Source organism: Rhinopithecus bieti, unplaced genomic scaffold (genome assembly GCF_001698545.2).
Source record: "Rhinopithecus bieti isolate Rb0 unplaced genomic scaffold, ASM169854v2 scaffold_62793, whole genome shotgun sequence".
Taxonomy (NCBI): domain Eukaryota; kingdom Metazoa; phylum Chordata; class Mammalia; order Primates; family Cercopithecidae; genus Rhinopithecus; species Rhinopithecus bieti.
Genome location: NW_016824412.1, coordinates 1 through 66,642, shown reverse-complemented (window position 1 = coordinate 66,642; position 66,642 = coordinate 1). Strand labels below are relative to the sequence as shown.

Here is a 66,642-nt window from a genome sequence, read left to right as displayed (position 1 = left end):
AAAAAAGAGGGGATATTTGGTCATTTTTAATGGGTTGGATTGTTCTTGTTTTTTCTGTGTTTGGACACAACTTTAGAGAGACCTTGTTTTTGTCTTGCTACATCATGGTCAGAGTAGCCTAGTCTGCTGCTGGTGTACATGAAATTGTCTGTGTCCAACATGTAATAATTATAAAAGCTGTTGATAAAATATTTCACTTTTTTTTTTTTTAAAGGAACAGGGTCTAACTCTGTTGCTCAGGCTGGAGTATGGTGATGTGATCATAGCTCACTGTAACCTTGAACTCTTGGGCTTAAGTGATCCTTCCACTTCAGCTTCCCAAGAAGCTAGGACTACAGGTGCATGCCACCATGACCAGCTAATTCTTTTTTTTTTTTTGTGTAGAGATGGGGGTCTTGCTATGTTGCTCATGCTGGTCCCAAGCTCCTGGGCTCAAGTTATCCTCCCACTTTGGCCTCCAAAAGTACTGGAATTACAGGCACGAGCCATTGCACCCAGCCCATTTTTTTCTTTGTATTATTATTTAGTGTTCCTGTTTATCTCTACTAACAGTTTTTGCTTAAATATGACATAGTCTGATGTCAATGTTGCTACAATCAGCTTTCTTTTTGTTAATATTTTCTTGGTACACATAGTTTTCCTTTAAAAATACTTTAAACCTTCCTTTGTGGTTTTAGGAGATCTCTCATTAATGACATCCAGCTGGTATTTCTTTAATCTCACAATCTCTATATTTTATAGGTAAATTTAATCCATTTACATTTATTATAGTTTGTATGACTGTCTCAGTACTATCTTTTTTAATTCTGCTTTTAGTCATCTAAAGTTTGTATTAGATATTGAGTTTTTTCATTTCTAGCATTTTAAATTCTTCATAGAAATCCATTCTTGTTTCCTATCTGCCTATTTTTATTTTGTAATTTCTTGCTATGTTGAATAAAATTTACTTTTATTTATCTTCTTGAGCATCTGTTTTAGTTCACTCCTACTGCTATAAAAATATCTAAGACTGGGTAATTTATAAAGAACAGAAATTTATTTTTATTCACAGTTCTGCAGGCTGAACAGTTAAAAATCAAGGTGTTGGCAGATTTGGTATCTGGTGAGGGCTGCTCTCTGCTTCCAAGATATCACTTCTTTCTGTGTCTTCACATGGAAAAATGGGCAACCAGATCCCTGGAACCTCTTTTATAAGGGTGCTGATCTTGTTCATGAGGGCTTGTCCTCATCATTTAATCACTTCCTAAAGGTACCACCTCTTATTATTATCACATCGGCAGTTAAGTTTTAACATATTAATTTTAGGAAGACATATTTAGACCATAGCAGCATCCTAAACATATTAAGATTTTTGTTGAACTCTTGCATACATTAATTTTATATGGAAGACATTTGTTCTGTTGATCATACTGGCTTTTTTTTTTCTTTTTGAGACACAGTCTTGCTCTGTCAGTGCAATGGCACGATCTTGACTCACTGCAACCTCTGCCTCCTGGGTTCAAGTTATTCTCCTGCTTCAACCTCCTGAGTAGCTGAGATTATAGGTGCCCTCCACCATGCCCAGCTAATTTTTGTATTTTTAGTAGAAACAGCGTTTCACCGTTTTGGCCAGGCTGGTCTCGAGCTCCTGACCTCAACTGATCCACCTGCCTTGGCCTCCCAAAGTGCTGGGATTATAGGCATGAGCCACCACTCCTGGCCCATATTGGCTCTTTGCATTGATTTTTTATGTTTTAGAATTTGGATTTTGAATGGGAGAGATTTTATTTCCTCTTAAAAAATGTATTTTCTGGGCTGGGCACGGTGGCTCATGCCTGTAATCCCAGCACTTTGGGAGGCCGAGGCAGGTGGATCACGAGGTCAGGAGATCGAGACCATCCTGGCTAAAATGGTGAAACCCCGTCTCTACTAAAAAAAAACACAAATTAGCCAGGCATGGTGGCATGCGCCTGTAGTCCCAGCTACTCAGGAGGCTGAGGCAGGAGCTTTGCTTGAACCCAGGAGGTGGAGGTTGCAGTGGGCCAAGATCGTGCCACTGTATTCCAGCCTGGGCGATAGAGCGAGATTCCGTCTCAAAAAAAAAAAAAAAGGCAGTATTTTCTATTTGTCTTTATATTTCAATGTTTGTCTGTCCTATTTGATGTTTGCATAGTTGCTTCCATCTAGCTTCTGAGACGCCGCAGTACAAAATGGCTTCAAGGAATCTTGACCTTTGGTAATACTGAAGACTTTGCAATTCCTGTTACTGAGCCAATGAAAACTTAGTTTATCTCTTAGGGGTCATAAAATTTCAAAGGTGATCTCCCACATCCCCAGGCAAGCAAATGCCATAGGCAACAGTACAGTTTTTCCTTTTTGTCTTCATTTGATACAGATATTGGAGCGATTAAATTCCTTCTGAACCTCTGGCTTCATGCAACAAGTTTGGCTTTGGTCTCTCCTCTTGGGTGAAGCATTTTGGTCCCCTTAAATCCCACTGGTACCATTTTTCTTCTTACCTGTGCCCTAAGTGTCTTGTGCTTCAGTTTATTCTCTGCTTTATGTTTTTTTTTTTCCCTTGTATGGTTTATCTTGTTGTGAAACATGGCTATGTCTATTTTTATACTTAATTTATCACTGCTATGTTTTGAAGCAGAGGAGGTGCAAAAAAACATGATCTCATTTCACTTTATTTACCAGAAGTCCCAACTTGCCATTCTTAGTATTATTCTGTTACATAATCCTATGAGTATATAAGCTCCTGGAGGGCAGGGGCTATGAGCTCCACATCACAATCTCCCCAGAGTTATTATAATGTCCAGGACATGGGAGAGGGTCCTCCATAAATGCTGATTTGAGTATGTTGACTTGGTAGGTGCCAGCCTTATCTCGAAGCCTCATGTTTTGAGAATCTATCACTACAGTCCTTTTTAAAAGTCTCTTCTCAGACAGAGATGTTCATTCATTTCTTTATCTTATAGGTGTAATTTTTTAGTTCTATATTCGTGCATTAAAAAGAAGACCAAACTAGTCTCAAACGAAGTCCTCATAAACCTAAAAGCTTACATAAATGGTCAAAGAAGATAAATTTGGAAGAAGTATGCTGTATATTTCCCTTTCCCTCCAACTTCTAAACTTCCTTTCAAATCCTACCTCAAGTCTCCTGGATATCTTTCCTAACCAACTCTTCTGACAATCCTTCTCTGACTTAGAATCCCTTCAGCAATGGTGGGTAAAGGTATGTTATTATTATTCTATTGTGCATGGTTCTATGGTACTTTAAAATAGTAGCTTCATTTATAAAGTTCTGAGGCAAATTTTGAAGTTTTTCTTTGGCACCATTCTATTACTTACTTTGAGCCCATCTGACAGCCCTTCATTGTAACCCTCACTTTCCATTTCCACCCTTCCATACATGACTTGCTCTTAACAGAGAATTAATAAAAAATATTTTAAATTCATTTTGAATTGAGGTATAGCATATATAAGTGCGTAAGTTTTAAGTGAACACAATAAAATTTTACATATAAACATACACACTCATGTAGTCATTACCCAGATAGAGAGATACAGAGCATTTCCAACATCACAGATGGCTCCTGTGAGCTCCTTCCCAGTCAATATCCTCTATTCTGTGGAAGTAACTTGCCAATTTCAATTCTGATCTCTAGTATTACATATTAGTTTTGCCCGTTCTTGAACTTCATATAAAATATTAGTTTTGCCTATTCTTCAACTTCATATAAATGGAACCATAACTGTATGTATTCCTAAACTTTAGAAATAATTTCAAACTTACAAGTTGCAATCATAGTACAGTGCATTCATATGCCCTTTGCCCAGATTTATGTACTGGTAATATTTTGCCTCTATTTGCTTTATTATTTACTTCACTAACTACCTTTATATTTCTATCATCTATCTAAATATTTTTTTTCTGAGCCTCTTCTTGAACATTTGAGAGTAACTAAGTTGTACATCCCATAGCTATTTACCTCTATATACCTTCAGTGTGCATTTTCTAAAAATAAGAGTTTCTCTTATATAACCACAGTCGGGTTATCAAGTAAACATTGATAACATATTTTTATCTAAAGTACATATTCTGGATTTACCAATTGATCCAATACAGGATTCGGTCTAGCATCAGGTATTACATTTAGTTGTCATGGCTCTCTAATCCCTTTTAATCTGGTATATATAGTCTTTTATTTGGTCTTTTATGACATTTAACATTTTTGAAGAAATTCTCTTTTTTTCTTTTGGTGGGATTTGCCTGATACTTCTTAATGATTAGATCTGGGTTATGCATTCCCAGCTGGGATATTACATAAGTGATGTTATGTCTTTGGTGTCTCACATCTGGTAACACATGATGTTCGTATGTCCCTCATTTGACATATTAATTTTGTTCACTTAGTAATCATTGTAATACTTAGAATTTTCATCTTTCAACTAATAAGCAAGCTGTGGGGAGACACTTTAAGACCATACACATATCCTGCTCCCCAACAAAATCTATCCCTCCCTAATCCTAGGTTTAGTATCCATCGATGATTCTTATCTGAACCAATCTTTCTCATGATGGTTGCAAAATAATAAAGTTAATAATAAAGTTGGATTTTCCAACTCTAACACCCCTACTATATTTATTAGTTGGTACTCAACATTCTACTGTAATCGACAGTCCTCCCTTTTCTCTTGTTTATTTATTATTATTTACATGAACTCTGGATTCTGTTTTCCAAGTTTAAAATTAGTAAGCTGACCTTTAAAAGTATTTTTCTGTACTTGTTCTATTTTAAAAATCTACTTATTGTTGTGCCAGTACCACATGCACTTTGTTCATTCTTAAGACAGAGTCTGTGGTTTAGATAAATCTTGCCCCTATTACGTATTATTCTGGGTGAATTTTAGAACCACTTTAACAAAATTATACCCCCCATGCCTTTTCTACTCATGGCTCTCCTCAATGCTGGTGGAAGATGGCAATGTGCTGAACCTACAAATTAACTTAGAAATAACAGGGAATTTTGTGGTATGCAGTCGCTTCATCAGCAACAGGTCTGCTCTCCATTTATTAAAGTTTTAATCTGACCAACATTTCTAATGGGCATATCTTCTGTAATACGTATAGGGTACATGGATGTGCTATTGGCTTGTAAGATTCTAGAATGATCTTAAACTTTTACAAGAATATCACTATGGTGTTGAAGTCAACCAAGAGAAAATCAAACAAAATAATCAAAGAAATAAAAAGATGAAGAGAAAGAAGACTCTATGTTTATTTCATCCATTTACCAAATAAACCTTCTGGAAGTTCTAGATTTCATTTGCCAGGCACTGTACTAGACATGGAGATGTAGAAGGGAAACCAGACCAGAAAAAGCAAATAAAATAATTAGGTGGATTAAATAATAATAGGAAGCCCTGCTTAACACAGCAGGTAGTAAAGTGCTTGTTGGAAAATTATTAATAGTTTGATGAGATTTAATGTTGTATGATTAATTCATAATTTGCTAATTTACAGTCTAGGAAAACTGTACACAAAAAGGAAATGTCAGTATATCATATATTTTAAAAAATTCTCTTGAGAAAATATAATTTAAAATCTGGAGACTTTTCCTCAGAGTTCCACTCTCTATATTCTGCTCCATAAGACAGAACTACCTGGAAAAGGCAGGGACTTCCATGGCATCAATTGAAAGCATGCAGACCTTGGCTTTCTGTGTTCTGCAATAAACAATTAAGATTATCAGACACCAGTGAAAATTACAATGAATGGGTTCAACGTGCATGCTGCTCCTTCTTTAGCCTTTAACAGCTTCTTAACATCTCTTAGGAGTCTGTCATCTCTGTTTAGAAGCATCGGTTTGTGTTACTAGAAGCACTGGCAGAATCAGAGACCCTGGGATGTGGCCTAGATCACTTGTCTATCAGATTAGGTTTGAACCCTCAGATGTAAGCATCATTCATAGCAGGGAGAAATGGAGGGCATAACGGCTCTGCAGTGCTAATTCTAGCTCTAGGCTCTATCTGTAGTTTAAAGAGATGTTCCCAGGCCATAATTTATTTCTCCTTCTTTTCTTCATCCTTCCTTCCCACAAGGAAGTATTGGGAAACATGACCTCAAGTATTTTCCTATCTTCCTGAAGTTAAATCTTTGGTAAACAAGAATTCAATGCACATTTGTCATGTCCAACTCCTTCTGGATAAATGGGAGGGAATAAATTTAAGTACACTAAAGTGGAACCTAAGAATTACAGTTCCAGTTTCAAATCAGCCAGTCGCAAAAGCCTCCAGTTGATCTCCCTTTCTTCCTTCCCGTCTTTTTTTTTTTCTTTGAGAGAGGGTCAAAGGCACGCCCTGATTTGCCATAAAAGACACACATTTGACCTTCTGAGGAATACATCCTCTTCTCTATTGTTTTTGAACTCACAAGGAGGGGTCAAGGTCAGGGGGTGGGTGAACCCTGGGGATGTGTACATGCGAGGCCACCAAGGAGTGTGGAGAAATACATTTTTTTTTCTTTTGTCAGAATTTAATATTTCTCAATGATTAGATCCAGGTTATGCATTCTCAGCTGGGATATTACATAAGTAATGTTATGCTTTAAGGGCAACACGACATTCAGACACTTTCTGCTTAATGGTAAGAGAAAAGGATCACTAGAGGATTTCTTAAAGTTGGTCAGATCAACCTAATCAGGTTGATTATGTCAACCTAATTTATCAAGAGGAGAAATGAGTCACCCATGGATATTCTTCCTAGGTCTGCCTGTCCACGAAGAGACATGCAGAAGTCAAGAGTGCCTCTCTGTCCTGTCCAATGTACCTTACCACTTTGTTAGGTGGAGAGAAAACTGGAACATCATCCTGAAAAAGCTGCAAGAACTCTCTAATTAAATTTTGAATCAATCCTTAGATGACTCAGCAGTTGTGGCTTATATGACTTCTTTGATATTCCAGAAACTAAGAATTTGCCTTCTTAAAGAAAGTTTCGAGAAGGCCATGTGAAAACAGAGGCAGCCACAAGCCAAGGAAAGACTGGAATCCCCACAAAGCTGAAAGAAGCAAAAAGAATCCTCTCCTAGAGCCTTCAGACGTAGCTCAGTAGTACTAATAAGGAAACATTTCTGAGATTAAAAAAACAAAAAAGTTTCATATGTTTTGCTGCTCAGAGCTATTTCCAGGTCTAATCAATAACTGTTAGGCCCAGGACTCTTGCTCAAGTCTAATTTTGGAGTTGGTTGAGAGGGTACATATGACCATCTTGACCAGCAACCTGGAGTGAATGGGCAAATGTTTTCCTTATTTTTAATTTATCCTCAACAGCACTGAACCCCTCCAATACATACTCAACCCTTTTCCCCTTTGAGGATGGTGAAGACGGCCCTGAAAAATACGCAATTTCACTCAAATATAAATAGGAATGGCATCACCAGAGTTCTGCAGTCCAGTAGGTGAACTGGCCCACCCTCATTCAAGCTCTGGTAATCTTCTTTCAACTCTCTTCCTGGCTCAGGTAATGGGAGAAGAGGGAGGTGGAGAACTTAAAGGACACAATGCACACTTTCTTTTCTTTTGGATACATGGGAGAAACTGCCTCCCAGAAAATTTGTCTATGCCATGTCTTCGGGTATGACATGGGGGAGGGGATTCATCTCTACCCAAAGCTTAAGAGAGGGCTTATGCAGCAGCATTCACCAGAATGGCTAGGAAACTTGGGTGACTAGAAGCTGGGGCTCTTCCCAGAACCAATGACTTGAAGTCCAGAGGCAACCTTTAGCTCTTAGTCTTAGTTAGTCACTCACTAGATATTTGATTCAGAAAAGTCACATAATCTCTGAGTCTCAATGTTCTTCATCTATGTAGCAAAGATAACAACTACCTGGCAGGGTGGTTGAGGATTAAATGAGAGACCATGTATAAAACATCTGACAGTGGGTGTTCAATAAATGCCATGTAGTTTTGATTCAAAACTTCAAATATTAAGGGAGAGGGGCCCTGATGAGGCCTGGGAAGAAGGATTCATTGATTACTAAGTCAACCATTAGGAATCTGCTGGTGCAATGTCATCCTATACTCAAGATTATCCATCTCCACACCAGTTTATCTGGAGTTGTACCAAAACATTCAGCCATAAAAAGAAAATAACAATCTGAATCTATCCCAGTTTATAAACACAGAAACTAAGTTAATGGATAAAATTTTCTTCATTCTCAATTTTCCCTCTCAGTACTCTTTCTTAAACCTTTGATACTTGATGCAGATGCAGGACAACCCTAACTTAAAAACTTTAGACAAGATTGACAGCTTGTTTCACTTGTGATCATATTATTGATTTGAGATACCAAAGTAACACATTCCAAAAGCAACCTAAAAGAATTCATTATTTCTGTGTGAGGCCAATCACAGTTCATAACAGACAAAAATACGGTCAACATTTTACAGCATTCTTCAAAGGAAATCATGATTCCCAGGATAGAAGAATATACGAAAGTGTCCAGTGCCCCAATTTTAGGCTCTGCCAGTCACTTCTTTAGTGAGACTCCAAATAAGTCCTACACTTGCACTCAGCTTGTTTTCTCAAATTATAATACTGGGTTGATGATATCTAACATTTGCACAGTTTTACAAGATGCTAAGCATTTTCCTGAGAGCACCCTCACATGAACATAAAAACCTTAAAATATAAAATACTATACACATATAAAACATCACTATTATTACATTTGTACAGAATTTTCTCCAATTTGAATTGTTTTAGGGAGACGGCCAATTAACTGGCCTGAGTTCCACAAATGATTTGCCTGTCTATACATCATGTTGTTTTAGGTCAGTAGTTCTTAATCTCGGCCCATCTGCCCCTCTTCAAACAGGGGAGTTAAATATTTAACTGGGGAGCTTTAAAAACCACTGATGACTGGGTCTCCTACTCTCTCCTGCCCTCCAAATTCCGAGAATATTGGACTGGGAATTTTAAAAGCTCTTCTGTGGGGATCTAACATGCAGCCAGTGTGGAGAACTCCTGTGTTAGGTGAGGGTAAGACTTGCCTTTGTAAGCCACTGTGAAAATTACCTGTGCCTGACATGCCCCCTTCTTGTGTCCCCTTGTGTTTGGGTGGACCTTGTCATAAATACTTATCTCAACGACTCCGGGCCACAGAACCTTTGGGCCTCTCTTTATGGCTAAGTGGTGTCTAAAAATGGGCTTTGGATCATTAAATCACAAAATCACACCTTCTTCCCCATGGCAGGCGTCCTTGTTGGTTACCAGCTAAATAAAATTACCCTGCAAGCAGGGAGATGCTGCCTGTCCCAATATTATAGATCTTTCCTTTATTTGCTTTCTATCAGTACTTTTTTTTTTTTGCCTACTTACTAAGCTTTATGTTTTCCTAAATATCCATTTCTTCTGTTCTGTCATTGATGATATTTTAGCAGTAGGCTGGCTGTTATTAGCAATGTGCCAAACTGTTTGAAGAGGGGGAGATAAGCACACCATTACCCCACAAGGTAGGGCATCAGATTCAGTGCTTTTGCAGTTAACAGAAAAAAAGGGACAGTCGGCCAACAGCTCCGATGCCATCTTTGCTTCATCATTTAAACAAACCACTATTTTAGATAAGGAAATTTATGTTGGATTCTCAGTACAGCCATGTATTATTATTCATTCTGACACAGTCTCGTTAATATAGCCATCCGTGCATCTTTGTCAGGACTTCTGTGATGAAGTGTTTAGTTAGTTCCTTTTGAAATAAAGCAGATTTGGTGCAGTGTCAAATATTGATGTCTTATCCTCATCTGTTCAAACAACAAACTTTCTAAATGACCTAAAATATACTTGGTGCTCATAGAGTCTGCTTTTGGAGAATCAAAAATCACAACTCTCACTCTCCAGTCAAATTCAAAAAGCAACAATCATGCACCTACTGTGCCAAGACTTTGTCCAGTTAAAATCATTTGTTTGCTTTTGTGGTGCTAAGGACCACATTCACTGAGATTAATATGGCCTGTCTAACTTGAACAGGCCACCTCATTAATCTAAAAAGAATAAAACATGTGACATGGACTGCGGTTGTTTGCAAACATTTAAAAGCAGAAAAGCAAATGATGAAATTGAGGCTGGCAACCCTGCACGGTCAGGACTGGCTGTTTTCTGGAGGGGATAATGACACTGAGTCCTCTCATTCCAGGGAATCCTAGGTAATTGCTGGAGGCAAAGTCTGAATGGCAGTCTTCATTTGTCTGGTAGGGCATGCTTTGAGAGACCACTATCATTTATGGGGCCAAGCTGGTGGATGAGGTGTTCTAGCAGAAATAGCAATAAAACTCAAAACTGAAGAAATGTCTGTTGTTACAGTAAAGTCAACTTTAAGGAAAGTTCCTGAAGAGAGAAGCTTTATCTATCACTAGTAAAATAAACTCTCATGTGAAGAACTTCTTCCCATTTAGAAAACAGGTAGCCATGAAGTAACACATGATTATAAAGCTACTGAAGGCCAGGCTTGGTGGCTTAAGCCTTTAATCCCAACACTTTGGGATGCTAAGGTGGGCGGATCACCTGAGGTCAGGAGTTCAAGACCAGCCTGACCAACATGGAGAAACCCCCTCTCTACTAAAAATAGAAAAAATTAGCCGGACGTGGTGGCGCATGCCTGTAATCCCAGCTACTTGGGAGGCTGAGGCAGGAGAATTGCTTGAACCCGGGAGGTGGAGGTTGTGGTGAGCTGAGATGATGCCCTTGCACTCCAGCCTGGGCAACAAGAGCAAAACTCTGCCTCAATAAATAAATAAAAATAAAAATAAAGCTATTGAAGATGTTTGCCCAAGGTGGCCTCATAGCATAGTGACTTGCTTCTGTCTGCCTGTCTTCACTCTCTTGGTTCAGCAGTTCAGTAAAAGTTATCAGCAACATGCCCTACCCCATCACGAAAGGGCTCCACTATAAAACTGTTCATAAAAGCATGATAAGCAGTATCATGGTAAGTACCATAATAGAAACATAACATTCTTTTTGCCATAGTTCCTGCAAAAGTGGGGAAAACTTCCCAAGTGGTGACCTTCAGGCAAAACCGGCAGTAAAAGGCATTTTTAGAATCACACACATACTACCAAGGGAAAAGAATCAGCCATAGAAAAATAATGTAGCTAGGAGAAGCACATCCCCCTCCAGGCTAGAAAACAATTTTGCAAGACTCAATGCCACAGGAAGCCCACACTGTGTTTCTATTCTGACAAAAATGAGGAATAACACAAACATTTGAAGGTATTCATCCCAGAGGTCCAAATAACAGGTTCAGAGTCAGCAATCTGAATGCTGCTCTTTTCCCATGATGGGTTTTCACTGTGACACAGCCAACAGTCTCTCTCTTTCTCTCTGGGCAATGATTTAGGGCGTAGGTTCAATCTTGCTGGAATCAGGAGAGACTTCACTCTGACACATTCTTTCTCAAAGAGGGTTTGTTTATTATTATTAGTAGTAGTAGTAGTAAAATAAAATAAGTGACTGGATGTAAGGCAAGTAAGCCTACAGACTAACAGAATTCATTCTGCATATGAGGAACCCTAAGTACGAATTCAACTTCCGTGTGTGTGACTGTGTTCTAATACTCTTTACACTAGAAAAACACGCCATAGTTCTATACACATTTCTCCATATGTGCTGAAACATGGTCAGGTCCCATCTGCAAATTTACCTTTGTAAATCAGCTGTAAAAGCCATCCTTATATTCCACCCCTTGAGGAAAGTTGAAAAGCAGATTTGTACCTCACCATTAAAGATTGCGAAAGCACTACTGACTCTGAAATGCTCTTGTAAAGTATATCCTTATACTTGCTGTAAGAAATACTTTCATTTATAGCTTAATGTTTGTGACAGCTGGCATCATCCAATTACCCATGCCAGGGGCCACTGTGGAAACAGGACTAATTAACATTTGCATTTCAGCTTCGGCTACCCTAGCAGGTAGGATAAAGGTCTTGGAGAGGAAGGATGACCAGTAGTGTACTCTTAAAGTATCCCTTAATCTGTAGGCCTAAGGCTTACAGAATTATACAAAGTTCAGTATTTCCATATTTTATTCCAAATAGCTAGTACCAAGGATGCTGGAACAAATGTCTAATTTGAATGAAGTTTAATTACAAAAAGGTTCTCCATTTCAAGACAAAATCTAAAACAGTAAATCAAACTCGAGCTCAGCTCAGGCCCAGGATGGCTCCACTGCTGAGAACTGAATTGCCATCGTATCTGTCCAGTGGTCAGCACTGCTCAAGAGCAGGCTTCTAGTACTGCCTGGGATGCACAGAGTTGAGCAGGAGAGTACTGGGACCGTGTACTCCCTATCTACAGTAGGCAGATTTCCATTTCTGAGCTGAACATTTGAGGACAGCTGCTGAGGCAAAATGCCTGTGCTGTAGCCAGAAATGGTAACCCTAAAATTCTTGGGAAATCACATTTAGTAGTGTTGGACTAGGCAGACTGGTTTAGGTATTCCACAACTGGAGAGAAGAATCCAGTTCATCTGGGCCACTCAGTTTGTCAGAATGGAGTCCAGATCCTCTTCAAAGGATATGCATCTGTAGAAGCTGCTGGCAGTGGGGACTGGTTGGGGTTGGCGGGTGAGACTGAAAGTTTTGTTCCCTTATTCTAGAAGACATGGATCATATCTGTAATCCCAGAAGGTGATCAAAAATGTTACTTTAAAACTCAAAAACAGATCTACAGACCACCAACTATAGTGAAAGAAGGTGGTAAGTTTGGGGCAGGCTCTTTAAGTGCAGAAGGTTCCCTGCCTTCGTCGAAACATCTTATGTCTGGGCAACTGGCTACTTTCATATACTGATTCATTTCTCACAAATAATGCAGGAAAAAGATTTTATGTTCTCCCAGAAATAATTGTCCATTTGTCTCACAAGATAACAGCTCACTGACAATGCACCTAAGTTAGTCAAGATGAAGATTTACAAGAATAATGTTTCCATGCCTAACACATCTATTCTGTAGTCCATGCATAAACGTGTAATTGTGACTTTCAAACTCTAATCATTTAAGAAACATGTTTTGTAAGGTTACAGTAGACATAGTCCTTAATATATAAAGTTGCTATAATCCATCAGGACAGGATTTGCCATTTTAGATGCCATTAAGAACATTCACGATTCATGGGAGAAAGTAAAAATATCAACATTAACAGGTGTTTGGAAGTTGAATCCAACTCTCAAGAGTGGCTCTCAGGGGTTCAAGGCTCCAGTGGAGGAATGAACTGCAGAAGTGGAGCCTGAAGATGTGACTGAATTGCTGTAATCTCATGCTAAAACTTGAACAGATAAGGAGGTGCTTTTTATGGATGAGTAAAGAAAGTGGTTTCTTCTAATGCATGACTAAAGAAAGTGGCTTCCTGAGATGGGATCTACTTACGGTGAAGATGCTGTGAATGCTGTTGAAATGACAACAAAGGATTTAGAAGATTCCATAAATTTAGTTGTGAAGCAGCAGCAGGGTATGAGGATTTACTCAAACTTTGAACAAAGTTCTACTGCGGGCAAAATGCTACCAAGCAGCACTCCATGCTACAGGGAAATCTTTTGTGAAAGGAAGAGTCAATCAAGTGGCAAAGTCCATTGCCTTATGCTAAGAAACTGCCACAGTCACCCAACCTTCCAGAAACTACCACCCTGATCAGTCAGCATCAACTTTGAGGCAAGACCCTCTACCACTAAAAAGATTACAACTTGCTCAGGGCTCAGAAGATCTTTGACATTTTCTGACATTTTAAAATTAAGGTATGTATATTTTTAAAGATACAATGCTATTGAAACACATTATAGACTTCGGTATAACTTATATATGCATCAGGAAACTAAAAATTTTGTTACTTGCTTTATTGTGGTATTTGCTTTATTGCTGTGGTCTGAAACCAAACCCACAATATCTCTAAGGTATGTCTGTATAAGTTCCTAAGCATAGTATGGGGGCATATCTAACTAATGTGTAACATTTTAAGTAGTGGCTATTCTTGAATTTACACTTTCACGTGAATTTTAGAATCAGTTTGACTAGCTCTAAGTCCTGTTGAGAGTTTTAAAACAGGATTGAAATGAATTATTTACAATATAACCTTCCCATTCATGGCCATGATATTCTTCTCCATTACTGAAGTTTTCTTATCTTTCAAAAAAGGACGTAAGACCCTAGCATATTTCTTGTTAGGCTTTTCCTAGGTGATTTTTTAATTGCTATTATAAATAATATCCATTTTCCCATAAAATATTGCTATATGTTTGTATATTAATCTTGTACTGTTACCTTTTTCAACTCTATTGGTTCTGATAGCTTGTCAGTTGTCTACCTTTCATCTTCTAGGTAAATATTTCTTACAAATAATGAGATTTGCTCCTACTTTCCAATTTATCTCATTAGCTTTACTTGTCTTACTGCACTGGCTAGGGCACCCAAGAATACTATGGAATAGAAGTTGTAGAGGGTATCCTTGTTTGATCCCTGAAAAGAATTCTTCTAGCATTTTACCCTTGTATATGATGATTACTAGAGATAACTTTTAACAAGTCAACAAGTTTCTAGTTTGATATATTTTTTTAACCAAATATGGTGTGGTGGTTTTAAATGTAATCTACTCCAGTTAAAGACTATGACAGTCTATTATCACTATTCAAACTCATGAATAATGAACAGTATGTAACAAATAATGTTTTACTTTAGCACCCAGGAAGCTCAAAACCAAACGATCTGAATATAACAACTCTGCACAGCATAGCCTGCTCATCTATATGACATTGACACTATTCCTTCCCTAAAATACCGCCTATTCTAACTTACATTATCTTAAATATTTTCTCTTATTTTCTATTTTATTGAGTGGATTTCATATCAATTGCCATATGTTTTAATGAAATAAGATAAAGTATAAATAAAAACTTTTAAAAAATGTGGCTATCTTTGGATTTAAAGTGAAAAATGTGATACAACCAGGATAGTGTATCACATGGAGATCTAACACTATGACTAACAAACCTATGGGGTGATGTCAATTAAGAATTTGGTTCAGAGGAAATCAAGTATTTAAGCTGAGGTCTGCTTATACACATGGTTAAGCTTATTTGTCATGAGTAGCCATTAGTAAATACATGTTAATTTCATACAATTAAAAAGAAACCCACAAACCATGAGCATTTTGATTAATACATGATTAATAAAAGTCTGAACATACAATCTTAGATCACTATAAATTCTTTTTGAAACGTAGGCTGGGTGCAGTGGCTCATACCTGTAATCCTAACAAATTGGGAGGCCATGGAAGGTAAAAAGCTTGAACTCAGAAGTTCAAGACCACCCTAGGCAACATAGTGGGACCCCATCTTTACAAAAAATTACAAATATTAGCCAGGCATGGTGGTGGGCACCTATAGTCCCAGCTACTTGGGAGGCTGGGGTGGAAGGATTACTTGAGATCACAAAGTCGTGGCTGCAGTAAGCCAAGATCCCTCCAGCCTGGGCAACACAGCAAAATCCTTTCTAAAAAACAAACAAACAAAACAACAACAACAACACTGATCTTATAATTGAGTGATAAAACTACAAAGTAATCACCTCTCCTAACAAAAATGTAAACAGGACCCATAATTTATGATTTTACTGTCTTTCCTTTGACCGGGCTTTAACATATATGTTTCTGTAATTTAAATAAAAATCTATTTACTTTCTCCATTTTAGCAAATGGTTTCTTTACCCAAATATGTTGCACCATAGTCCCCATATGGTTTTCTACTGTTCCACAACCACTATTTCACAAAGATTGACAAAACTTTAATAAAAGTTAAATTTATAGACATCTTAACTTGGGAAATATGCAGTAAAAAAGAATCGAGTTGACAAATTACGAATATTTTACCAATATGCCAAACACCAATTTCAGCAAATCCAGCAAATCCCATCTACTTAACTGATATGTTTAATGTGGCAAATTTTCTGTTTTTTTTTTTTTTTTGAGATGGAGTCTTGCTCTGTTGCCCAGGGCGGAGTGCAGGGGGGGGATCCCGGCTCACTGAAAGCTCCGTCTCCCGGGTTCACACCATTCTCCTGCCTCAGCCTCCCGAGTAGCTGGGACTACAGGCGCCCGCCACCACGCCCAGCTAATTTTTTTTGTATTTTGGTAGAGATGGGGTTTCACCGTGTTAGCCAGGATGGTCTCGATCTCCTGACCTCGTGATCCATCCGTCTCGGCCTCCCAAAGTGCTGGGATTACAGGCGTGAGCCACCGTGCCTGGCCTCAATGTGGCAAATTTTCTAACAAAATTTAATGGGCGTACGAATGATATATTTATGCCCCTGACAAAGATGACATGTTTTTGTTCTGACTAAGAAAGGAGAATATGATTTCTGGTGGTGATTATATCACTCTGGCTCATCGAAGCTCACAGAATATGTAAGGTTCTGCCATATCCAAAGATGTTAGGCAAATGTAATAGAAGGTGCACCAGGCTGACACACGTTTTCATCATACAAATCTTCTGGCAGTTCCTCTTCATCTCCATCAGGAAAATATGTAGGGAATGGTAGATTTTTACCGAGATCCTTATATGCAGGCAGTTTAGAATCTCTGACCTGAGAGAAGGCAAAAATCTTAGTAAGTGATACCAATTAAGTTCTTTAAAGGTAGCCTTTTCAGCGATTATTCATAATCAAAGAAATACCCGCTACTACATTTTCTAATGTGAGTAACACTACTGTTACGTATATAGAGCAAAAAGAACTCAGTCAATGCTTTCCTTTAATTCTAAAAAATCTGACTAACCCAGTAACAGAAACTCAAGCTATAAGGATAAAATCACCCATTATTACTTTATATCTTAACTTATAAGAATCTCTAGGACTGTCCCACAGGATAAAATCACACTCTAAAATTACTACTTGAATTTCATTTATATGGATTCATTTTCAAATATAATGACCTGACAAACTAGCATTTTGTTAGTCTTAACTCTAAGAGCACATAATTAAAATATCACCTCTTATTAAGGAAATTAGCTTACATTTTCTTCCCCTACCAAAAGAGTCATTTCTCCAGCAAATAAAACAAATAAACAAGATTGTATTTCTGTGTCACATGGTCAAAAAAAAAAAAAAGTCCTGTATTGATGGAAGATTTAAAGATAATTCTTCAGCATTTTCAAATTTGGGTGAGGGCCTTTAAGTTAAGATTATTTTATATATCAAGTTGAAACTATTTTATATCATCCTTGATTTAGTACTGAATATTCCCAAGGCCTTACTGCATTTTCTACTTATAGGTGTGAGCAACAAGAACCAATCCTATCTTCATATACAATACATGCGGCATGATGTATGTCAGAGCATACATTCTTATTGAGAAGTTAAAGACAGAATAATATTTAACAAAAACAATAACAGACCTATGAATCTCTATAAGAGTTCTGTTAACTCTATATATTCTCAAAAATTCTAATTATATCTATGAATTCATAGACTGAACAATTTTAATATAGGTACTGATGTGATCTAAAACGTTGAGCTTTATTTTTGGAAAATATTGGATTATTCAGAACTTCTGACTCATTCTACAGCCTTCATTCATAAGTAAATTTTAAAAAATTTATATGTAATTGTATACACAGAGTAAAATGAGGCATAATTACTTTAGCAATAAGAAATGAATAATTTGGTTGAAATAAGGTACACAGCTGCTAGGAACAGCTTGGTACAGAAAAACAGATCTACTTTAATCCCTCTTATTAAAATTGTTTCAAGAAATTATGAGTAAATTACCCAGAAGAAAGTAAACTTGCTTAGTTTTGTCCCTCAATCCATTAATCTTGGGTTGAACTTTAAGAACGGAAAAAAGTCATATTCTTACCAATTTAAATTTGCTCAGTATTTAGGATTGAAAATAAATCCCAAGCAAAAAATCCAATAAAACCAATTACAACAAAACCTTCTGTGCTAATTTGAGAAATAAAAATTGTCATCAATGACCCAAAGAGATAACTCTCAGTTGCTTTCACACTTTTATAGAACTATTACACCTGATAAATATTTTAGATAATAGAAGCACTGTTTATAAAATCTAAGTATTATAATTCATGGATCTGAAATGTAAATGACATCTCATCTCAACCATTTTTGTCTCGGTGGTGCAAAAGTTGAGGGCCAAAGGTCTGCAGTCCATATGTATTTTTGTGTATTTGATCTTACCCCAGGTTTACTATTTCCCTGCCTGCACCAGGACTCCCTCAATTATCTACCTCATTCTTTTTATGTCTATCAGCAAACCAGTCTAAATCTTCTAAGAAAATATGGGGAAGGACAGACAAAACCAGGCAAATCTGAAAATAAATTATATATAGGACATAGGAATGAACACGAATGAACAGTATTTTATAACATACATTTATACTTACTATGCTGTAAACAATAGTTCTCTAGCCTTCATTAATACATTTAGTGAATCCGAACAGCAAAACAAAAAGCTCAAGACAATTAAACAGGTTGGTCATCTCTAAGACTATCTTTACTAACTTTAGAATCTTAAAAAAAAAAGTTATTGGTAACCCTGTACTCTGAGGAAACAAAAGCTCCCAAGAGGTGAGTGGATGTTAATGAAGTTGGCTGCCCACTAGGAAATGGCTCAAAACCCATGGGCAAGGAAGGACCAATTTACCTGCTATGGAGTCATTGGAAGAAGGGAAATAATGGAGTGAAAGGACATAGCAAGTTTTACCACTTAAAACACAAACCTACAACATGTTCCCCAAATTCATACTTTAATTAATGCCTGGGCAGATACTTTAAGGTTACAAAAGAAAGTTATTTATGCACCATATTTCAAAGATTTTTTTAAAGAATGAGTTCTTTTATTATACAAATATACTTGCTGAAAATATATTCACTAGTGTGTTAATAGTTCAAAGGGGACTGGACATTGTTCTGATGCCACAGTTTCTCAGAATGTATTTAGACTCCTCTTTCAGAACTCTTTGGTGTATATTCTGAGTATCTTCAGTGATGGCAAACTATTATCAATTATGAGAGTGAATGGAGTTTTTGGAAGCAACCTTTTATCGAAGTAGGCGACAAATCTGAGTAATAAATGTTACTGGTTATCAACTATTTATTTATACAACTACATCAGAATTTCATTGTATGTACTATAGTTTTTCAAGATAATTGACCATTCATCTCTGCTGGTGGCAGGGATATTGCAGAAGTACTTGAGAAGATGTTGTGGTAGTACTTGAGAAGTCACAGCAATCAATGGTAAGGTTCGGCTAGAAAACCCGGCTAGAATCATGTATGTAGAAAAATGGGCAGAAAAGGAGGATTTGACATTTAAAAATTAATCTGATGTCCAGTATACTTTTATTACAAAAAATAATCCTTCTCCTTTATTAGACTGTGCTATTTATAACCTGTGATCTGAAATGTGGGGCCAGGGATATGAAGATATGTCTTCATATGATGATGAAGACAAAATACTATGGGAAGTACAATGACAATCCTCTGGCTTCAACTACCTGTCATTGTAAGTATGACTGCCTTACTTGGGGACTAGAAATCTACTTAAACTTAAAAACCCACCAACTTAAGGAAAAAACAAAACTTACAAAATTCATCAAATGCATTTTCTTTTCTTTTTTTTTTTAAAGAAGCGAGGTCCCACTCTGTTGCCCAGGCTAGAAAGCAGTGGTGTGATCATAGCTCACTGCAGCCTCCAATTCCAGAGGCCACGTTATCCTATCCTCCCACTTCAGCCTCCTGAGTAGCTGGAATTACAGATGCAAGCCACCAGGCCTGGCTTAAATGCATTTTTTTCTTTAAGAAAAATGAGAATAATCCAGTCAGTAAAGTGAAGTGTCCCAGAAAGGTAATTTTAAAAAGCAAAACTCTTATTCCTTGTAAGATTTCAAAAAATTATTTCTTATGCTAGTAATGGAACCTAGAAATGAAAAAAATATATAAGGAAACACTGAGTTTAAAAAGTCAGAAGTTTAAGTTTCACTATTTCTTTGCTGCTATCATTGGAAAATCAATGAAGGATATACTCTGGAGAACAGCTGACATCACGTCTAATACAAACATCTTCAGCACGGAAGATTCAAAACTCAGAGGTAAGAAAATTTGTATTATGTTGGAATAAACCCCACACAGAATATTTATTTTGTATTTTATGGAAGTAAGTCTCTGAGAACTTAAAGAGTTTTCTTAAAATGTATCTATCTGTACAAATTTTTTACCTTTTTTTTTTTTTTAAAGAAAACACTTAAAGATGTAATCAGAGCATGGTGCTAGTAATGATAAAAAAGCTCCTCCTCAAATGGCTACCTTTAACCACTTTTGATGATTCTAATTTTTACCTCATGTATTTCTGGTTTGTCAAAGTAACTCTTTCAAAAGCCAAAAAACATTTTTGGGGGGAGTGGGGGCAGGGTTTACTTATAATTGACACATAATTGTACATATATATGGGATACGGTGTGATGTCTCAATACATATATACATTGTATAATGATCAAATCAGGATAACTAGCAAATCCATTACTGTAAACATGTATCATTTCTTTGTGGTGATAACATTCAAAATCCTGTCTTCTAGCTATATTGAAATATACATTACTATTAGCTATAGTCAGTCACCTTACTATGTAACAGAACACCAGAATGTATTCTTCTTCACTAACTGTGCTTGTAGACCACCTCTCCCAGCTCTCCTCCCCACTATTTTCCCCCAGCCTCTGGTAAAACCATTCTGCTCTCTATTTCTATGAAATCAACTTTTTCAGATTCCACATAAAAGTGAGATCATACAATATTTGTCTTTCTGTGCCTAGCTTATTACACTTAACATAATGTCCTCCAGGTTTATCCGCATCACCACAAATAAAAGCAATTTATTCTGTTTTATGGCTGAAGAATATTTTAGTGTGTGTATGCATTCTCTACAATATTCTTCAGCCATACACACACACACACACACACACACACTTTATCCATTCATTTGTAGATGGGGCACTTTAAAAAAGCTAACATGTTCCTTTTGGAAGGATAAAGATATACTGCTATTTTGGCAATAGTTATCCAAGTATCTTTCTCATACTCCTGAAGATCTTTCTGCTCACTGGCCTGATATGGTTTGGATTTTTGTCTCCGCCCAAATCTCATGTCAAACTGTAATCCCCAGTGTTGGAAGAGGGGCCTGGTGGGAAGCGACTGGATCATGGGGGCAGACTTCCCTCACTGTTCTCGTGACAGTGAGTTCTCACAAGATCTTGTTTAAAAATGTGTAGCACCTCCCCCTTCCCTCTCTTCCTCCTACTCCAGCCATGTAAGACATGTCTGTCTCTCCTTCCCCTTTTGCCATGATTGTAAGTTTCCTGAAGCCTCCCTAGCCATGCTTCCTGTACAGCCTGTGGAACCACGAGCCAATTAAACCTCTTTTATTTATACATTACCCAATCTCAGGTATTTCTTTATAGGAGTCCATCTATTCTATTAGGATGGACTAATACACAGCTTTACCCTTTTTACAGGTTCTTGGTTTTACAGAAATAGAATATAGGTTATGTTGTGCATTTTTTTCACTCAGGTGCTACTAAAAAGCAGAAAGATTCAGTAGAGAACATGTGAAAAAACAGCCATTTATTTATAAGCCACATATATGAGTCAAAGGAGACTTTATGGCAAATATCCACACACATAAACAATAGAACATAAAGACAGTAACTTGTCAGCTTGCGAGTAAGAAACAAAAAAAAAGGAAAAAAAAAGAAGACACTTATACTTACCTTTACTAAGCAATTTTTATGTCCAGGTACAGAGCCATTTACATAGATTATGTTGTGCTTTGTGTTTATTCTCCACACCTAAAGCATGAAACAAAACCAAAAATTTTAGGATATAGTTGTATTAAAACAAACAATGTTATTAAAAGCTAAGGATGTAAGTTGCTTGTAAAGTAATAATCTTATCAGTACTTGAGAATGTTGAATAAGAACTGAAAAACTTCAAGTCCTATGGATGACTGGTAATAGAAGACCACAGCAGATATATTTCATGGAAGTAGTAGAAAACTCTCATTTTAAATAGAGATCTCTGTGACTGAATGATCAAGACTATTTGGATATCTCAAAGGACTCTGTTGGCACCATTAACAGTAACAAGTGGAAATTTAATTTAATTTTATTTTTAGTTAATACTAGCTTGCTGTAACTACAGGCTGGAGAAGCTGCAACCTCACTGATTCTAATTTCTAAAGTAAGGAGGCTGAGTAGATGGTCCTCAAAAGATCTTCATGTGGAGAAAAAGCTTAATAAATGGGAGAGAATGATTGGTCAAAAAATGGTACTGAGAAAATAAAATATTTGGAGAAGAAATCAAGTTTGACCCATGGCTCCTATCTAATAATGAATAAATATTAAATATTACAGAAATTGAAATCACACACATGAAGAAAATATAGCAAATAGATGGTCTCTGATGAGTATAATTGTAATAGAAGGGGTAAAAAAAATCTTAGGTTTAATTATATAAAATTTGAAAACTTCTCCTGGTCAAAATTTATATAAAACGTATAGAGAATAGAGACTGGGAGGATATGCACCAAAATGTTTCCAGTGATTGCCTTTGGGTACTGTTCTTATGGGTGGCTTATTTTCTTCTTTGTACTTTCTACACTTTAAAACATATATGCAAACAAACATAAACATTAGTTGCTTAACAGAAATACAGTTATACAGCATCCGTCATAGCATAACTCAGTTTTACCTAGATACGTTTCTCATTGGTGGAGATTGAATCCAACTTCTCTTAAATACACATAAATATTTTTTATAACAACGGATGTATATCACAATCCTTTTGTAGTGCTATTGTTTTCTTCTATTTTGATTGTCTCCCACTCTCCTTCTCCTTACCTACATCCACTTCCACACACACATATCTGATATATAATCCAAGAACCTGGCATATACCCTTCCACTCTTCTGTGATTATATCGTGGCACAGCAACATACATATGTAGACAGCTTTTGTTCAATCTTTTACTCAATAAAGAGTATTATAGTGAATTAGTGAATGCTCTGAAACTTATTTTTTTCATGCAACAATATCTTGTAAAAATCTTCCAGGTCCAAAAGAAGACTACTAATTTTGTCTCTTTAATGATTGCACTTTTCATGGCTTGAAATATACACTACCATTACTACCACTATGACTACAACTAGAGTGTACACACACACACACACAATTCATGTATCCTCTTTTCCTCAATAATTTTAAAGCCTATTAGAACAATGGTACATAGACACAGATTAAATACATATTCTGCTGCCTTTGCATTTAGACAATTTAGCTGTTCCTAAAAAGAACCACTTGTAAAACTTACTTTCAGTCCATACGCTGTCCTATATATGTTTCCCATTTTCCCAGGCATTTTAGTTCCAGGCCAGACTCTGCCAATATCCTAAATGAGAAAACTAAAGTTAACACTTTTAAGTACTATCAATTTTAAACAGAACTGATCAAACCACAATGCAAACTAAAATATATATATATTATTAAAATGTTTTATTTTTCCCCATTCGGCTAGGTCCCAGTAAGGAACTAAATATGGATTCAGACATATTTACTCCTAGAGAATTTCCTTTCTAAATGAGACTAGACTGATAAAATAAATACAGACTAAGAAACAGATTTAGGAGAAAAACTCAGTAACAACTGACCTAATACTGGGTAAGAATTAAAAAAGGACAAGGGCATACAGACACACCGACACATCATTCAAAGAAAAAAATGGACTGCCAGGTCTGTTTTGAACTCATCTTTTGCATTAACTGACCTAATGGACTTCATCCATATCACTGGTGCTGGGATGGTTCTACTCCTTGCATTAGATGTTACTTTCCTTGACCAAAATATTAAAGGACAGAATTAGTTATCAGAATACTCAGTTTGTCTAGCCCTGGTTTTCTCTGATTTACATAAATCTAACAGCTTCACACAGTCTCTGATTTTGGCTCTGATAATGGATGATAGTTCTGTATCTAAAGAAGTAAATCTGAATTACGACTAAAACGGAACAGCTTCTTACAACACATGAATTCTCAGAATATAAACACTTTTCCATCAGCTGCTCTCAAAATAACAGGTGAAACTTCATCATGGCATTAGATATGTTTAATATGTAACCAATAGGCTTAAAAGACGATTCTGAGTATTACAGACTAAGTATCACTCTTATTCATTCTACAAATATATTCCATTATACATGACTACAATGACAGAACTAAGACATATATACACACACACATCCCTCTATTTCTCCGTGTTACATTTTTCCTTGTGTGCATGCATGCATTCCCCTCCCCCACCAAGCAGTATATGCATACTTATAGTTTGAATTCAACACTATAGGGTTCATTTTAATTTTCCCATTTTCAAACTTTAATGCCCTTTTCCAACAGTGAGAAACCTAGCTCCATTATCAGTGTATTTACTTATCTGCTAAATCCTACAATTCACAGAAAATTATTTCAGAATTGCTAACTGTTACTAATTCAAAAGACAAACTGAATTCAACATTTGCACAAAGTACCTTTTAAATTTAGACTCGGGGTATATACAGCCAAACTACAGATGCTCAGCTAACCTTGTGGAATATAACTAATTCTAGTCTGGCTCCGGGAAATGAGTGAGGGGCAAGGATCCATAAAAGTGTGACAAGTACTTGGAGCCCCCTGGTGTCAGACTAAAATTATGTGACTTCGTATCAAGGACGGACTGAGGACTACATGTGCAGAAGTTGAATATTTAGCATTAAAAAGAGCTTCACTAGTTATACTCACACCAGTTGAAATAGCTCCAGGTCTCCTGTGGGTTTTCGTTTGACCATGCGTAGCAGGTTGGCCTTTAAATCCCCATCTTTTCATGACTCCTTGAAAACCTTTACCAATACTGAACAAAACAAACGTTAGAATTTACATAATGAAAAGAGCATAGACTATTCCCAATTGTACACTTTCTAGTACCAACTGTACACTTTGTTAGAGTTTTAACAAAGCTTCTTATCTAAATAACTAGAAAAGGCTATACAAGTAAAACTGCAAATAAACATTCCTTTATCTCCGTCCTGGTCTGCACCCCTTCCTGGAGTCTAATTCTATATAAAATGATTAATTCAAGATTGTGAGACACCAGCAAGCTAAGCATAGGGAATTTTATCTGAACAGGAGTTTTATCATCCTAATCCTGTGAAGATGACACAGTAAAAATGGAAAAGCTCTAGAAGTTTCAAAATACTTATAACAGATATGGCAAGCAGCCATTAAGATGGAACCCAAAGATCACCACTTCCTGGTACTCATGCTCTTGCTTAATTCCCTCCCCTTGAGTTTGGGTGAACCTAGTCCCTTGCTTCTAATAAATAAAATATGGCAAAAGTGATGAGATGTCACTTCTGAGATTTGGTTACAAAGAGACTATAGCTTCCATCTTGGTACTTTCTTGCTTGCCAGGCTCTGAAGGAAGCCAGCTTCCACAGTTAGTGTAAACTGTCCTATGGAGAGACAAGGTGCAAGGATGTCTCCAGCTATTAACGAAGGAGCTGAGGTCCACCAATGGCCTATTAGTGGGTATGAAGATAGATTCTCCCCAATTAGAACCCTGACATGACTACAGCCCTGGCTGATGCTTGACTGCAGCCTTGGGAGAGACCCCAAGTCAGAGGCATCCAGCTAAGTTATAATGGGAATGCTGAGCACAGAAGACTGAGATAATAAATGTTTTTTACTTTAAGCTATTAAGTTTTAGGATAATGTGTTAGGCAGTAAAAGGTATTAGTATAATAGAGGACTAAATAGAAAAAAATAATGCTCTAAATGCTGAACAAATTTTATTTTAGAAGATATCAGAAAGATCTTCATCTCAGGGTTGAGAAGAAGCAAATGGAGAAATAAAATCAGATAGTAACAATTTCTTACTATCTAAAATCTCCTTTTAAAATGAAATCACTCTATTTTCAACTTCTGTTAACTTAGAAGAACACCCCATGATCCAGGTAGAAAGCAAACAAAACTAAAGCTCAAGCACTATTAAAGTTTGTTTCTGAAATGCTCAATATATTAGGTATAGAAGGTATGTAGCTTGAAACAACAAAGGCCATATATGACAAACATACTGATGTTAGGCTTTCAGCTGTTCCCCTAAGATCAGGAACAACACAAATATGCCCACTTTCACCACTTCCAGTCAACACTGCTAGAAGTCTTAGAGCAATTAGGCAAGATAAAGAAATAAAAGGTATCCAAATTGTAAAGGAGGAAGTAAAGTTGTCCCATTTGCAGATGGTATATATAGGAAATCCTAGACTCCACCAAAAAAGTGTTAGAATAAATTCAGTAAAGTTGCAGGATATAAAATTAATGTATAAAAATTGGTAGTGTTTCTATATACTAATAGTGAACTATTTGAAAAAAAAAAATCAAGAAAACAATTCCATTTCCAATAGCTACGAAAAAATAAATAACCGGGAATAAACTTAATAATGGAAGTGAAAGATTTCTGCACTGAAAATGATAAAACATTGATGAAAGAAACTGCAGAGGATGTGGGTAAATGGAAAGATATCCCCTGTTCATGAACTGGAAGAATTGCTAAAATGGCCATACTACAGAAAGTGGTCTACAGATTCAATGCAACCTCTATCAAAAATACCAATGACACTCTTCATGGAAATAGAAAAAATAATCCTAGAATTCATATGGAACCACAAAAGACACTGAATAGCCAAAGCAATCCTGAGTAAGAATAAAAAAGCTGGAGACATCACACTACTTGACTTCAAAACATACTACACAAAGCTATAGGAGCCCAAAGAGCATGCTACTGGCATAAAAACAGACACACAGAACAACGGAATAGAACAGAGAACCCAGAAATAAATTCACACATCATGGTCAATTGATTTTTGACAAAGGTGGCAATACCACGCATTGGGGAAAGACAGTCTCTTCTATAAATGGTGCTGGAAAACTTGAATACCCACATGTAATGAGGTTAGACCCCTCTCTCTCACCATATGCAAAAATCAATTCAAAATGGATTAAAGACTTAATGAAAAAAAAAAGTATGAAACTACTAGAAGAAAATATAGGGGAAATGCTTCACAATACTGGGCTGGGCAAGTATTTTTAAACGAGACCTCAAAGCACAGGCAGCAAAAGAAAAGACACATGACATCAAACTCAAAAGTTTTTGGCACAGCAAAAGAAACAAAGCAAAGAGACAACCTACAGAATGGGAGAAAACATCTGCAAACTACATCTGACAAGAGATATCTAAAATACATACTAAAAGAACTGAAAAAAAAACTAAAATAACTGCAAAGGAACTCAACTACAAAAACCCAAATAACCCAATTAAAAAATGAACAAAATATCTTAATACATTTCTCAAAAGGAGACAAAAAAATGGCCAACAGGTATATGAAAAATGTTCAAAACCACTAATTATCAGGGAAATGCAAATCAAAACCACAATGAGATACCATCTTATTCCAGTTAGAATGGCTACTGTCAAAAAGACAAAAGAAAACGAAGCATTGGTAAGAATGTGGACAAGAGAACACATACACTGTTAGTAGGGATATAAATTAGTATAGCCACTACGGAAAACAGTACGGAAGCATCCCTCAAAACATTAAAAATATGACGACCATATGATTGAGCAATCCCACTATGGGGTAGATATCCAAAGGACATGAAATTAGCATTTTGAAGAAATATATTTATTGAGCACCAATCACAATAGCCAAGATACAGAATCAATCTAAGTGTCCAACAACAGACAAATGGATAAAGAAAATGTGGCACACATACACAATGGAATATGATTCTGTCATAAAAAATAAAATCCTGCCATTGCAACAACGTTAATGAAACTGGAGGACATTATATTAAGTGAAATATACCAGACACAGAAAGACAAACAATGTTGATCTCACTCACATGTGGACTCTAAAAAATGTTGCTATCATAGAAATAGAGAGTTTAACAGTGATTACCCAGAGACTGGGGAGAGGATGAGGATGGGAATGAGGAGGATGGGGAAAGGTTGGTTAATAGGTACCAAGCTACAATTAGAAGGAATAAGTTCTGGTGTTCTATGGTACACTAGGATATCTATGGTTAACAGTAAATTATTATATATTACAAAATAGCCAGGAAGGTTTTTGAATGTTCTCACCACAAAAAATGATAAATGCATGAAGTAACAGGTACCATAACTATCCTAATTTGATCATTATACAATATACACACATATTAAAACATCAACTTGTACCCCATAAATACAACTGCAATGTGTCAATTAATTTGAATATATCAGTACAAAGGACACAATGAAAAGACTGGAAAAAATTGTAAGACTGTACTAGACTTTAAATTTTTATTTTATTTTTTTTAAAGAGAGGGTCTTACTCTGCCAACCAGGCTGGAGTGCAGTGGTACAGTGATAACTCGCTGCAGTCTTAAACTCCTGGGCTCAAGCAATCCTCCTGTCTCAGCCTTGTGAGTGGCTAGGACTAGAGACTACAGGTGCATGCCAGCACACTCAACTAATTTTTAATTTTTTTGGTAGATAGAGGGGTCTTGCTTTGTTGCTTAGGCTGGTCTCGAACTTCCAGTCTTGAGTGATCCTCCCACCTGGGCCTCCCAAAGTATTGGGATTACAGGTGTGAGCCACCATGCCAGGAATGTGACATACTTTTATATACTCTTAAAATGAAGATTTTTTTCACCTTTCACTAGATAAAACATCAACATATTTTTAACAGAGTATTCCCTAACTCCACCAATGTTAGCTATTATTATATAGTGTACTGTTCAGGCCATTTACAAAGAGGACAAAGAGAAAAAGATTATAAAAACAAACTTATTTCCACAAGGACTTTGCTATGCATTTAACAAACAATTATCAGAGAGCAATAGATTGAAGAAAGCCTACATGAATAATACAGTTTGTTTTCGATACATCAAAAATCCACTCTAAAAATAAGGATAAGGCTGGGTGTGGTGGCACACGCCTGTAATCCCAGCACTTTGGGAAGCTGAGGTGTGAGGGCTGCTTGAGGTCAGGGGTGGCCAGCCTGGCTAACATAGTGAGACCTCAAACTTAAAAAAAAAAAGATACATTATATGTACAACTTAACAGGTAAATGCTATCAAATCATAGGTCAAAAGTTACTTTTATAAGAATAATTTAAAAGTAGCTTACACCACATTCTTCACATTAAGCCCGTTAACAGTGTGTATATAATTTTTTTGATGTGAAAACTCAAAATAATGTGTATGTCTGATCAAAGAGCTAAAACATAACACATATTCAATAAAAACCCATTATTTAGTTATGTAAACTGATTGACATCTAAGAAGAGAATAATCAAATATTTAACTGAAATTATGCTTCAGAAATTTAACACGTTTCCATTTAACATTGAATTTTAGAATATAATTGAAAAGTACAGTGCTTGGCAATTTAAAAATGAAAAGGAAATACCTAAAGAGTAATTTGAACTTACCATATCATTTGGCAAACAACACTTCAAAGAAAAAAGGAGAGAGAGACTGGCAACACTAATCTAAATGAACATGTTACATTGGCCATTCTTGGTAGAAAGTTTACTGGCACTTTTGTGTTCTTAAACGGATGATCTCTTACTTAAAAAGAGAGTGTGAAGGCATGCACCAATAGAACACATGCCAGGTGAACTACCGAAGATAATTTAGCTCATTTTAAGAGTAAATAATTATAAGATAAATGTGGTATCCTGAAAGTGCTAATTATCTGTTGGCTAATTACAGATTGCTTTTCAATCCAGCTCTAGAATGCATCATGTGGTTATACTGTGTACAATGAGAACTTCTTCAGTAACTTTTAAACAAAAGAATAGAACACAAATAACATGACAAATTATTGGCTGAATTCAGAATAGGGAGAACAGAGTGTACCTGTTGATCCATGGGAGGTACAGGTATTTATATTACTCTCAGTTGTCACTCAACTTGAGAACAAAAATAAAACAAAAGCAAGAAATGAATTAATCTATCCTTAGCATAGCCAGATACATTTCAAATATAAGGTTTTCACAGGTCATACAAAATAAAATCTTAATTTTACTAAAAATAATATACAACATACTTTGTTTTATATCCCTTACCCCTTTTCTGCTGTAGTTTTAAATTAATGATAGCAGAAAAAATCAAATAAAGGAAAGCTTAAAGTGGAAAGAACATAGAGATCCCAATTTTAGTGAGATATATTTGAAAATTAAGAAGACACAAAAGATGTATTTTATTTAGAGTATCTATATTAAAACACAGAAATTCAGATGTATCATTTAATCCAGGAAACATTATTGTCCTTGCTTCTCAGTCCATTTCCCCTTGGTACACTTTCAGTGCATGAAGGGTAGTAGAAACTGTGTATTATTTAGCCCTAGTGCCCTGTCTAGAGACGTCAGAGTAAAATTTGTTACTGGCTATAGCTGTGTCCTGGGAAGACAGGGGATTAAGTCTCCTTTCTTATGTCCTGTAGTTTCTGATTATTGTATAATGGGCATGACTTTTAGTTCGAAAAAATGGTTTGAAGAAAAGAGGAGAAGCTTAAAGCTATGGCTAATAATCCTGCAGAAGGGAATGCACAATTTAATGTTTCCCACTGAATTCCATAAATCTCTAGAGATTCTTACTATGAAAATTGCATTCCCTTGCTATACTGTGACAAATGCCCAAACGTCTACCAGCAGACACACAGGTTTTAATATAAATCTGTCATGTATTTCTTTACTTTGTGGGAAACTGCCTTTCCTTGCATGATTCTAGATATACTTGTCTATGGGGATAAAATGAAATGTCCATAAGGTAAACAGTGACCATATACCTGCTTTTAAACCCATCCATTCTGTGTTCTCTGAGAACTTCCTCTAAAATTCCCATCCCCTGAGTCTTTCCCTTGAGAAGCCACTGGATTCTCCTACCTTCTTTTCCTTTCATATCCCTCCTCCTCTTCACTGGAACACAAACTGCTTCTCCTTCTCTCATCTACCATTCACTCTCTGCAATCCATCTTTCTCTCCAATTACTCTTTGGAATTCACTCTGAGATTAATCCCCAAATCCCAAATCCAAGTCTTACTAAAACAGCTTTTTATTTTGGAAGTTTTAAGGAATATTCAGGAGCAGAGAGATTAACTCAATAAATCCCTATGTATCCATCACCCAGTGTCAAACAATTATTGACTCAAGGCCTATTTTTTTTTTTTTTCATCTGTTTCTCTCTCCTGACAACTCCAATAGATTATTGTGAGGCAAACTCCAGATACCCTATCATTTCATTCACAAATATTTCAGTACAGATCTCTAAAAGTTAAGAATACTTTTAAAGAACAAAACCACAATACCATTATCATGACCTAAAAAATTTAGTAATTTCTTAACATCAGTGTTTAGATTTCCACAGGCTCTTTTAAAATAGACTCTCTCCACAGGGTTTTCCTCTACCCTTAACATCCCATCCCTTTCCATTGTCATCATTTCTTCCGTATTTTCCTGCTTCCATAATATTCTTTGAGAAATTTCGTTTCTCTTGCTGCCTCTGATTCTCTTCTCACTAAGGTTTAAAAAGAGGGATTGGCAAACTGGCCTGTGCTGGCTGTATGTTTTCATAAATAAAGTTTTATTGGGATAGAGTCATGCACACTAATTTACGTATTGCCTATCTCTAATTTAGAGCTGCAATGGCAGAATAAGTTAGTTCTCTCACGGGCAAGAGAGAACATAATGTCTGCAAACCTAAGATATTTACTTCCCATTCTTTGAGAAAAAGTTTGTTGACCCCTGAAGCTATTAGTAATAAGCGGGAGCTCCACAACCTTGCACTCTGGCAAGAATTCTGCTACGATCCCATTCTACAGATGTACCAACCATATCCAATTGGAAGTACCTCAGCTATTCACTTACAGTGTTTCAATACAAAACAAACATTCCTCTTCCTTCAAGTTATCCTTCACAGCCACCATAGCAAAATTCCCAAGGTGGTAATCTAATCAAATAAATTTGTACTCTGCTTTAAGAAACAAAACAAGCAAACAAACTTAGATGGTTCCCCAGTACTATTTTAGCTTAGAATAGATAAGGCTTTTATAACTGGATCCAACCTGACTTCCAAACACTGAAAAATCTTAGTCATAGCAGATTACTCCATAAGTCCCTAAATAAGCCACTCTTTCATGCCTTTGTTCATTTTGTTCCCTCTGCCTCAAATACCCTTTATACTACATTGTCCATCTTTCCACTATTGTCATGAAAAAACCACCAAGTATTTATTATCAAGTTGCATCACCTGTAAAATACTCGTTTTTTTTTTTTTTTTTTTTTTTTTTTTTTTTTGAGACAGACTCTCGCTGTGTTTACCAGGCTGGAGTACAGTGGTGTGATCTCGGCTCACTGCAACCCCCACCTCCCAGGTTCAAGCAATTCTCATGTCTCAACCTCCCAAGCAGCACCTGCCACCACGGCCAATTTTTTGTCTTTTTAGTAGAGACGAAGTTTCGCTATGTTGGTCAGGCTGGTCTCAAACTCCTGGCCTCGAGTGATCTGTCCACTCTGGCTTCCCAAAGTGCTGAGATTACAGGTGTAAGCCACTATGCCCAGCCCCAAATATCTGATTTTTATTTTTTAAAATCAAAATCCATCCTCTAAGGAGAGGTTTTTCAATTAGAACCATTTCCAAATTAAGTTTTCTTTTTTGCTTCAGGGAAATGTTTAGAGTCCTGCAATTTATCCAGCCACTGATGAAGCTGGTTAGAGCTGGCAGGAACTCCAAATTGTTCTTGCATACACTGTCCCCCCTGCCTGGCCATGAGCACAGTCAGGCAAGGTCTACTAGTATGCCCTCGAAATTAATTTTTAACTTTCTCTCTTTATGCTGTAAGATGTTTAAGTGACTTGTACATATATCACTCAAAACACCAGTAACTGTGTAACAAATGGAAAAAGGACACTTGACTTCTTTAAGAATATACCAAAATCAGGCTACATTTTAAAATTTAATAAATAGAAGTGGGGGTGGGAAGGTGAAGAAATTACTGGTTTAAAAATCAGCTTCTCTGTTATGGTAAAATGGAGATTCACAGGAAAATGGGGATTCACCTGCGTTTCTAGCTAAAATCAAGACTGAGCTGAAATGAACCGCTAAAACAGATCAGATGAAATCTTTTAACTGTGATACAGTATTACTGAATATAAAAGCAAAATGTCTAAATCAACATCAAAAGAAATTCTGGTAGGATATAATACTTTAGTATGCTTTAGATTCAAACTATCCAAATGTTCTTAGTTTTAAAACAAACAAAAAATTCCAATAAACAAAAAAACAATTTTTGCCAAAATATATTACATGTATATAAAAGGCTTATTAGCTAGTTGACAATCTCCCTCAGGATTAGCTTTTAACTCATGATGAACTAATATGGCACAAACATACTAATCTTTTACTATAGCTTCTCCTCATTTCAATAAACTCCCCCAGATGTTTCCTACTTACTTGCATTTCCACATAGCATCTTTACTGAAGATCCCTGTAAAGTGTGGGAGTCAATTTCTACCCAATTCAGTGTTGCTGTCTAAACCTACTTGATTAGTGATGAACAGCTGCTGAGCCCACAAGTCAGTTCCAGTTGCTTTGTGTTCCATTCACATATAGTTAGAAAGTGGCATGGAATATCGGTATAGCTGTAACTCTTTAGGACAAATTTGTGACAGCATAACCTGAAACGCAGGTATATGATTCCTGTCTAAAAACCATAAACCTCCCATCAATATCTGGGAACATTTTTATCAACAAGAGTGCGAGGAGTGCACTGCTTATGGCTTTTCTGACATCAAATCTAGCTCATTTAATAGTACAAACAGCCAAATGTGCAGTGATTCCTTCAATTTCCCAACTGCACTAAATAAACCCAGAACACCACATTTGCTGTCCTGCGCATCTTTGTTCTTCTCATAAAAGAAAACACAAATAAACAATTCTACAATATCATGAAAGGACATATTTTCTGAAGGTCTTCAGCCATATAATGTTCTTCAACAGATTAGAAAGCCATATTGTCATGAGCTATGAATCTGCTGTCGTGTATTACTTCTTTATCAGTGCAGATAAGGGTGAGTTATGCCACTTAGAAAACTGAGGAATTATTTTTTGGAAACAGATTTTTAGAATTGAAAGAAACCTTAGAAACCATTTAGCCTCAGACCCTCAGGTTAAAGACAACAAAATCGAAATCCCCGCAAGTTAAGCCACTTGCCCAAAATCAAATTGCTGGTAAATGGAAGCATCCAGCCACGCTTTCAACCCAGGTCATAGTGCCTCTCAAGAAACAGATTAGAAGAAAAATATTGCCGGGCGCGGTGGCTCAAGCCTGTAATCCCAGCACTTTGGGAGGATGAGATGGGCGGATCACGAGGTCAGGAGATTGAGACCATCCTGGCTAACATGGTGAAACCCCGTCTCTACTAAAAAATACAAAAAACACTAGCCGGGCGAGGTGGCGGGCGCCTGTAGTCCCAGCTACTCGGGAGGCTGAGGCAGGAGAATGGCGTGAACCCGGGAGGCAGAGCTTGCAGTGAGCTGAGATCCAGCCACTGCACTCCAGCCTGGGCGACCGGGTGAGACTCCGTCTAAAAAAAAAAAAAAAAGAAAAATATTAAAATATTCCAGCAAATCAGAGAAATGGCATGAAGCCATTTCAAGGGCATCCTCATTACTCTGTAAATTCCAGATACAACGGATAATATGTGATCTTAAAATTACCTAGAGTGTTTTGTAAAGCTACTACTTCGTTACATAAAATATAAAGTAAGGCAAAATTTAACGTATTAGAAAACACGAGAACTGAATTCCTAATAATGTCATGTTTTCTATTCATTTCGAAAGATATTTTCTATTCAGGAAAACACAGATCTTTCTTTTAAAAATTGAAACAAATTACAAAGCAGCAACATTAATAACAGTGATAGTAGCTAATACTTCTGGGCATTTACTTATTATGTGCCAGGCCTTGATCTAAAAGCTTTCTATGCACTGTCATTCAATCTTTGTAATATGGCTATGAAGTACATTTACAATTATTCTTGTGTTAAAAATGAAGCAGCAAAGAGATTAAGAAAGTTATCTAGGTCACAGAGCTACTGAAAGGCCCATGCTTTTAGCCACCACCCTAGATTGCCTCTTATTAGGCCTTAATTTTGCTTATTAGGCCTTAATTTTGCTGAGTAAAAATGTGCTGCTTTGTAAATAGGGAGGCAATTATAGATGACCACTAATAAAATTTTTAACCCAACAAAACAACTAAATAAAACCCCAACACACCACTCTCCAACCACACATTCATTCTGACTGATTTAAGAGGGATTAATTTTTACAAAGATTATTTCTCTCTATAGTTTAATCACTCATCTTGAAAATTGTTTCACTAATACATTAAAAACATACTGCTTTGAATAACTTGTACATAAAGTTACTTGTTAAAAATGAAATAAAATTGAAAATATACAGGACAGCACAGCAACTGTATCCTGAAGGCAGCACATATCTTGCTTTCTCCTTCCACAGTTTACAACCAACATCTACCAGTTGGAACAATGAGTTTGTGGGCAGAGTTTCTGACAGTGTGTAGACACTCTTCACTCAGTGTACTGGGCTAGGTCTAGAGCCCATAAAGTCCTTACTCTTTTAAGAACCCATGTTGACAGTTTAAACACTTTTAAGACTTTGATAGGCAACATACTTCTTTACACATTTTGGTATTTGAATGAAAGAATCCAAACTAACTGAATCTCAGTAAATGTGCCAAGGTGCTCCAATATCTAATCTCCTCCACCCCACTCCCCTTAATTTTTATTACTGGCCAGGTGCGGTGGCTCACACCTGTAATCCCAGCACTCTGGGAGGCTGAGGCAAGCGGATCACGAGGTCAGGAGATCGAGACCATCCTGTCTAAAACAGTGAAACTCCATCTCTACTAAAAACACAAAAAATTAGCCAGGGGTGGTGGCAGGCGCCTGTAGTCCCAGTTCCTCGGGAGGCTGAGGCAGGAGAATGGCGTGAACCCGGGAGGCGGAGCTCGCAGTGAGCCGAGATCACGCCACTGCACTCCAGCCTGGGCAACAGAACAAGACTCTGTCTCAAGAAAAAAAAAAAACAAAAACAAAATTTATTACTAATGATAACATTATCAAGTAGTTATTTTTCTGTTTTGAGACCAAAAGGTAATAAGAATTTAAAAGGGCACTGATAACTTTAAAGTAGTAAGATTGTTCCTGAAAATATGAGTTGTTTTAATCAGCCCAGACTTGTAGACAAGATTTTAAATTATCCTTTCAGAAAGAAAAAGGTATTTTAAGTACCTGAAGTCTTCTGACTTCAAATTTTAAGTAAATAATTACAGATAACCAGAAGAAAAATTACTTCAGGTACGCACTGTAATGAATTCAAAGATCAATAAGACACCTAGCAGGAAGTGTCTCTCCATGCTGTTATGGCTGCATCACTACCATCTCTGTCCTTTAAGTCCTTTCAGGCAGATACTAACACTGCTCCCTGAACACAGCAGAATGCATCTTTAGTTTTCTTTTACTTGTTCTTTGTTTTCTCTCCATTTCTTCTTTTTTTTTTTTTTTTTTTTTTTTTTTTACGAGTTATAATAAGCACCACTAGAATTCAACAGAAAAAAAATGGGCTAAACATCCTATGCTGAGGGTAGCATTAACAGTTATACCTCAGCTTACTCACTATCTATACATTATCTATACTTGTTCCCTCTTCAAAATTGAGACTGAAAGAATGGGAAAATGTTAGACTCTAAACCATCATCTATTAAAAGTTACAATGGAATATAATTGCTACTATAGAACAAGAACATAAACTTTAAAAATGTACCCAGGGTAGGGGCAGGGAGAAAAGTCATCATGATACATGCTCTTTTAAAGATTTTATTTGGAATGAATTACATAAACTGCCATATTTCAAAGACTGGGCTTCATTATCTATTGATAGTATAATAAAACTATGTAAAAATGTTCTACTAGGCAGTTTTATTTATTAGATGTAAAAATCTTCCTCATACAATCTAAATAAATTTGTCTTCTACCATCCTTTTGATGAAGAACTACTTCTGGTATTAAAAGTAAAAATTAAAATGAATTCTGGTAAATTATATATTCACCTCACACCCTAATGTGACACTGGTAAATTTACCTATTTATCTAGAGAATTATAACCAACATCAGTACAGGTAAACACAATGTTTCTTTCAAGTAAGCAAGTTTCCTAATGCAATTTTATTTTAAAAGGAACACTTAAAAATTGTAAGTATATCTTCAAGAAGCTGTTACTGTTGGTTACTGGCCACTTTTTAGAAAACTGTCTGCAATTTCATTCCTGAGGTAGACAGATTCTACTAACACTATTTTCTTGAAATGTAGATAGTGTTTGTTCCTTTAAAAAATTTTCTTCGTTATTTCTAAAGTACATTTAACTCAGCAATTAAAGTTGAAGGTATAAGGTAAAAAACTTTGAAATCTAGTACTAAAAATATAAGTGAAGATTAGTAATTAAAATATAATTAATTATTACAACATGAGAAACATTAAAAAATTAGGGATTGAGAATTTTCTCTTTTCTAATGAAAAGGTAATGAAGCTAATTACTAAACAGACTAGTTTTCAGTTTTATGCTAACTAAAATGTAATAAACAGGGCCACTTTTATTGGCAATGTTATTTTAATTACATTAAACTAGCTTGCTTTTAAACAGATTTTTATATGTTATAATTCAAGCAGAATTAAGGAAAGAAAGGCATTCGGAATTCTGTGCTAGGTAGAGGAGTGAGGAGGAAAAGTGGTTTAACTGATGAGCTTCTATTTTCCAGTCCAGTGGTTCCCAATGTGTGTTCCTGGACCAGCAGCATCTACATCACCTGGAAACTTGGTAGAAATGCAAATTCTCAGGTATTAACCCCAGACCTACAGAATCAGAAGCTCCATGGGTAGGGTCCATCAATCTGTGCTCAACTAAACCTCCAGGAGATTATAAAGGCCACTCAAGCATCAGAACCACTGCTCCAGCCTATAAATCCATGTCCTTTCATCACTCCCTTAACCATGGCACTGCACAGATTTTCCCCTAGTGTTCACACTTGTAACAGGATTAATATCCAGAAGATAGTGCTCAAAAGTTCCAAAATGCATTAAAGAAAGAAGATAGAGGAGTTTAAAAAGGAAAAAAAAAGTTAAGCAAATGCATGCACATGCATGTGTACATGTACACACATATAACACAGGGAAGTCAGTGGCAGAGAGAAGAGAGAAGAGGCAACAGCAACTAGGGCTGTATGCAGCTGGGAATACAACGCTGCACTCAAAGGAAATTCAAAACAGTTTCAGATGAGAAGGACAACGAATCCTATAAATTTACAAGCATTTAAAATTAAAAGCACCTTACAGCAATAACAACATGTCAGCTACAAGAGCTATAGTTATTGGTAACATTTAGCAAAAGGTCAAATAAAATCCAATTCATTCTCATGTAAGTAATAAATACCTCATGAAGGTATGCACACATACATGCGAGGAAAACCCTGCCCCACTGTTAATACAGTAAAAGTTAAACTTTTTTGTACTGTAGCCCATATAATAGTGGTAATCTTCTCAAATGGAGGTCCTCACTTCTCCAGAGCTGACTGTCCCTACTTTAAATTCCAGGGCTGGTTATTCCCCCAACTCTTACAAGCTATTTAATCCTGAAGCTGGTGCATGGCTATACACAATCTTGTTTTCTACGAAAATGATCTTATGAAAAACAAAAATAAAGTTTTCCTCTTTTACTTTATGCTTACAAGAAGGCAGCTAAAGTTTTAAAAATCTCTTTAAAGAAGCCAAGGAAACCAAACAGAAGCATATGAGATGAAAGCATTTACTGAAGATAGGCATTTGAAAAGCCAGGCTCTAATCCAAGTTAGTCACAAGTCCAGCCCCAAGGCAAATGTTAACAAAGGCCTCTGACTTTGCATGGTTTCTTAGAATATTCCATATATTGTATAAAATACGTAATGGAATTCACACAACATTAACTGTGTATAAATTAACAAAAGTACTATGTGGCATTTTATATGTAATAATTCAAAAATTAACAAGCAAAATAATCTGATTTACAACACAGATATTTCTCGAAGTAACCAAATCAAAGCTTTTAAAGCTCTAATATTTTGAGTTCTTGCCAAAGGAAAGCAAACAGAGTTACCAAGGAAACAGCGATTTCAGGGGTTCTTGTAACTAGGAACAAGTTCATGATAATCAGGAAGCAGGAAAAAAAAGGAGGACAGGTTTACAATCTCTCTAAAAGAAGACTCACCTTGCTACCAATCTATCCCACATTTCATTTCTAAATAGCGAAATGAAGGTTACTAAAGCAGCCAGTAGCTTTTGCAATGGCCTATATTTGAAACTAGGAAGACTGCATCTTAACTGTGTGAAGGAAAGTGGTATTAGCTCTTGTCCAGTTTCTTTTGATAAAAGGTGCTCTGGTTCAGTCTCTGTGATTACAAACTTATCCCAGAGCACCTGTAAACAATGGCATATTTTCAGAGGGTTCCTAGTCAGAATAATCCCTGCAGAATTATCATGCAACAAAAGGAGAAAACTGAGGCATCAAAAGAAATGAAATTATCATTTATGTTGAAGAAACAAACATTTGATCTTTGACAAACCTGACAAAACAAGAAATGGGGAAAGGATTCCCTATTTAATAAATGGTGCTGCAAAACTGGCTAGCCATATGTAGAAAGCTGAAACTGGATCCCTTCCTTACACTTTATACAAAATTAATTCAAGATGGATTAAAGACTTAAATGTTGGACCTAAAACCATAAAATCCTAGAAGAAAACCTAGGCGATACCATTTAGGACATAGGCATGGGTAAGGACTTCATGACTAAGCAACAAAAGCCAAAAGAGGCAAATGGGATCTAATTAAAGAGCTTCGGCATGGCAAAAGAAACTACCATCAGAGTGAACACGCAACCTACAGAATGGGAGAAAATTTTTGCAATNATTTCTCGAAGTAACCAAATCAAAGCTTTTAAAGCTCTAATATTTTGAGTTCTTGCCAAAGGAAAGCAAACAGAGTTACCAAGGAAACAGCGATTTCAGGGGTTCTTGTAACTAGGAACAAGTTCATGATAATCAGGAAGCAGGAAAAAAAAGGAGGACAGGTTTACAATCTCTCTAAAAAGAAGACTCACCTTGCTACCAATCTATCCCACATTTCATTTCTAAATAGCGAAATGAAGGTTACTAAAGCAGCCAGTAGCTTTTGCAATGGCCTATATTTGAAACTAGGAAGACTGCATCTTAACTGTGTGAAGGAAAGTGGTATTAGCTCTTGTCCAGTTTCTTTTGATAAAAGGTGCTCTGGTTCAGTCTCTGTGATTACAAACTTATCCCAGAGCACCTGTAAACAATGGCATATTTTTCAGAGGGTTCCTAGTCAGAATAATCCCTGCAGAATTATCATGCAACAAAAAGGAGAAAACTGAGGCATCAAAAGAAATGAAATTATCATTTATGTTGAAGAAACAAACATTTGATCTTTGACAAACCTGACAAAAACAAGAAATGGGGAAAGGATTCGCTATTTAATAAATGGTGCTGCAAAAACTGGATAGCCATATGTAGAAAGCTGAAACTGGATCCCTTCCTTACACTTTATACAAAAATTAATTCAAGATGGATTAAAGACTTAAATGTTGGACCTAAAACCATAAAAATCCTAGAAGAAAACCTAGGCGATACCATTTAGGACATAGGCATGGGTAAGGACTTCATGACTAAGCAACAAAAGCCAAAAGAGGCAAATGGGATCTAATTAAAGAGCTTCGGCATGGCAAAAGAAACTACCATCAGAGTGAACACGCAACCTACAGAATGGGAGAAAATTTTTGCAATCTACCCATCTGACAAAGGGCTAATATCCAGAATCTACAAAGAACTCAAATAAATTTACGAGAAACACAACCCCATCAAAAAGTGGGCAAAAGATATGAACAGACACGTCTCAAAAGAAGACATTTATACAGCCAACAGACACATGAAAAAATGCTCATCATCACTGGTCATCAGAGAAATGCAAATCAAAACCACAATGAGATACCATCTCGCACCAGTTAGAATGGCGATCATTAAAAAGTCAGGATGCTGACAGATGCTGGAGAGGATGTGGAGAAATAGGAACACTTTTACACTACTGGTAGGAGTGTAAACTAGTTCAACCATTGTAGAAGACAGTGTGGTGATTCCTCAAGGATCTAGAACTAGAAATACCATTTGACCCAGCAATCCCATTACTGGATATATATCCAAAGGATTATAAATGATGCTACTATAAAGATACATGCACACATATGCTTACTGCGGCACTATTCACAATAGCAAAGATGTGCAACCAACCCAAATTTCCATCAATGATAGACTGCATTAAGAAAATGTGGTACATATACAGCATGGAATACTATGCAGCAGCCATAAAAAAGGATGAGTTCATGTCCTTTGCAGGGACATGGAAGCTGGAAACCATCATTCTCAGCAAACTATCACAAGGACAGAAAACCAAACACTGCATGTTCTCACTCATAGGTGGGAACTGAACAATGAGAACACTTGGATACAGGGCGGGGAACATCACACACCACACTCTGTTAGGGGTGGGGGGTTGGGGGAGGGATAGCATTAGGAGAAATACCTAATGTAAATGATGAGTTGGTGGGTGCAGCAAACCAACATGGCACATGTATACCTATGTATCAAACCTGCATGTTGTGCACATGTACCCTAGAACTTAAAGTATAATAAAAAAAACAAATAAATAAAAAGCTATAACCTGATATGAACAGTTTACATACAACTAATTTGGCACAATTTAAAAACCAGTATCGTAGGTAGCATTAAAGATTTGAATTCAGAATGAGAAATATATTTATCCTTTATTCACTGACTTGAAAGACTGCACTTCTTTCACTTACTCTGCTCTCTTTTAATAGATGAAAACAAAAGGAAAAGAGAACTTGCTATGAGGACCTACGTTTTGGCTGTGACATCCACATACTGTCCTGGACGAAAGTGAGCAGCATAAAGAGGAGTGCCTTTATGAAAAGAAAATGAAAAATCAATATGAAATTTGACAGCACAGAAACAACTTTATGCAACATAAACTATATCCAGGAAGGCTTCGAGCTATCTGATTTCAAAATGGTAAAAGATTCTCTTCTGCAATTAGAAACATCCAAACAATGAAATTATTCAACAAACATGTCTTTTGACTGACTTCACAGAGACCAAAAGTGGTGCTGTTTGAAATGAGTGATTCCCATGACAACACAGTGTTCTTGCTGTCAAACACATAAATTTGATGATTCTTGGTTGTTTTAGTGAATAACTGTATATTAAATTAAGATATATTTCTTGTTTTCACATTGGGAAAACAAAAACAAGAATAACTAAAAATTGTTGAGGCTTCATTAAATACCTTGTACCCACTGGACAAACAGGAAACAATTACTTGAACCCAAGTCCCTCACATGGTGAGTATGTATAACATCTATATAAAGCCTCTACATATCAGATTTTGGGTGAACTCCTCATTGTATCAATAAAACACAGTTCTCCAGTTCATGCTTAGATATGTAGAATAGCAAAAAATTGCCTTTATAGATACTCTTAATTTTATATAGAAACGTTTACAAAACCAGTTGTATGTAAATAAAGTCTTACTTTAAATGTACTTCGGAAATGTTATTTATGTTATTTAAAAAGTTTTAAAATTTTGTGATGAATCAAAGCCCTTCATAATATTGTTTACATAAACTTGAAACTAACATTTACGAGAACTATTTGGCAATTAATTAGCAAACATTTATAGGGCACTTACAAATATGTGCAGCTAGAAATTCAAGAATGTAAGACACGGCCCCTGACAGCAAGACATTTATTATCTTGGTAAAGAATAAACATTAACATCATCAAGTAAGATACACTTTTTTAAATGGCAGAAACCACTGTAGTAGAGAATGTGACTGAAAGTTGATTATAGTTATAGTTTATTTAATATAAGCAGCAAAGTGCTGTAGGATTTTGGGGGGGACCTCCTTTAAGTTACAACCCAACCTGGATTTATATAGGCAGAGAAAAACGTTGAATGAAGAAAACAGAGATTTAATCATTCCACACTGTCTACGTATTATCAAAACATCACACTGCACCCCATAAATGTATATAATTATGATGTCAATGAAAATAGTATTAATTTTTTAAAAAGAAATTAAAAGTGACCTTTTATGAGGTTGAACTGCTGATTTTTGACCATTTTGGACGCCAAAAAACAATTTTATATGATTTGAGCTACAGCAAAAGTTAATGTGGGCTTAATTTTATCTTTATCATAAACACAGAGTTTAAGAAAGTTTGATGTGTTAATACCAAAGAGAATATTAAAAAGTGCTTCAGAACTGTCTATACAACAAATATTTTAGAACTATCCCTTTATATTTAAAGTAGTTCCATTATAAACCATTCTAATACACAATGACCCAAGTACCTCTATTAATTTTTATATTTAATTCCATTTACCTTGTCTTAAAATTGCAAAATTTTAACTTCAAAGAATACTTTTAATTCTACCTTATATCAAGGCTGACCATGTCACACCAATAAAAGCCCATTGCAACTGTATTTTACTTAAAGCAGTTTAGTTCAGATATTAAATACCAAATCTTAAAACAGCATTCTACTGTCTTCTTGTCAGAACTCAAGTTCAGAGATCAGGGAGCTTTTCTGAAGTTCAGACATCAAAATGCTGTATTTTGCTAACCATATGAGCCAATATAATCATATGCCAAATCTTTACTCTTTGACATTTCATGGATTAAGCAAAATATCTTGGAATTTTTAAGTAAGAATCTTTACATTGAGGTGCTATGGTCAGTTCCTTCTGTTGTTATATTTTCTCCAGTTCTTCTATCTAAGCAAGAGCCTGGCTATTTTTCATGAACGCCAGCCTATGACCAATGATCTTTGAATTTTAAAAGTTACTGTATTTCTTTGAGGTGGCTTTTCAAATGTTAAACTCTCTCTACATTAAAACNGCTTGTTTGTTCCTAGTGATTAAATCAGATACAGTTTTGTATTTAAAAGTAAGTGAGGCTTCGCATTTTAGATGTAGCTTTATTGAAAGGGCTGACATTAAACAAATAGCATATTTGGGTATTTTTACCTCCCTCCTCTCCCCGACCTGAAATTACCTGGTTTAATTGCAGCATTATCTGTTATATTAAAGATTTTAACTGTCTGTTTTGGCGGCAATCCAAGTTCTCGGTAAAATTCCAATACGGATGTAGCTTTCTAGAGGAAAAACAGCACATATAAGTAATACATTGAATACTCAAAGTGGAATTGAATGCATAGAGATCTAAACCAAGTTATTAGCATCCCAGAAAATAAATCAAAGCACACCTTATTCCTTAATGAACAAAGGGCACCCAATACCCCTTATTTAAGGGAGGTGAGATTTATAGCTATATTTTATCACATCTCTGTGAATAATCTTACTACTTAGATTCCAACCATGTACATAGTGTTCACATATAGTACACTGGGAAAGACCTCTGTTCTGCAGGAAAATAAAGAGTTGTGCTCATTTTTAAATTCTGACCAGAGACTGTCTGAATTAAGAACCCAAACCCCGAAAAATCAACTCTCTGCCTATTTTGCACTTATTCTGAACTGGAAGAAAACATGGTATGTTACATTTAAATGTTATGACCACAAACTTCAGAATCTCAAATGTGGCCAGGTTATATCTACAGATACCTAAATATCTCTGGTTCAATCATTTTCACACTCTATAAGGAAACTAAGTCACATCCTTTTCTAAAATCCTCACCACTGTTTCCTCTTCCTCCCTTTGAGCTGATCAAATAAAAGAATTAAGAGAACTTCTCCATGCTCTTACCAAATCAAATTGTCTATACCAGTATACCAGTACTATAACAGTACTATGGTCCCACCCCACTCTAGGTTACACATGAGATGCACATGGAGGGCTTCTAGAAAATGCCAATGGCAAGGGTCCTCTGCTTAGAGATTGTAACTTCACTGTCTAGTGTGGGGTCTAGGCATTGCTAATTTTCAAGCACCTCACATGATTTCTATGTCAAATTGGGGCTGGAAATCATGCTGATAGATAAGCTGTCCATATTTTTATTAAAAGCACTAATTCCCACCCCTTCACACCTATTCAATAGTTCCCTCCTGAAACTGTCGGCACTCTCTTCTAAGAAATCTTCATTTTTCTCCTCTTTCTACTGGAACTTCCTATCACTATATATAACATGTCACAATAATTCACATATTAAAACAAACTTTTCCTTGACCACATATTCTTTAGCTAATTTTTCTGTTCCCTCTTACAGCAAAGCTCCTGGAAGGACTTGCCAAGTCTACTTTCTCTCCTCCCATTCTGTGAACCCAGTTTAATTAGGCGTTTTCAGCCCCTAGCACTCAATGGAAAGTGCTTGTCATTCACCAAGGATCTCCATACAGTCAACGACACTGGTTGATACTCATTTTACTGAATCTACCAGCAATGCTTAACACAGGTGACCACTCTCTCCACAAAAGACTTTCTCTTGGCTTCCAGTTACTACTCCCTCGATTCTCATATATGTGAATGACTGCACATTTCTAACTTCAATTCCAAATTCTACTCTGAACTATAAATTCCTATGTCCAACTGTCAAGCCATTATCTCCACTTCAATGTCATATAGAAACTTAAGCTTAACGTGTCTAAAACTGAACTCCCTTAACCAAGCCTGCCCTTCCCTGGCCTTCGTTCAAATCTCAATAAACAAGGTAACTCCCACAATGCTGCTGTTTAGGCCAAAAATCTTATAGTCACCCTTGATTCTTTTCTTCTTCACATTTCACGTCCCATTCATCTGCAATTCCTCGACTATTTAAAAATACAGCCCACACCAACCACTTACCACCCCATCCCAACGTCAACCTCATCCACTATCTTCTGCCTGGATTATTTCAATAGCCTCCTAACTGGTCTCCAACCTTCCACACTCCTGACTCTCTAGTCTGTTCTCAATTCACAGGCTGGCATTATCATTTTAAAACTCAAGCCATATCATATAACTACAGTGGCTCCTACTTCTTGCAGAATCCAGTCCTAAATCCTTACCATGGTTTAAAAGGTTCTACACAATCTGACCTCATCTTTTACTCTCCTCCTGACTCACCCTGCTTCAGAAAAAAATGCACTCCCTTATTGGCCCAAGAACACATTACACACTGGCCTCAAGACCTTTGCACATCCTATTGCCTCTGTCTAGAATGCTTTTCTGCCATATTTTTGCATGACTGGCTCCCTTACTTATTCAGGTATCGATCAGAATATCAACTTACCTTGTCTAATTACTCAATCTGAAATAGCACCATTTTTTGTCACTTATCAACTCTTCAGCCTACTTTTATTTTATTAAAGTATATTATTTTTATTAATACCAGTTATTTAAGCATACCAGGAAGCTTCCGAGAAAAATCCTTTACATTTTTAGTATTATCCTTCAAAGCATTTATCTCCATGTGTCACGATACACATTTTTTACTGTTTCTATGTCTTCTATGATAGCAGTACCTAACCTTTTCGGTAACAGGGACTGATTTCACGGAAGACCATTTTTCCACAGACCAGTGGAGGCAGCAGGAGGGACGGTTTCAGAATGATAACTGTTCCACCTCAGATTATCAGGCATTAGAGTCTCATAAGGAGCATGCAACCTAGATCCCTCACATGCACAGCTCACAAGAGGGTTCGTGCTTCTGTAAGAATCTAATGCTGCTACTGATCTGACTGACAGGAGGTAGAGCTCAGGTGGTAACTAATGCTCACTCACCTGCTGTTCACCTCCTGCTGTGCAGTCCAGTTCCTAACAGGCCACAGAGCAGTCCACAGTCTGGGGGTTGGTTACATAGAATCCCTGTTCTATGTAAGGGCCTCTCCATTTCACCCCCAAACCTACCCAAATGTAAGCTTCCTGAAAGCAGAGACTTGCTTTAGTTGTTGCTATATCCCCAGCTCCTGGTAGATCCTGTTGTCTGCTCTCCACTCCTGCCTTCTGTCCTGCTATTGTAAACATCACTACAACCAGTGTCATTAAAAACAAAACCTATGGACATCTTATTTTCTTATAATTCCTGGGTCTTCCCCCCAACCTTAATTCTTAAGACTCGATATAGATTGCTATAGGACTTGACAAAAAAGTTATGCCACTTTTTATTTCCTGATGTGAAGAGGGCCTCTTTCATCACAATATATAACATAGTACATCTATTTTCCTGCTGTTCCCTCTCCCTCAACTTTCTAACCATACCCTGCAGGCCCCCAATGGCTATTGTACTCTATGTATGCTTACCTGTATCTGTCTGCACCACTCTCTTCAGCTGTGATCTCCTCCCTACCCTGCATCTCTAAAGCTTCAAAGCTGAGGAAGAGGGAACAGCAGGCAGATGTATCCATGTTGGTTTTATTCTGGTGAAAAGAGGCACCCTTCACACTAGGAAATCTAAGTAAATGTCTCCAGTACTAAATTCAGTTATATTTCCTATCGAGATCCCTCTCTGAGCAGCCTTACCAGAGCACATTGCTCCTTTGTCTATACCAACACTAGACACTGGAATATATCTCAATTATTGTCCATATCACCATACACTTATCTACTCAAATGTTGGTCAGCATGCTGACCTGTGAGCACCTGGGTGGTAAACGCTGTTTTTTATTCATCTGTGTCTCTACAGTTAAGCACAGTGGCAGGTTAGACAATAAAGAAGTGGGCTAAATGAACAATGAAAAGAAACAGAAGATAAAGGACAGGCATCCACCTGGGTATAAAGTTTGTCTAACTCCTCCTACTTTTCTACTCTTCCGCTGCATCAGTTCTTAGAACACAATGTTACTGTGTTTGTGGCCTCAATCTTTAGGTCTAGTTACTGTAAAAGTACAGGCCTAAAAGATACATCATGACTTGCTCGAAGGATGAACAAATAGGCAAAAAACTACTATAAAACCAAACCAATAGTAACTTATAATTTAAAAAACAAGAATAGCAGCAACTGAAAAACCCTAATCAACTCAAGATAACACTGATAATAACAAAGTATCCTTCCCCGAAATTCCAGTGAAGTGCCTGCATAGTCAGACTTGTTTGTAGAATATGTGAATACTCAGCAAACTTTAGTTACCTGTTCAGTTTAAAATGTAAACCGTTAGCACCCCTTTATAACTTACTCAGTTGCCTATAGTTGACATGAAATTGGGTGGCACTGGCTTGTAAGCACAGAAGTTTAATTTTTGGATCAGTCTACAACTTACCAGGAATCTCCCTGGGGCTCTCCAGTGGAGCCATACAACAAATGCTGAGAAGCTCTACTCTCATGTCCACTGAAGACTGTTTTATACCTCATAGAGTTCTCTCAAGAAGCTATCCTTTCCTCCACAAGAGTGATACCACAAATTCATTCCAATCATTCTCTATTATTTTATTTCCTACATGCTGAAATTAACACTAACACCCAACACCACTATTATCAAGTACCCTGCTTTTCATCTTCAATCATACTCACTTCTGCAACAAGTACAAACACAAAATTTTCATTTAACAGTATGGCTCCCTGAAATTATTTTCCTGATGCATAAAATTCAGATTTATTAAACTTTAGAATCAAGTTTATTTTTGACATTCACATATTCCACATGATTTTAAAAGCATATTATTTTGTTAATGTCAGCTTTTAAGCATATCTGGAAGTTTCTGAGGAAAATCCTTTACTATTTTAGTAATACAAAACAGACCATATAAACATCTCAACCTAAGTAACTTTTTAGACTAAACCATAAATAGAACCAAGGTAAAACATACTTCTTATCATCCAATTTCACTAATAAACACTTTTTTATTTTAAAATAAAAAATCAAAATATTATAAAATTAGGTCTCAGTCAGGAGGAAAACCAAATGCTCAAGTGGACTTAAAACCAGAAGCAGTGTGAAAGACTTTTTTTTTTTCAAACTTCTAAATAAGTAAATGATTTCAAAAGGCAATTTAAAAGACTGACAGTATTGTCACACTTGGATAATCCCATCTATGAGGTTGCATTCTTTTACCCCACTTCACAGTTCTCTGCAATTATCCTTCCCACAATGAAAATACCTCTCCTCCTAAGATGAATTGATTTAATCAATGTTGAAGGCCATTTAACTTCCTCATTCAAAAACACTATGTACCACATCAGTTTTTATTTATAATAAGGTACAAAATAAAAAGGCAACGTAGTCTAATTTCTTGGAGGCATAAATTCTTTACAGATGAAAAGAAAACAGTTCTAACACCATTATAAATAAAAGTGATTTAATTAATTTCCAAATGTTTAGATGTTTGAAATTCTATATTCATAGGTCTTCGTTTTTTTAAAAATCCTCTATAATCAATCTATTTGCAATTTTTCTTGAGAGCTATAATATGAAGTCTGTATACCTTTAGTTTCAAAATCTGTTTTCCAACAAAAATGTTGTATTTACAAATAATTCTAAAACTTCATTTTCACATTTCATTTTGAAGAAAGGTCAGTTTATAGACAAAGCTTTTTTTTTGATATTGTAATAAATGTCATCTGGACTTAGAAATTTTGTATCTTGAAGAAAGAAGGGCCTTTGCAGTACTTTCTATGCTAGAGAAGTGAAGTTTTCAAAGTTTATGTAACTTAAGTGGGTCAAAATCCAGAACATTAGAACATAACATCCAAATCACCCTGCTGTGCTATGCAACCACTGAAGAGAATAAAGCTATCAGAATAAGCTAAAGAGAAAAAAATGTGTGAACAGCCTCAACTATGAAATGCAGTACCTATCATTTCTGTAATATTTTTAATTATTAGTACTGTTACAGTAATACTATTAGTATTACTTTCATAAAATTTTGATTATAACACATCTTCATCACTAAGTAAAATAGAATAAACTGAGCTCCCACTTTTTTTCTCCAAACTTTTTTTTTCTTGAGAACTAAAATATTCAGAGAACCAATGTGAGACTTTCAGAACTGGAAGAGAATTTAGAGACCATCAAGTACTATTCCTTGTTTTTATGGGTAAGAAAACAGATGTTCAAAAGGTGAGTAAGGGGGACCTAAAGGTAGAAATCAGGATTAGAACTCAACTCTTCTGATCCCACATCACTTATTCTCTCACCACCTCGTATTTCAGGGGAAGCAATCTTCACAGACCTGCTGGGGCAGAAGGGATTACCCTAGCATGCTTGATTTACAAATATCAAGGCCATGAAGTCATCAATTTACAGAACTGGTAATGAAAATGAAGATGATGATGCTAGTCATTACAAAAACCCAGAAGTACAATCAAGTAGGAAACAGTGGCATCTATCAAACCAAAGAATTACTCATATGAAGGCTGGTACATATTAATACACTTTTAAAAAGTCAAACACTTGATTTTTTAAAAGGTTCCCATAAATATTTCATTGTACATTATAATTACTACGGAGTTATTTGAAGCCCGAGCTTGTTAGTCAATAAATTGTTAAGAATAGCAGGAGAGATATTATTACAAAGTTGTAAAGAAAAATAAATGGTCTATGCTACCATAATACTCAAAAATAGCTAACTTCTCTAACACGAAACAAAATAAACCATGTCACAGATTTCAATGATACCTACCACTTATCAACGATCAGTATTTCTCACCATTTATAGAACTATGATTTTGTGAACATCTCAAACATCGCTTTCCTCCAAAGCTTCCCTTTTCCTTGTTCCTATTCCAGAGTATGTCATCAGCACTGACCTGTGTCCTTCCACCCAGTCCTTTCCAATCCCTGCTTCTTCCAATCTCAATGCAACTGCCTTGCTTATAAAGGCTCTTATCAACTCTCCCCTGATCTCTTAAAACAGTCTCCTAAAGTCTTTCCTCTTGCTAGATTTTTAAAATCTTAGGTAACTAATTTAACAATTTGAACAAGTTACCTAAAGAATTCAGAAAGCACCTCAAAGTTTATAGGATGAAGTCTAAACCTCACACTACCTTGATAGCTGCAACTTCACCACCCTCCCAACACTGGCCCGGCCTGCACACTAAAATGCAGCCACATTACACTTCTCTTCCCAAGAACACATGCTCTTTCATGTTGTCTCTGCTTCTGCAGAGGCCATTCTTTCTGGAATGCCTCTAACACCCATTTTCCTTTCTGTTCTCCTCCTTGTGAAACCTCCTGGGATTTTCCCTGGCAGAATTGGCTGTCTCTGGTTCTGTGCTCCTTAGATTTATAATATTGTACTGGGATGGCTGGTTTATTTGTGTAACTTCCTCACTAGCTTATGAGCTCCCAGGGGGCAGATATCAAGACACACTTAAGTAAGGCTCTGGAGTCTGTCACTCTACTTCTTACCAGTGGGTGACTTTGAATGAGTTAGTTAACTGCGTTAGCCTCAGAGGCTGAAAAGTATACATAAAGCAACAAATGAAAAAGGCGTAATGCTTATGCATCTGGCATGTAATAAATGTTCAATAAAAGTTAACTATGATAAGAAAATAGAGTAGTTAGTAGGCACACAATAAACAACTGATAGTTTTGAGAGTCAGAGAGTATAGGTTGTATCCTAACTTCTGCCTTGTTCATTTCATAAACAATTTACAATGGAAAAAAAGGTTGTCTTAGAGATAAGCAATGTGTTCTAGTAAACCTAAACATGTTTAGTGAAAGCCATCACCATTTTGAGAAAGGTTTTCTGGTTTTAGTTATTCAATACAGGATACTCAGGCAGCTTTTCCAAACTACAAACTCAGTACTCTACTTAAAAAAAAAAATGCTTTATTAAAAAAATGTGATTTGGGTTCTTATATAGCTTTCTCCTAAACACTGAAAGCTCCTTCTAGAATACACAAAATTAATTTCCACGTGCTCTTGGTGTCAAGTGTTAAGACAACTTTCCATAGGAAGAAAGTGAAATGAAACATAAAACAGTAACAACCAAATCTACTGAGTGTCTGTTATATTCTAGGCACATTTGAAAAACCTAATTTAATCCATGTGATAAACCTATTAGGTAAGTAGTATTTTTATTCCCATTATACAGATATACAAACGCTACAGCTTACAGAGGTAAAAGTACTTGTTCCAGATACAGGGGGAGGTATTAGAATAAACTCAAGAGTCTCCAAGACTCCCGGGCAAAATGGCTGTGCCAGACTGCCTCCCCCACACACACAATTTTCCTCACAAACAAATGCACGTTTGTGGCTGTGGAACAATCTCAAAACATAAACTCATCCAGATTTGAAACTGATGAAAAATGCGGTATTCTAGCTACGAAAATACATCCTTACACGAAAACGTGACACAGTTTTTCCTCCTACAGACAGGGCGGCCGTTTTTCCATTATGGTTTTCCTTTGAAGTATACTTTAGGACATGGCAGTCTCGTACCTAAAAAAACAAACATAAAAAAACTAAGCATGTGCCAATACATATTTTAACATTGCAAACCAGCCACATTGAGACCTCAGGACAAACAGGAATTCCCTACAGTTACTTACCTCATCTTTCCTCTAACACCAACCACAATCTTAAAAACACAAAATTTTTTTTAAAAAATGATTAAATACACACTTTGGGAGGCCGAGGTGGGTGGATCACGAGGTCAGGAGATAAAGACCATCCTGGCTAACACAGTGAAACCCCATCTCTACTAAAATACAAAAAATTAGCCAGGCGTGGTGGTGGGCGCCTGTAGTCCCAGCAACTCGGGAGGCTATGGCAGGAGAATGGCGAGAACCCGGGAGGCAGAGCTTGCAGTAAACCAAGATCACACCACTGCACTCCAGCCTGGGCACCAGAGCGAGACTCCATCTCAAAAAAATAAAAGATAAAATGAGTATAAACAAAATATACATGCAACCACTACCCAGCTCAAAAGTAGAATCCCAAAAGCCCGTGTGTGTCTCTTCCCAATAACCTCCTCATCTTTTTACCCTAGAGCAGGAGTACTCAAAAGTATGGTGACCAGCCAAGCAGTGTCAGGATCCCCTGGGAACTTAAAGATGCAGATTCTCAGGCCTCAATCCAGACCCACTGAAACAGAATCTTGGTGTTTTATAAGACCTCTAAGTGATTCTGAGGTTCACTAAAATTTGAGAAGCACTGCCCTAGAAATAACTGTTGACATTTATGGTAACCATTTACTTTTCTTTGTAATTACTATTTTAGAAAGTATTGCTTAATAATGTATTTAGATTTGCCTGCTTTAAACTTTATATAAATGGAATCAGATTTTAGGTACTCTTCCATGTCTTAATTCACTTATTTGTAAGGTTCATCTATATTGTGTGTAGCTCTATTCTGTTCACTTTCATTGCTGTACAACATTTCATTATGTGAAAATAACATGATCTGTTTACCTGTTCTACTGTGGACAGAGACTTGGGTTATTTCTAGTTTGCTGGGATTAAGTGTGATGCTGCTGCTCAAGTTTTCTAGTAATACTTGGAAGCGGAATTGCTAGACTACAAGGCTTACCCGTCTTAATTTTGCCACATAATACTAAAGTGTTTTCCAAAATGGTTTTGTACCAATTTATAATCCCACCAGCCATTCCTGAAAGTCCCCTGCCCCCACCAGTTTCCTCAGAGTTCACAAAACTACTGTCTTATACTTGATCATTCAGAGCCAATAATAATGAGAAAAGGATCTATAGACTCTTTGTGCCTTATTAGCACTTTAAGCACTTAGGTGCATGAGCTCGTACTTTACATCACCTGTATCATTACTTGCCTAAGACTAAGCCACAAGGATCAACTGAGTTGTTCAAAGTGATTTGGGGAGTGATGATCTCCTACCAGTATCTTTCTATAATAACAATAATAACAACAACAACAATAATAATGATAAAGACAATAGTAGCTAATATATAGTGGACACGTAACATTGTTTCAAGTGCCTGACATTTATCATCTTGTGCAATCTACACAATAACCTTTTGAGGTAGGTCACAATTATTTCTTTTACAGAACAGAGTATCTTTTACAGATGAGGCACAGTGCTCCAAGGAACACACTAGTAAGTGGCAGAATCAGGACTGCAACTCAGGTATTCTGGTCTCAGGACCCACATTCTTACCCATTAGACTACAGCTTATCTTAGTGAACAAAATGCAGCCTCACCAGACAAGAGTGTTATATTCTGTTAGCAAAAAGATCAAAACTGTATTGTGGAGTTGAAAGAATTCCATAAAAGAAAACAAAATGGGACTGAGATGTTTTTCCGATTATGAAGTAAACAAGGGGATCTGTAAAAGGATAGGTTATACTTAAAAAAAAAAAAATTCATTGCTCTGGTTATCCAAATACCAGTATCAGAAGGCCATTGCTCAGGCAAGGGTGAGGGCATTCCTGAAACCACCATAAGTTCTTTAATACTATTTATGTTCAACATTACCCCTTTCTTCACCATACAGTTCCATGTTTCAGGATACAAACAGTTCTTGTTAAGGTTTGCACAAACAGATCTTGAGACACATAGATATCTCTTACATCTTCTGTTTCTTTCTTACCTGAAGTAATGTGACCACGTGCTTTTGACCATCCTTGGTCCATAAAGGCATCATGCCCAGTTTCAAGGCAATAAGGCCAACTCTAAAGGAACCTGGCAATTAAAACCAAAGCAATGTGAACTAAAGCTTTTGCAACACTCGCCAATATGATGAAATCGTTTTTCCCAAAATCAGGTTTCAGTATGAGGAGCAGGCACAAAAGAAACATGCCAATATATTCAGAGTAAAATAGGAGTGTTCTTTACAGACATAAGTGCCTTCAACCATGCCTGGCATGACATATTGGTGCTCAATAAATATTTGTAAAATGAACAAACATAAATAGATGAAATAAAGAAAATACATAAGTTAGATATATTCTGGTTTTAAAATAATGGCATTCATACAGGGCATGATAAATCCATCATTTTGCTTTCCTAGTATCAATTCTTACCCAACTTTATTCATTAGAAAACATCTATTACTCAGACTCTGAGAAGATAGCTGAGGCTACAGAGATGTCACAACTGGTCATATATTGCTAAAATATGTACGTCTACAACAAGACACTTAGATTCTTTGCATATACTGGTAAAGTTGCCTCATTAAGAAGTTTTGATAACCAATTCAACTGTCCCAATAAACCCTAACCAGGGACCACACACTTAATAGAAAAGGCCTTATTCCTCTTGGTCTGGCTACACATGGGTTTAGCATCTTTCTAGACACCAAGAGCTGATTCAGGGGTTATGCTTCCCAAATCTACAGTGCTACAACATCCCAACTGAACATCCATGCAACACATTACAATTTACATCACACTCTTGCAGCCTTTCTTTCCTGACTTATATTCTTTTTAGCTGAAGTAAACAAGAGAATGTATGCAGAATGATTCTCCCTTCACCTATAAAACAGCTTCTCAAGGAGGTCTTTATTATCATCAGGCATTCACTAAAACTAAACTAGGAGGTTGGAAATAAACTTGCAAAACAAACCACGATAGAACAGACACAGCACATGAAAAATAAATTAATGATAAATTTATCAAGCAGTCACTAGGATTTTAAATGTGTCCAGCCACACAGTAATTAGGAAAAGAGAGCTCATCAAATACAAAATAATCACCTGGTTCCCAAGGATGTATAGGCCATGGTTCATCTTTCAGAGGACATAGTTTACTTGCTAATTGGGCTTTATCTTCATCAGAGACCAACTGCTTAATGAATGGGACATTTTCTTCAGAAAGATGCTCATCCCACCATGTACCACTCTTTCCATGAATACTTCTAACAAAAAGCCAGATGTGTGTTCTATAAAAAGAAAAAATAAAACCAAACCACAATTTTAAAACTTCCTCCATTTAATATAGAAAAGGGAAGTCACAAATTGGAAAGTGCAGTCAGGGGCTTAGGAAAGGGCTTAGATTCTGTATACTTTTTTTTTCATGTCTCCAACCTTTTCTTCACCCCCACATTCCTTCGGATAAGGCTGACATTTAAACTGTTAGCCGTTATCCTGGAGAAAAAAAATTCATTTTCTCCTCGCAGATAAACAGATTCCCAAAAAAACAGTCCTACCTATAGACATGAGAAGTCACTAACCCATTTGGACGTGTACCTTAATAGTTATACATTCAGTGGAGGTGGCAGAAGGTGGCATGCTGATGTTTGTCTAATAAGCTCACCTCCTCCCTGCAATGACATGGCCTGGGTTCAGAGAAGTAAAGAAACTGGGTGTGCAAAGTTAAAAGATCCACAAAAGGCATGATCTCTGAACGATCTCTGAACAGGTGAACGTACCCTTAGTGGGTGGAGGTCAGGAAGAAGGGGTGTAATTCTTGCATGGAGGGTCAGAACGAAAGTAAAGCTTTCTGCAGTCTACTCTCCTTTTGTAGTCAGGTAAATTCAGGTTAGATTCCCAATTTTCTACTTATTAGTTGAGTGACTTTGGGCAAATTAACTCACCTCTCTAACCTTCAGTTTTAACTGTAATCTTTATGATAGTAGTTTGCTCCCGTGAGGCTACATAAGGCACCTCATACACTTAGCAGAGCGCTCAGTACCTGGCAAACGCTCACTAATTGTAAGATATGACTGCTGTTAATAGCCTTCGCTGCTAGGGGCTGGCTCATAAGCGTTTTTTAAAAATCACCACTTCAATCCCCTTACAACGTGCTTCCTTAGGTTAACGGCCCTTATTCTTCTGTGTCCCACGTCTGAACAGAGCCCCTTCCTTCTGCACCCACCGGAGGCCCAACTGCACCAGGCCATTCCACTGCTCCAGGACGCGGCTGTGCAGGACACCCTCACACCTTCCTACCTGTTCCCCGGGCCAAAGACAGCACCCAGGCCTTCCCCGACTCGACCCAGCACCTGGGCGCCGACCTGGGACAGCAGCCTCCAACCCGGCATGGATTAGCCCGGGAAGACTCGACTCACGACTTCCGGGCGCCCCGCCGCTCTGCTTTCAGAGCGTCCCCACGCCACCGCCACGTGGACTCAGCAGCCGTGGGGAAGTCGCCGCAAGGGTAGCCGGAATGGTCTCCGGACGTTGCCCTCCGCGACGGAAAGAAACGCCGGACCCACTTCCGGTGCGTTTTATAATGAACTCCGGGCACTGGAATCGCTCTCCGGAAACTATAGTTCCGCTTCCACCGTTGTCCTGCTTTGGATCTGAGTTGGAGTTGGTACAGATGGGTGGGGACTGACTCGCCTCTCCAGGGGTAAAATAAAGGGGATGTTCAGAGTTTAAACTTTAGAATAATAAGGACAGACTTCCTAAGGACGCTAAGGAAAATGAAAACACTTCTGTATAGTGCCCATTGTGGGGCAACTCATTATGCTAAGCAGCGCTTGATAATCTTGTATTTGTTAATCATAAAAAACGGTCCTGAAAGGAAGTAGTTATTTTTGAATTATAAATGAGGAAACTGACTCAGAATTTAAGTGCTAGCCCAAAACAACACATCTGGCAGAGGAGCAGAGTTGGCACTGAAACAGGGTTGGCATGTGTTAGCAAGAGACTACAGCCATAGAAATGATGTATGACTGCCAGGGCTGGATCATAAAACATATTGTTACTTCAGTTTTTGTCTCTTGGATTGCTCCCTATGGAGAAAGCTAGCCGTCATTTCCTGCATACACTCAAACAGCTCTGCAGGGAGAAACATATAAAGAGGAATCAACTAGCCAGTCATGTCTGAGCCACCTAGGAAGTGGATCCACCAGCCCTAGGCTGCAACTCGTGAAGACATTAAGCCTGAATCACCCAGCCAGGCAACTCAAGAATTCCTGACCAGAAGAAATTGCCAGAGAAAATAAATGATTACTGTTTTTTGGAGTCATTAAGCTTTAGGGTAATTTGTGATGCAGCAATAGATAGCTAATGCACCTTCTCTACAAACAATCCCCTGTCCTGGGTTCCAGATCCAGCCTAATCACCATCTATGTGACTAGGACTTTTATTCTTCTACTAATTCCCTTATTTGTCAGATTACTGTTTGTAGAAATTTGGAAATAAGAACTTTAAAGTGTAGCTATTTCAACCTTCTCTTTTTACTAGAGATCTGGCTATCCTGGCTTAACAGGTCCAGACAATGGTCAATTTCTGGCCACTACTTGAACTTTAGTGGGCTAAAAAATCTTTGCTATGCTTTGCTTGTCCATTCATTCCACTCATTGCTGTTGCAGTTATCTTAGACACTTTTCAATACTATTTTGAACCTTGAAGGAAAAACTACATCTCTTCATTCTAGCCATGCTGCCTGGCTTCCCAGATACTTAAGGATGGCTCTTCATTGAGCAAACATGTTTTGAGGTGTGCTACATGCAAGAAGTTGAGAATAAGAAGACTTCTATACTACTGCCAATAACTAACATTTCTTATCCATCTAATGTGCTAGAGTATGTGCTCAGCATTGTGGAAGCCCATCAACCAACACTACTAGGAGAAAACAAGAACTCATACAAAGTTGAGTTTAATTAGCTTGATGCAGCAAAAGACAGCATATGTCTGAGGATGTTTCCAAAAGAGTGACCTGCGAGGGGCTTGAAATGAAATTTGGACTTAAGGCTGAGTGATTTTAAGGTGGCATCAGAGAAGCAGGAGCTTGTTTTGGAATGGATGCTGTCAAGTAGAAAGGACAGTTCAGAATTGGATATCTTGATAATCTTTGTTCTAGAGACAGGAAGAACAGAGAGGAAGTGGGCATAATGTTTGTAAGAAAGCAGCAATCACTCAGAATAAGGAACTGTTAGTCATTTTGCAGCAGTGGTGTGATCCACAGTATGGTCTATTAGAAATACTGTAATGATGGGCTGGGCGTGGTGGCTCACACCTGTAATCCCAGCACATTGGGAGGCCGAGGCAGTCGGATCACAAGGTCAGGAGATCGAGACCATCCTGGCTAACACAGAGAAACCTCGTCTCTACTAAAAATACAAAAAAAAAAAAACTAGCTGGGCATGGTGGCGGGCACCTGTAGTCCCAGCTACTCGGGAGGCTGAGGCAGGAGAATGGTGTGAACCCAGGAGGCGGAGCTTGCAGTGAGCTGAGATCTGGCCACTGCACTCCAGCCTGGGCGACAGAGCAAGACTCCGTCTCAAAAAAAAAAAAAAAAAAAAGAAATATTGTATTGATGTTCTGCTATAAACACTGCAGTCTGGTTACTAACAGTATTCAATTTTACTCTCTCAGTATATTTTCTCACTTAAATGTTATGACAATCCACTGTGACAATAGTATAATTATCTGGATTTTACGGTTAAGAAAATAGGCATAGAGAGATTACATAACTTAAATAAAATCACCCAGCTATTAACTGGTAGAGCCAAAGACTGTGACTGTAGATAGAGCTTATGCTTTTAGACATTTTGTTTCTTTGGCTCTCTATGACAAACATGTCATTACCCTTGCCTTGGAATTTATTTAAGGCTAAAGAGGAAAATCAGTAAGTAAACATATCACACACAGTGGTCAGTGAGGATTGAAGAGGTAGCCATTTGGTCTAACCTTTTCCCATAGTACCAAATATCTCCTAGTCCATAAGGAGGACCTTGACAGAAGGCACCACTGCTGAACTGAATCAAGGTAAAACATGGTTTGTCTGCTGTTGTGAAAAATGTGTCTCCTGATTGCCAGCCAGGGCTGAGTGGTGTCATACTTGATTTAGTCACTGCAATATGCTGCTAATTGACAGTTACCAGGCCCAGTTGTCAAGGGACCCAGCCTAAGCTTTTCTAGGGCAGTCAGGCAGTGACCTAGAGCTTCCTGTTATTTCTGATGTCATCCTTCAGAAACTGCCTTAGATCCTGAAATTGTAATGCCATTTTGCCTCTCTAAGATTTTAGTTCCTCATTGAAATAAAGATAACTTGCACCATCTCTTTTTAGTGCCACAATTCTATAACTCTTACTCCACTAATTCAGACCAACAGATGATTTCATAAATCTTCTCTTATTAAATAAAACATTAGGAATAGATTCATTTTTGAATTACTAAAGCTATGTTCAATACAAGAGAATTGTCATAGAAGGAGTAGATTTCAAACCAAGAATTCACTGGAAATAATCTTTTTTATGTGTTCCTGCCATTAGGCTCTACCATTAGCTCTTACAATGTTTGTGATATATCCTGTATAGTTGGATTATTGCAGGATGGTAAATTTTTTGTTGGGTAATTTCCATTTTAGTATTCATTTGTGCTGTCTCTTAGTTTATAACATACCTTATATTTGAAATTGGAAATATTTTAAATAATGAGTTTGGATTTACTAAGTTATCCTTGACCTTCCTCCATTTTTCTAAAGTTGTGAGAATCTAGCATATTTTAAAATCAGTAAAGATGTTATGAAGGTGAGTCAAGCATCCAATGGGGGTGTAGATAAAATGAACTTTAAGAGATTTTTGAACTTTAAGATTCCATTGCTGGCTGAAATAGAAAATTTGAAAGGCCGTATTGCAAACTCCACAGATACTCATTCAATAAGAGAATGAATTCTGCTTCAATGTCCCTCAGTAAGGTCAAATCACAATTTGTAACTTTAAAATATTGCTTTTAAAACATAATTTTTATTTGTAAATTCCCAAGTAAGCCCACAGTCTTTAGGGTTCTAAGAGATGATCAGAATTAAAATTCATTTGGCTTGAAGAAAGCCTAAAAAATAGAAAAAAGCAGTATGGCCATGTAGTAATCTGGGTTTAAAGTTTTAAAACTTACTGTAATTATACCAATGGGCATTTTTTAAAGTTCTTTGATTACTTAGAAAAAACATTAGCAACAGACAATGTAGCATCACATGCCAGGGAACTAATGCTTTTCAAAAGGACATCTCTTCCTCCCTGGTCTTCCTCCCAATGCCTTGATGGCTAGAGTATAGCTCTAGACCAGTGGATACTCTGGTTACCTAGGATCATAATCAGAGCCTCTGACCCTTGCAGATGCAGAATCTGGAGAAATTCTAGAGACCGAGTTCATTTAGGATTTTGATTCCACTTGGAGGAGGCCTGGGGTTCCCAGAAAATGGTAAATAACTACCATTTGCATTGCTTTTGCTTAGTGGCAGACACTGATCTATGTGCTTTCCATATATTTATTAACTTATTTAATCCTCACCTATGAAGTGGGTACTGTTAGTTTCATCCCCATTTTACAAATATGGAAACTGAGGCACAGAAAAGATGAGCAGGTCATTCAAGCGCACAAACTTTACATTTGTTAAAGTGGAGCCAGGAGTTGAGGCCAGGCAGGCTGTCTACAGAGTCCAAGTGCTTAACTGATCTGCTGTACTGCCTCTTTCCTTAGAAGAGAAAGCTGCATAACACATTATTGGAACAGTCAGCTCAGCATCCAGAGAATGCCCCAGACCAGCAAAGATTGATGATGATAGTGCTAAGCCTGCATCTTTAGGTGTCTGATCAGTCTAGATCAGAATCAGTCAGTCTCAAGAGAGAGTGATGAGGCTGAACTGCTTGAAACAGTCACCCATTCAATTCCTATGCAACCTCCCTGGAGGCTTTTCAGAGCCCACGTGATGTCGTAAGCTAGTGATTCTCAACCCTGAATGTGTACGAGATTTACCTGGGAATCTTGCTAAAATGCGGAACCTGATTCATTAGGTCTAAGGTGGGATCTGAGAGTCTGCATTTCTAACAAGCTCAAGATGATGTCATTGCTGACCACATATTGGGTAGCAGCATTCTAAAAAGGGCTGTGAACTCAGAGCCAAGAGACTTGGATTCAATCTCAGCTCTAAACTTAATTAGCAGTGCGACACAGAGTAAATCACTTCACCTCTCTACTTGTTCATCTGTGAGATGGCAGAAAGCAGGGTTTGTCCAGCTGAGGCCTTCTAGTCTTCTAAGTGAAAGTCCTTCTGGAAGGTAGAAAATAATAGTCGTATTCTTCTTCTTTTTTATTTTTTTAAGACAGAGTCTTGCTCTGTCACCAGGCTGGAGTGCAGAGTCTCACTCTGTCACCAGGTTGGGGTGCAGTGGCATGATCTCGGCTCACTGCAACCTCCACCTCCTGGGTTCACACCATTCTCCTGCCTCAGCCTCCCGAGTAGCTGGGTTTACAGGTGCCCGCCACCACATCTGGCTAATTTTTTTTTTTTTTTTTTTTAAGTAGAGACAGGTTTCACCATTTTGGCCAGGATGCTCTCGATCTCTTGACCTCGTGATCCACCTGCCTTAGCCTCCTAAAGTGCTGGGATTATAGGCGTGAGCCACCGTGCCCAACCACAATAGTCACATTATTCTAAATGTTTATGTCCTAATTCTTGAAATCTGTAAATGTGCTTTATTACATGACAAAAGGGACTTTGCAGATGTAATCAGGGTTTTGAACCTTGAGATGTGGAGATTATACTAGATTATCTGGGTGGACTCAATGTGATTACATGAGTTCTTAAAATCTGAGAACATTTCTGGCTGTGGTGAGAAATGTAACAATGGAGGAAGGGTAAGATAAATGCAATGTAAAAAGAATCAACCTAACAGTGTTTGCCTGGAAGATGGAAGAAGGGGTCCACAAGCCGAGGAATACAGTGACCTCTAGAAGCTAGAAAAGGCAAGGGAATATATTATCCTGTAGGGCCTCCAGAATAGAATGCAACTCTGCAGACACCTTCATAGTAACCCAGTGAGACTCATGTCAAACTTTTGACCCCTGGAATTGTAAGATAACAAATTTGTGTTGTTTAAGCCGTTTAGCTTTGGGTACTTTGTTATAGCAGAAATGGAAAACTATTATAGACCACTAAACCCAAAGTTCAAAATGCTGGTAACTCATAGAGCAAACAGAATTTGATTTTGGAATATTTTGAGATATAGCATCAAGATTTTAAAATAAACGATTCTATTTTCTTTATTTATTTTTTACTTTTTTAATTTTTAGAGATGTGATGGTCTTGCTCTGTCACCTAGGCTGGAGTGCAGTGGCATGATATGGCTCACTGCAGCCTCAAACTTGTGGGCTCAAGTGAACCTCCTGCCTGCCTTCTGAGTAGCTAGGACTGCAGGTGAATGCCACCATGCCTGGCTAAATTTTTCATTTTTTTGTAGACAGGGTCTTGCTGTGTTGTCCAGGCTGGACTCAAACTCCTGGCCTCATGCAATCCTCCTGCTTTAGCCTCCCAAAGTGCTAGGATTACAGGCATGTGCCACCACACCCAGCCAGCATTCTATTTTTTAGTTTCCTTTTGAGGTCTAAAAAAATCATTATTAGTATGAGTAAGACCCCAAAAGCAAATACAGTAAAAATAAATAAATAGGACCTAATTTAACTAAAAAGCTTCTGTACAGCAAAAGAAATCATCATCAGAGTAAATAGACTGTCACGCATGTCTGTGTGAAGACAGTCCACCAAACAGGCTTTGTTTGAGCAAAAAGGCTGTTTATTTCACCTGGGTGCAGGTGGGCTGAGTCCAAAAAAGGAGTCAGCAAAAGGTGGTGGGATTATCATTAGTTCTTATAGGTTTGGGATAGGCATACAAAGTACATTCTTAAGGGCAGGGGAGAATATTACAAAGTACATTTTTAAGGGCAGGGGAGAATATTACAAAGTACCTTCTTAACAGCGTGGTGGGGAGGCTATATCGTTATCAGGGTGAGACAGGAGCAAATCACAATGGTGGAATATCATCAGTTAAGGCTATTTTCACTATTTTCACTTCTTTTGTGGATCTCCAGTTGCTTCAGGCCATCTGGATGTATATGTGCAGGTCACAGGGGATATGATGGCTTCACTTGGGCTCAGAGACCTGATGTTCCTGTCTTCTTATATTAATAAGAAAAGCAAAATAGTGGTGAAGTGTTGGGGCAGTGAAAATTTTTGGGGGTGGTATGGAGAGATAATGGGTGATGTTTCTCAGGGCTGCTTTGAGCAGGATCAGGGGCAGTGTGGGAACCTAGAGTGGAAGAGATTAAACTGAAGAAAGATTTTGGGGTAAGGGGTGATACTGTGGGGTTGTTAGAAGGAGCATTTGTCGTATAGAATGACTGGTGATGGACTGGATGCATTTTTTTATGAATTGAGAAACTAAACGGAAGACACAAGGTCTGAATAAGAGCAGTAGAAAAACAGGTATTAAAGGACTAAGAATTGGGAGAACCCAGGACATCCAGTTAGAGAGTGCCCAAGGGGGGTCAGCATAATTATTTGCTTGGTTGGCGAGTTTTTGGGCTCTATCCTTGAGTTTTTTTATGTTGTCATATACCAGGTCAGACTGACTTAGGTAACAAAACAAAACAAAACAAAACACTCTTCATTTAAAAATGTATAGGGTCCTCCTTTTTCAGTGGTGAGTAAATCAAGGCCTTGGCAATTTTGGAGGAAAGAGAAAAGCAAAACCAACAATTATTTGTTAAAGAAGGATTAGAAACAGCTAGGAGAGAATGAGTGAGATTGATAGTGTGGTGTAGATAGCTGGGGAGAGGTAGAGGGAGACATAAGAATGGTAACGAGGATGACAGTAAGTATAAAAGTAAAGAATAGGACTTCATCAGGGTGAAAGTATTGGAGTGTGTCCTGTCAGCAAAATTCATCTATCCACTCCAAGAGGGAGTCAAGAGTGGCAGATTGGGGTTAGATTTTCATGATGGAAAGGAAATGAGAGGTTTTAAGTGATGACAGAATACAATGGGCCTGTGANTTTTTTTTTGGTCTAAGAACCATCTGCCTTGAGTGGAGAGGGATTGATAGGTGGAAACTTCATTTGGAGAGTAAATAGGAGTCACCAATGAGGAGGAGAAAAACTGGCTGTGAGGGACAGAATTTGGAAGCTAGCTGCTTCTTTAGCTACCTTATCAGCATAAGCATTGCCCTGAGCGATGCAATCTGATGCCCTTTGATGGCCCTTGCAGTGAATGAGTCCAGCTTCCTTTGGAAGTAAAGCAGCTTTGAGAAGAGATTTTATTAAAGAGGCATTAATGATGGAGGACCCTTGTGTAGTGAGGAAATCTCTTTCAGCCCATATAACAGCATGGTGGTGCAGGCTATGGAAGGCATATTTAGAGTCAGTGTAAATATTGATGCGTAGTCCCTTTGCAAGAGTGAGGGCCTGAGTTAAGGCAATGAGTTCAGCTTGCTAAGAGGTAGTGGAGGGGGGGCACAGCAGTAGCCTCAATGATAGATGTGGAAGATACTATAGCATAGCCTGCCTTTGCTGGTGAGTGGCAATTAAACCTGGTGGAACTGCCGTTAATAAACCAAGTGTGATCAGGGTGAGGAACAGGAAAGAAGGAAATATGGGGAAATGGAGTGAATGCCAGGTGGATCAGAGAGATAGTCATGGGGGTCAGGTGTGGTATCAGGAATAATGTGGGGGCCAGTCTAAAACAGTAAGGCCAAGTTGTTTGGACAGAAAGGCTATAGGGCATGATCCCAGCTCTTGTGTAAGAATTCCGACTGCACAGTCCTGCGCTTCGGCTGTGTGTAATGAAAAAGGATTGGGATGAGTTAGGGAGAGCTAGTGTGGGAGCAGCTTTTAGGGCTGTTTTTAAGGAATGGAAAGGGGTGGAGAAAGGATTTAGGATTTATGGGATCAGCTAGGTTTCCCTTTGTGAGTTTATATAATGGTTTTGTTAGGATGGCAAAACCAGGTATCCAAAGGCGAAAGTGTCCAACCATGCCCAGGAAGGAAAGGAGTTGTTGTTTTGTAGAAGGGATTGGGGTTCGAGAGATTGGTCAGACATTATCAGCAGGGAGAGCACATGTGTTTTTGTGAAGAATTATGTTGAGATAGGTAATGGATAAGGAAGAAATTTGGGGGGGTATATGCTATATCCCTTTGAAAATAGATGTTGGAGAAGCAGGAGTGTCCTGTTGAGAAGATTTGTGGGGAGGGGATATAAAGTAGAAGGTCATCAAAATATTGAATAAGGTGAGAAACAGATGAATGGAAAGAAAGTAAATCATGAGAAAGGGCTTGACTGAAGTAATGGGGGCTGTCCCTGAAGCCTTGAAGCAGTACAGCCCAGGTAAGTTGCTGAGGCTGATGGGTGTTAGGATCACTCCAAGTGAAAGCAAAGAGAGGCTGGGATGAAGGTTGCAAAGGAATAGTAAATAAAGCATCTTGGAGATCCAGAACAGAATAATGGGTTATGGAGGGAGGTATTGAGGATAGGAGAGTATATGGGTTTGGTACTATAGGATGGATGGAAAGGACAATTTGATAAGGTGAAAATCCTGAACCAACTTTTAAGACTTGTCTGGTTTTTGGACAGGTAGGATAGGGGTGTTTTAAGAGGTTTACAAGCCTGGCCATCAATACCTGCAACAGTTATGGAGGCAAGGGAAACAGGCCCTTGAAAAGAAGGTAATGTGGAGTGGGTAGCCTCCATATTGATTAAGAAGGGGCCGGACTT

The 66,642-nt window shown here is 37.3% G+C and overlaps 1 protein-coding gene across 1 annotated transcript; it reads right to left on the bottom strand.

The window, feature by feature from the left end:
* Positions 1 to 16,272: 16,272 nt before the first annotated feature.
* MRPL3 (mitochondrial ribosomal protein L3) lies at positions 16,273 to 57,382 on the bottom strand. The gene is made up of 10 exons (XM_017862329.1): positions 57,098 to 57,382; positions 55,904 to 56,088; positions 54,800 to 54,891; positions 52,579 to 52,677; positions 44,416 to 44,515; positions 42,201 to 42,261; positions 24,858 to 24,966; positions 23,399 to 23,476; positions 21,801 to 21,878; positions 16,273 to 16,605 (listed from the first exon to the last, which is right to left on the bottom strand). The coding sequence occupies exons 1-10, from the start codon at positions 57,187 to 57,189 to the stop codon at positions 16,453 to 16,455; spliced, it is 1,047 nt and encodes a 348-aa protein (XP_017717818.1). The 5' UTR covers positions 57,190 to 57,382; the 3' UTR covers positions 16,273 to 16,452.
* Positions 57,383 to 66,642: the final 9,260 nt, after the last annotated feature.

Excerpts from the sequence above, each read along its gene's own strand:
- MRPL3 (XM_017862329.1), bottom strand. The coding sequence starts at position 57,189 with ATGCCGGGTTGGAGGCTGCTGTCCCAGGTCGGCGCCCAGGTGCTGGGT. Across the intron at positions 24,967-42,200 it reads GTGGATGTCACAGCCAAAAC|TATTGGTAAAGGTTTTCAAG; the intron begins GTAGGTCCTCAT and ends TGTTTTGTTCAG. Across the intron at positions 16,606-21,800 it reads ATAAAAATTGCTTAGTAAAG|GTCAGAGATTCTAAACTGCC; the intron begins GTAAGTATAAGT and ends GCCTTCTCTCAG.